The sequence below is a fragment of the Pantherophis guttatus genome, chromosome 2 (genome assembly GCF_059756535.1).
Source record: "Pantherophis guttatus breed Tessera chromosome 2, ASM5975653v1, whole genome shotgun sequence".
NCBI lineage: Eukaryota > Metazoa > Chordata > Lepidosauria > Squamata > Colubridae > Pantherophis > Pantherophis guttatus.
The window spans coordinates 138,766,314-138,838,402 of record NC_142064.1 but is presented as its reverse complement, the minus strand read 5'-3'; the positions used below and the strand labels follow the sequence as shown (position 1 = coordinate 138,838,402).

General features: G+C 43.0%; 1 protein-coding gene across 3 annotated transcripts; it reads left to right on the top strand.

Annotated features, from left to right (window-relative positions):
- The first annotated feature begins 27,589 nt into the window (after nt 1-27,589).
- Nucleotides 27,590-70,307, top strand: NR4A1 (nuclear receptor subfamily 4 group A member 1). Of its 3 annotated transcripts, XM_034412403.3 has the most exons (8): nt 49,529-49,658; nt 49,789-49,856; nt 55,534-56,360; nt 63,121-63,250; nt 64,298-64,449; nt 66,137-66,339; nt 67,822-68,000; nt 69,060-70,307. In XM_034412403.3, the coding sequence occupies exons 3-8, from the start codon at nt 55,536-55,538 to the stop codon at nt 69,314-69,316; spliced, it is 1,746 nt and encodes a 581-aa protein (XP_034268294.2). In that variant the 5' UTR covers nt 49,529-49,658; nt 49,789-49,856; nt 55,534-55,535; the 3' UTR covers nt 69,317-70,307. The 3 variants fall into 3 exon arrangements, with proteins under 3 accessions (XP_060544864.2, XP_034268292.2, XP_034268294.2); XM_060688881.2 differs by lacking the exons at nt 49,529-49,658; nt 49,789-49,856 and adding an exon at nt 27,590-27,775; XM_034412401.3 differs by lacking the exons at nt 49,529-49,658; nt 49,789-49,856 and adding an exon at nt 46,096-46,340.
- The last annotated feature ends 1,782 nt before the right edge of the window (nt 70,308-72,089 follow it).

Genomic DNA, 72,089 nt, shown 5'->3' with positions numbered 1-72,089 from the left:
CTGGAAAAAGAAAGTTTTAAGGGCATGGGGGAAGGCACCAAGGTCTTAGATTCTCCTTATCTCTGGGGGCAGCTGATTCCAGAGGGTAGGTGCCCCCACATTATGCTTAGGAGGATGTCGATTTTTTGATTCAGCCTTATCTACTGTTTCTGGAAAGATACATGGGAAAATCCTTTTGGTGGGCAAATACACGTAGGGTTAGGGTTAGGTCTCCATGAATTCAGAGAGCAAAATGGCCATCGCCAACAGGTTCAGAGTATTTCATTATGCTTAGGAGGGTGCTGACGTTTTGAGCATTCCTTATCTATATTTCCTGGTAAAATATATGGGAAAATCCCATTGGAGGGCAAATACACAATTTTGCTCTCCAAATTCATGGACCATACCCTAGGTGTATTTTCTCCCCAAGGGGATTTTCCAATGTATTTTACCAGGAAAAGTAGATAAGTCTGACTGGAAAAGTCGGCACCCTCCTAAGCATAATCAAGCATTCCAAATCCTTTGCCAATGTCCATTTTGCTCTCCGAATTCATGGAGACCTAACACTAACCCTAGATCTATTAGCCCCCAAGTGGGATTTTCCCATGTATTTTTACCAGGAAAAAGCAGGAAAGTCCATCTAGGGTTACAATTAAGACTCCATGAATTCCGAGAGGAAAAAATGGAGATCGCCAATGTATTTGGAGTACTTCATTATGCTTAGGAGGGCACCAAATTTTTGAGACAGCCTTACCTACATATCGTGGTAAAATACATGGGAAAATCCCATTGGGGGCAAATACTGTTGTGACCTAGGCTTCCTGAGTCCTTAAAACACACGAGTAGTCCCAAAAACCTCTTTTATTGCAACAGCTGTGAATTACGTTCATTCACAGCTGAGTCCCAATTAGTTGCAAAAAGTCCTTCAGGAGAAGTCCTTCAGAATAATCACCAACCTTTATGTCCATTGACACTCTGCCAAAGACCTACTTGGCAAAGCCACACGGATTCCAGAATCAAACAGAGATGCCAACTGGGAACAGAATTAATAAGGTTGCTTTCCTGCAAAGGGCCCACGTGCCTTTGCTCCTCTTTTAAGCCTTATGGGAGGGGCCAATCATCTCCAGGCCTTATTCCCGAGTTGTCCCTTTTGTTTTAACTGTTCGTGCCTTCTGGCAGCTCTGCACATGCGTGCACTAGGAACAGGCTCCTCCTGTTCCTCTGCCTCTCTGCTATCTGGCTCTGGAGGCTCCGGAGTCCGCGCATCACTCTGAGATGGCCTGGGCCCCATCTCTGCCTCCGATGCTGAGCCCTCGTCCGGGCCTTTCCCAGACTCCAGGACTAGCCCATGTTCCTCCCCAGCCTCCTCACTGTCCGACCCCACTGCCAGCTCCGCAGGCTGCTGGCGGACCACAACAAATACACCTAAGATTAGGGTTTGGTCTCCATGAATTCAGAGAGCAAAATGGACATCACCATAGAATTCTGAGCACTTGTTTCTGCTTAAGACTTTTCAAGCATGGCTTAGCTACATTTCATCGTAAAGTACATGGGAAAATCCCTTTTGGGCGGGCAAGTCCATCTAGGCTTAGGGTTAGGTCTCCATGAATTTGGAGCGTAAAATGGATATCGCCAACAGATTCTGAGCTCTTGATTATGCTTTGGAGGGTGCCGACTTTTTGAGCATGGCTCATGTACGTTTCCTGGTAAAATATATGGGAACATATCCTTTCGTGGGGGGGAGAGGGCAAATAAACCTAGGGTTAGGATTAGGTCTCCATGGATTTGAACCACAAAATGGATATCACCAACAGATTTGGAGTGCTTGATTATGCTTAGGAGGGAGCCAAATTTTCGAGACGGCCTTATCTATGTTTCCTGGTAAAATTCCACTGGGGGACAAAAAGACTTTGATTCATGGTTAGGTCTCCATGAATTCAGAGAGCAAAACAGACACCAGTAACAGATTCAGAGCACTTGATTATGCTTAGGAGGGTGCCGCTTTTAGAGCCAGGCTTATCTGCGTTTCATGGGGAAATACATGGGAAAATCCCCTTGGGGGACAAGATAGCAATCACCATTTTTCTATCCGAATTCATGGACACCTGACAATAACCCTAGGTGGATTTGCCCTCCAAGGGGATTTTCCCAGGTATTTTCCTAGGAAAAGTAGATAAGCCAGGCTCTAAAAGTCAACGCCTTCCTAAGCATAATCAAGTGCACCAATGTTCTGAGCCAGCTCTCCAAACACAACAAACCCTCTGTACTTGAAGTAATGATTCCTTTATTAGGAGCACAAGCAGCCCCAGCAAAAAGTTTCTCTTTCACCTCAGGCCAACAAGTCTATCCAGCAGGGAGATGAAGAGTTGTCTGCCATATCTATTCATTTCCGCCCTCTGCCTTTTATCCCCAGAGCTAGGGTGGGGCTTCGCTAACAGCGTGGGTCTTCCTTCCCAAGGATCGACCCACGGATTTCCACTGCTCTCCTCTCCTCTGCCTTCTGTGCATCCGCGCATCAGGCACTGGACCCAGCTATTCCTCCTCTTCCTCATCAGCCACCTCCAGACCTGGAGACTATTGACTCTCCATCTGAGGGCTGATGGACAATCCAGGCTCTGCCTCTGTCTCTCTCTCTGCCAGCTCCATTCCCTTTTCCCCCTTGGAGCTCTCAGGTTGCCTTGATGCTGACCCTGACTCCCACAGCTCCTCCTCCTCTGATTCAGCTGCTGGAGGGGCCAGCGGCCGACAGGCACAACAACTGAATCCGCTGGCGATGTCCATTTTGCTTTCCAAATTCATGGAGACCTAACCCTAACCCTAGGTGGATTTGCCCCCAAAGGGGATTTTCTGATGTATTTTACCAGGAAACATAGATAAGCCAGGCTCTAAAAGTCAGTGCCCTCCTAAGCATAATCAAGTGCACCGAATCTGTTGGCAATGTCCATTTTGCTTTCCGAATTCATGGAGACCTAACCCTAAGTGTATATACTGCCCAATGGGATTTTGCCATGTATTTTATCAGGAAACGTAGATAACTCTGACTCGAAAGTCGGCTCCCTCCTAAGCATAATCAAGCTCTCCAAATCCATCGGTGATGTCCATTTTGCTCTCCAAATTCATGGAGACCTAACCCTAGATGGATTTGCCCCCCAAGGGGATTTTCCCTTTTTGAACCAGCCTTATCTATGTTTCCTGGCAAAACCCCCTTGGTGGACAAATCCATCTAGGGTTACGGTTAGGGTTAGGTCTCCATGAAGAGTTGGGAGCTTCAATAACGTGCTTAGTTTTCTCTCTTTGCCTCCTACTTGTAGCCTAAAAAGCTCTGGACAATTCAAAAACTAAGTCATTATACTTTAGTAGATTCTTATAGTCAGTGGGGAAATCATAGCCTTTCAGATGTTTAATTGGTGAATCTAAGGTTCTGGGTGCTTATGACACATTGAACCATAAACTGATCCCATGAGCTGGTTTTGTATAACATGCTATGATCCAATGTGATGGCTGATTTTGGTTCAGAATATTTAAGAGTAGTGCTAAAACTGGTTTATAGAAGGGAATTAACCTGGCCCAGGGCATATCAGCTATAAGTGGTCACTCCAGGGTGAAATCCAGCAGGTTCCAACAGGTTCTGGAGAACCAGTAGTGGAAATTTTGAGTAGAGAACCAGCAAATACCACCTCTGGCTGGCCCCAGAGTGGGATGGGAATGGAGATTTTGTAATATCCTTCCCCCAGGAATGGGGAGGGAATGGGGATTTTGCAGTATCCTTCCCCTAGAGTGGGGTGGGGATGGAGATTTTGCAGTATCCTTCCCATGCCACACCCACCAAGCCACACCACGCCCACCAAGTCATGCCCACAGAACCGGTAGTAAAAAATTTGGATTTCACCATTGGGTCACTCCCACCATTTTGACCTCTTCCCAAGAATCTTCTGTTCCTTACTGGGAAGATCATACATATAATATGCTAACCCCAAACGCAATGTGCTTCATTTGGGCTCAGGTATTGCATGAATGCAGTCGCTGGAGTTTGCAGCTTGGCGTGATAGGTGAATTTAGCAATCACAGTGCACTGTGGGATATGAACTTCACTGCAAGAGAGGTCTTCTGTATTAGCTCTCAAACTGGCAAGGAGCTCCGAATGGCAGAATTATAGAAAAGAATCCCAGCAGGGCTGACCCCAGAGAAAATATTGACTAGCACTTCTGCTCGTACCACAACCCCCTTCCTTGGCTATCCCGAATGCTTCTCCCAGCACCTTTGATTGACAGGGCTTTTGTTTGCCTTTGTATCTGTGCGTCCGGATGGTACTTGCAGAAATCCATGTGCTCCTGTTTCTGTGCTTTTCCCACCTGGCATTCACACAGCTGGCTAGAGCAAAACCAACAACTGCATTCCGGGAGCTTGAGTTTTTGCTGACACTGAGAAAGCAATCCGGAGATGTAAACCCATTGTGACAGGCCAGAAGGCTTAGGGGTCTGAGACCCTTTCGCTTGATTTGCAATGGCGTGCCAGGCATGGAAGCCACTGGAGAGAATAGCCAAGAGTATTCTGTGTCCTGCAGCCTGTAGTGGGGGGCGGGGAGAGGGGGCACCTAGCAATGCAACAAAGGATGGTGATAGGGCTCTATCACAAAAAGAGTTGCAGAGGCACAGCCTTCTGGGTCTCCAAATCAGAGGTCAAAGCATTGAGATGGAGCCACGGATGGAGCGTGGAAGCTCTAATTCCTTTCTTTTGATGTCGCCGGGGAGGCTTTATGTTAACCAAGCACAACACGCAGGAATGCAGCATGGAAGCTTCACTGGATATATAAACACACCCGTGGGAAAAAAAGCTTCACCTTGAATTTGTTGAATTGTACCAGCCCTGCAGGTGCTAAGGATAAACCAAGAGCCTTGGTGGCGCAGCAGATTAAAGTGGTGTTAAGTGACACCAGCTGCCTGCAATTACTGCAAGTTCGAATCTCACCAGGCTCAAGGTTGACTCAGCCTTCCATCCTTTCGAGGTAGGTAAAATGAGGACCCGGATTGTGGGGGCAATAAACTGACTTTGTATAAAAAAGAACACCGCTTGGGGTGGGGGGCGAAAGCCCTATTAAGCAGGTATATTCAGAAGTATGAAGGCTATTGCTTAATGCATTGTAAGCCGCCCTGAGTCTCCGGAGAAGGGCGTCATATAAATTGAACCAATAAATAAATTCCAGTGGGAGCAGATCTGGTGATTTGACATGGAAACTCTTTACCTGTGTTATCTATGCTTAATGCCTTCTCTTTAAGCAATTCAAATGGCATCTTCCATTAGCCAGGACCTACTCCCCACCCCACCCCCCCAAAAAAACCCTCCTGAATTCTTCTCTTGCTGAACTATGTGGAGCTTTGAATTCAAAAGCTAAAAAGTACTTTGGAACAGAGGGAGTCCTCATCTTACAACCATTCGTTTACCAATTAAAATGACAACGGCCCTGAAAAAAGTGACTTGCTGCAACCAGTCCTTGCACTTACAATCATCATAGCCGCCTTATAGTCATATGATCAGAATCCAGGTGCTTGGCAACCGGCATGTTGTTTTATGATGGTTGAAGCATCTCGGGGGTCATGTGATTGCCATCTGCAACATTCCCAGGTGGCTCCCAACAAGCAAAATCAATGGGGAAGCTGGGTTCACTTAGCAGCTGCTCACAGTTGCTTAACAACTGTGGCAGAAAGGTCGTAAAATCAGGTGTATAACTCATTTAACAACTGCTTTGCTTTGCAACAGAAATTCTGGTCCTAATCGTGATTGTAAGTTGAGGACTACCTGTATTCACATGGCTCCAGTGAGCAGCTGCCTTTTTCCTTTGAGATAGAATTGTAGAGCCAGAAGTGTGGAGTTGGTACCTTGAAGATCATCTAGTCAGGAGATGTTCTGGGGGAAGTGAGTGTCCTGTCCTCTCTTAGGTCATCCCACTCCATAGCCTCACAGTTTCTCATGGCTCCTTCCGTGTCTCCCAGGAAAGAAATGGGGAAGGAAGTCTTCAGTAATTTTTTTTTCAGGAAGTTCCAGGCTGGAGACTAAAACATGTGAAGAACAGTTGCAGGGTTGGGTTTGGCTAGTCTAGAGAAAAGAAGGATTAGGGGTGACATGATAGCAGTGTTCCAGTATTTGAGGGGCTGCCACAAAGAAGAGGGTGATTCTCCAAAGCGCCAGAAGGCAGGACAAGAAACAATGGATGGGAACTACTCAAGGAGATAAGCAGCCTGAAATTAAGGAGAAACTTCCTAACACTGAGGACCATTAACCCATGGAATAAGCTTGCCTTCAGAAGTTGTAGGCGCTTCATCACTGGAGGTCTTTAAGAAGAGACTGGATCGGGGTGGGTTCTATTTACCTTTACCACCGGTTCGCAACGGGATCGCATGCGCAGATCACTGATGACGACATCTGGGGTGATGGATGGGGCCTCCTGCCGGTTTTACTACTAGTTCTTGTAAACCGGTCCGAACCGCGGACAACCCACCACTGGACTGGATAACCACTTTTCTGAAATGGTCTAGGGCACAGGTGTCAAACTCAATCACATCATGTGACTTATTGTGACTTTTTTGCCTTTGCGGAGTCAGGGTGGGCATGGCTGCTCATCCGGCCATGGGCCTCCAGTTTGACAGGCCTGGATAGGGTCCTCTGCTTGAGCAGAGGGTTGGACTAGAAGACCTCCAAGGTCCCTTCCAGCTCTATTCCATTCAGGGTTGCCCTCCAGAGCTGCAGCACAATCCCTGCTAAAGAGAAGTCAGACTTGGTTTCAGGAGTTGCTGCCAAGTGTTGCAGGCAGCTCTCCACGTGGGGGAAAGGCAAAGAGTAAGGTCTGATGGGTCTGATGACCTAATCCTGCAAATGCTGCCACCCACGTGCTTGCCTCAGTCTGTCATGGTGGCATTTGCATGATTCCATCATCAGGTGCCTATTATTTTGGCAGCATTAGGTCACACACCTGCTCCCAGGTGCTGCAAAGCCCCTTTGTGCTTCTGATTCAAAGCTCTGTCCAGTCCTCTTCCCAGGTGCGTATAACAGCAAAGCTGTCTTCCCAAAATCAGCAGGCAATGCATCTTTGGACACCAAGATAAACATCATTGTCTGTTCATATCTGCCTCTATGGGTTTGTGTGCCTGCACTTACGTGAAAGATTAATAGCAGGAAGTTGGATGGCATTTTAACTTTCCATGATGTCACAGCCTCCCAGCCAATAGCAGAGAAAATTTATAAATAGCCCTACTGGATGGTAACACCTGGATGATCTCAGCTAGAGTTTCAAAGCTAAGCAGAGCTGGACTTTGGGAGAAGCTCAGGTCTGTGGGCTAGACTGAAAAACAAGGTTGTGGGGGGTGGGATCCTATTCTGGAAGAAGGCAAAGACAATCCATGTTGCATTTTGCTAAGAAAACGATGTTGGTGTGTTCATATAGTCACCATCCATGAAGATTTTGCTTTACTTTATAACTGCCTATCAGCTTGGATGATATCACCTGGCCCAACGCCTAAGTTCTCCCTCCTCATAGATCTTGACTTTGTGTCGGAATGGTCAAAAAATTGGCAACTCCAAATCTCAACCAATAAATGCTCTGTCTTACACATTGGCAAAAAGAATCAGAACACAAAATACAAGCTAAGTGGACATGACCTTTTAGATGACCCTCACTCTGTCAAGGACCTTGGAGTAGTCATATCAAATGATCTAAGTGCCAAAGCCCACTGTAACAACATCGCCAAAAAGGCATTAAGAATTGTAAAACTAATCTTGTGTAGCTTCTTCTCCAGGAATATCACACTACTAACCAGAGCATACAAAACATTTGCTAGACCAATTCTCGAATACAGCTCATCTGTCTGGAACCCGCACTGCATATCGGACATTAATACAATTGGGCACGTCCAGAAATATTTCACAAGAAGAGTTCTCCATTCCTCTGCTCGTAACAAAATACCCTATGCCACCAAACTTGAAATTCTGGGTTTAGAAAATTTAGAACTACGCCGCCTTCGGTATGACCTAAGCATAGCTCATAAAATCATCTGCTACAATGTCCTACCTGTCAATGACTACTTCAGCTTCAACCACAACAATACACGAGCACACAATAGATACAAACTTAAAGTGAACCGCTCCAAACTCGATTGCAGAAAATATGACTTCAGCAACAGGGTTGTTAATGCCTGGAATACACTACCAGTCTCTGTGGTCTCATCCCAAAACCCCCAAAACTTTAATCTAAAACTGTCGACTGTTGACCTCACCCCATTCCTAAGAGGTCTGTAAGGGGCGTGCATAAGAGCACCAGCGTGCCTACCGTCCCTGTCCTAATGTTCCCTTTAATTATATTCATTTTATGTATTCAATTCATGCTTATACTTATATATATATTATCTAGTATATACTCAACAAAATAAATAAATAAAATAAATAAATCTTATCCTGCAGTAAGCCACCTCATGCTTTTGTCCTGGAATTCACCACAGGGAGTTTGCAATTGGCCAACTTGCACTTGGAAAAGAGGAGAGGCCTCTTCGGATGCCTCTGATCCTGAAGGATGTAAAAAAATCATGTGTCTGAGACTCACTTGGTGCAATCTAGGCTCCTCCAAGCTTCTTTTCCTGCCTGGTTTCCTGTGGGATCCGGTGGAATTTCTGCTTGGAAACTCCCACCTCAGCTTTTCCTGTGGCAGCCAGGGTCACCCTTGGGTCTGATTAAAGCTGAATGGATCCCTATTTATTCGTTCTTCCATCATCTCCCACTTCCTACTAGACCAGTGTCTCTCAGCTTCAGCAAGTTCAAGATTTGTGGACTTCAAACCTCAGAATTCCTCAGCCAGAATTTAAGTCCCGATATCTTACATTTGCTGTGGTTAAGAAACGCAGACCAAGAATATCACCACCTCTAGGTTTAGAGAAGATGGGGCTCTTTTCTGCTTTTTATTTGCAAGATGAGGCAGCTCAGTTGCCTCATTTTAAAGATCTCTTGGTCATGATTGCTTTGATGGGAAAAAGTATTAAAGCAATTTCATAAATTAAATCGCATCGAACAATTGTTTTGTTTGTGGTCACTAAGGTAAGTAAGCCTCGCACCTTTTCTTTCACCATTCCTGAGTTCTAACCTCGCTCTTTCCCATCCTTGCAGTGGTGTGTGTGTGTGTTTCTATGTGATGTTCTTCTTTTGCATCTGAGAAGTGATTTGTGTGACAATGTACAGTAGTTAGTACTCACCATTAATTGGTTCCAAGAGGCACAATGAGTACCAAAAATGATGAGTATCATAACTTAGTCACAAGGCAGCCAACACTGACAAGTTCTAGTTTGTGCATTGAGTACCAAAGAAACAACCAGTACCCTGGCAATATTTTCACGTCAAAATGTGTTGAGTACCAAATTTGATGAGTTTCAAAGCAGTTGAGTACCGTGGTACCACTGTATTAACACGGGGGTGTTTATCCCGTTGCAAACTATGGTACAAACAGACCCTGGCAATTTTTTTTTTTTCCTGCCAGGACAGGAGAAGGAAGGAAGGAAGGAAGGAAGGAAGGAAGGAAGGAAGGAAGGAAGGAAGGAAGGAAGGAAGGAAGGAAGGAAGGAAGGAAGGAAGGAAGGAAGGGCTAAGGCAGGTTTACAGTAAATCTGAGGACATGTGGGAGAAAAATGGAATGCTTTTATTAATTCAGATGAAAAGAATAGATGTAAGAATAAGATTTTCATTTTATTTTTTCAAAACCCATTCATAACTGAAATGTTTCCTGGGTTTACAAACATGGGATATTCCTCATTTGCTGAGCATATCTGGCAAAAGAAGAATGAGCCATTGCTCATTCTGTGCCCCAGATGTATTCAGCCAGCTCACAAGTGTGGCCAGGAGAGCAATGGACTCCTTCCACACTTATTCCTGAGCAGCTGGTACATGAATTTCATCGTTTTTAATGAGGAGCCAGTGAAGCAGCTACCGATAGCCCAGTCCTCCATGAATTGCCCATGGACAGGAGGAGAAAGGAACACACTCCATCTATTTTTCCATCTTCACCGATGATGCAACAGACAGATCCCCCTCTTATGCCTGAAAGCTGTATTTCTTTCAACTTTTCCCCTAACTCTTTTCAAACTAACAATTCCTAATTGCTGTAACTTTTCAACGCTACAGAGAAGCTTCTCCAACATCTCATCATGTGAGTTGGCCTGCTGGGCTTCTTTTCCATCTCGACAAAAGCCCTTCCCTGATGGGGTGCCCGTGAGCAGAGCTTCCAAAGAGACTCGCCAGAAATTGCCCTAAAGCCTTTCTGCATTCACTTGTTTATTGTTAGTCCCCTTCCTAATGATACCAAGCATGAAACCTTTTTTCCCCCTTTTCTTATAAACAGCTGTGTATTTGAGTGACTTATAAATCATGGATCAAGCAGTGTTGTTGGTTGTACTTTTTTTGATGATCTCTGGCGGGCACGAGATGTGGGGGGTTATGGGTCAGTTCTCGCTCTACTTGACCTCTCAAAGGCTTTCGATACTATCTGGTATCGACCATCCTATCCTTCTGGAACAGCTCCGAGAGTGGGGGGTGGGGGGGCACTGTGTTGTCCTGTTCACATCCTTCCCCTGAGGCTGCTTTCAGTTGATGTTGATGGGGGTCGAGAGGTCCAGCCCCCAGACTCTGCTTTGCAGGGGTCCCTCAAGGATCAATGTTTTCCAATTAACATCTACATTAAAATTGTTCATTTCATTTTGAAACGTTACAGTACAATAAATATATAGAAAGTAGAATTGGATCACCAGGATCATGCATGATTAGCAATTTAAAATTTTTGACATTGAAATATTTAATAATATTAGCCACAAAGGCTTTTTCCCCCATCCTACCCCATATATTGCTGCCTGAAATGACAGGATATTGATTATTGATTATATGCTATCAATACACTGTTGACATTTAGCGACCACGTAAGTAGTTTTTCTCCAGGACAATCTATCCTAACTTGGTCCTTCGGGTTTTCCAACAGCGCACCTATCACGACTGTAACTGAGTTCATCCACCTTGTTGCTGGTTGGTCTCTTCCACTCCTTCCTTTCCTTTCCCAGCATTACAGTCTTCTCCAAAGACATATTTGCACAAGATGTCTAAGGTAGGATAATTTGAGCCTGGTTATTTGTGTCTGAATGAGAACTCTCTGTTGATTTTATCAATAATCTATTGGTTTGTTTTCGGAGCTTTCCGTGGTATTCTCAGGAGTCTTGTCTAACACAAAAGTTCAGAAGTGCCTTCCTAACCTGCTTCTTCAAAGTCTTGCTTTCATTCCCATAGGGTCACAGGGAATATCATGGATTGCATCTAAGTCAGGGTCGTCAAACTCAAGGCCCGGGGGCCGAATCCAGCCTGCGGGGTGCTTAATCTGGCCCGTGGGACCACCCTAGAAACAGTGAAGGACCAGCCCATGGTGCCTCTGCCAGTGAAAATGGAGCTCAGGAGAGCCTCCGGAGCTCCATTTTCGCTGGCAGAGGGTTGCAGGAGGCCATCGCAGCCTAAAAAGGAGCTCAGGAGCCCATAGATACGAATGACATCGGGCTGGCCACTCCCACCCTGACCACGCTCCCCTCCCCAAGGTCAAACACAATCCTGATACGGCCCTCAATGAAATTGAGTTTGACACCCCTGTTGTAGGTAGACACATCATGGCATCTGAATTTCTTTTCCAAGGTCTTCATGGCTGGTCCACTAAGAGCTAGAGGATACTAGGAGTATATTTTTGCACAAACGTTCTGTGAGCTGCTTGAGTTTGGGGACTCAGAACAAATTCCTGAGCTCAAGAATTCTTTCCTTCTAAATGCTTGTCTTTTGCTCCTGTCTCCCTTTCCACAAATTTAATGCAATGAAAACCTCAGGAGTTTGCCCTAGCACTACAGTACCAGAAGGGAAGAAGACACGCGCCATCTACTGTCCACAATGTTAAACACACCCATGTTTTTTGGAAGAGTATTAACATTTTTGGGATATTGAAAAATGTGGAGTAATATCACCATTTTTTTCACTCAAAAAAAGAACCCCAGCATTGACTGCAATATGATATATTCTGACTATATGCTAGTATCTCCCTAAAATATATCCATACCTACACATTGCAATAAAGTGCATTATAACCACGTTTTGGTAATAAAACCAGATCTGTCCATTTGCACCCATTATGTTAAGCCATAAATAGTAGTCAGAACATTTGGGTTAAGATATATAGTTAATTGGTTTCTATTAATATGTTGAATTGTATTATTGGAAATAGTTGATAAAAGAATTAGAAGAAGTGATTAGAAGAGGAGAATTTAAGGAAATAATTGAGGATTGTACTATGTTATGTGAATCTAAATTTAGGGGTTCAAATTTTAAGGAGGGAAAAGAAAAATTGAGCTATAATAGGATGAGAAGTCAGGATGAAGGGTAATATTGGTTTCTTAAAATCAAAGAGAATAAATGCTATGAGAAAAATTGAACATATAAATTTGTGTTAAAGATGAATAAAAATCTGTACAAATTTAAGACCAGGCCAATATTCTGTTCAGAAAAGATGTATTCTATGTTTGTTTGTGTGTTTAAAGAATAAAAAAAAACTTTACAAAAAAAAGCCATAAATAGTGGTTTTACATACCATCAACATTCTGACAAAATAATACCAGCCCAAGATGTGAATCCCGCTTTGTATAAAGTATCCCATCATATCACTGTCAAATAATTTACTAAGGCTGTATTACTATTATTCCTCTCTTCCTTCCTAGAATCTATCTCTTCCCACTTATGACTATAACCGTGTTGCTTGTATCTTTCAATTTATATTGTTTTATTTGTTTACTAGTACAATTTGATAGCTTATTAGTAACCTTGACTATCTTTTTATTCTTGATGAATGTATTTTATTCTCCTTACATACACTGAGAGCATATACACCTAAGACAAATTCCTTGTGTGTCCACTTGGCCAATAAAGAATTCTGTTCTGTTCTATTCTATTCTATTCTATTCTATTCTATTCTATTCTATTCTATTCTATTCTATTCTATTCTATTCTATTCAAATAGTATACAGAAAAAAGAAGTTCTTCAAAGGTCCTTCTCATCCCAAGGAAACCAAAAAATTATCTCTTTTAAGGGTACTCAGTACTTTAGTACAGATTATTAGACCTTTAATGTAGGCATAATAGATTGATGGCAATCCAGGTACCATGTCCCATATTACAATCTTTTGATTAGAATATACTACTGGGTGACATGACCATGTATCTCTAAGCTGCCTTGACTTTATAAAAAAAATAGGATATATAATTGGCTAAATATGGTTTCTTTAATGGTTAGTTCTGATCGTCATATACACAAGGTTTTTCACTGAGGGGAGCAGCTTCTCTCAAATTAAATGATTGGCTGATTAAATCACGCAAACTACCTTTCAAAAAAAAAAAAAAACTAGTGCCCAACAAGAATGTCAATACATTAAAAGGCAAATGAATCTGATAGAACGTTAGTAACTCAAGGTTGAACTGTGGGTTCCTTGATGCTCTTTGAGCTTGGTGGCTTTCTTACAGACATTTCATTACCAAACTAATACTGATGCCATTACCTAGTTTTGTCATGAAATGTCTGTAAGAAAACTACCAAGCTCAGAGAATGCTATGGACCCTGCAAACGAATCTGTCAATAACAAGTAATAACAGATCTGAAAAATGTCCAAGCAAGTAAAATGTATCGAGTTAATGTTTTGTATTCCAAGAGAAATAAAACCTTGGTCACATCCCATTGTCAAGATTCAAAGGAAGCCCTCTGGGGAAAAAAGCCTTAATATATCACCCGCAATGAATGACAGGGAATCCCATTCCAAGTGATTCTATAACTGGAAGTTAAAACGAAACTCACTCAATCCAAATAAATGAATAGAGATATAGAGAGTCCATGAAAATCTGTTTCTGAGAGGGCAATCAGGAGCTGGAAGGTTGCCCTCTCATGTGGGCAGCTCCATTTTGTTCACATTAGAGCTCCTCTGACTGAAAACTAAGTCAGAAAAGAAGCTCCCAACCCCATTGATATCTGGCTTGGAGAGCACACAATTATACAGAAAGACATTGAGCCCCCTGGATCATTGTTTCAGACAAATTTGCTTACCAGGTTCTCCAGTGCCTTCAATGAGAACTTTTACTGCCTTCACTGGAAAAGTTGAGATACATTCAGAGATGCATCCTACTTGAAAATAGCCCACACTGAACAGTATAGCAGAGTCAAACATCAGCACAGGAAACATTTTATGATATTTTGCTTTATGTCATAAACTGTTTTGCAATAACATTTATATCATAAAATGTTTGTAAAATTGCCAAATGCAATTCCACGAGAGTCATGGCTCTCAGAGTTGGGCTGCGCTCCTTGGTTCAAAAATTGTTGTCCTGTGATGCATCATTTTGCCCACTTAGATGATAGATGATAGATAGATAGATAGATAGATAGATAGATAGATAGATAGATAGATAGATAGATGATGGATAGAGATAGAGAGATAGATGATAGAGAGATGATAGAGAGATAGATGATAGAGAGATGATAGAGATAGATAGATGATAGATGGATAGACAGACACACAGACAGATATAGATGACAGAGATATAGATGACAGATGGATGACAGATAGATAGATCTTTATCTTCTTTATTCAAATTTCTATACTGCCCTTCTCCTTTCGGACTCAGGGCGGTGAACAGCCAAAAAATAAAACATTTTATATACAAAAGTTAAAATAAATTTAAAATAATTAAATAAATTTGGCCCATTAATTTAAAACATTCCAATTAAAACCATATCAAAATTATTTAAAACCAATCATAAAATCAGGACAGCCCGGCTAACTGAAAAAAATAGGTTTTGAGAGCCCGACGAAAAGTCCGGAGGTCTGGGATCACTCGTATCTCTGGGGGTAGATTGTTCCAGAGGGTGGGTGCTACCACAGAGAAGGCTCTCCCCCTGGGGGTCGCCAGCCGACATTGCCTGGCCGACGGCACCCTGAGGAGGCCCTCTCTGTGGGAGCGAACTGGCCGGTGGGAGGCAATTGGTGGCAGGAGGCAGTCCCGTAGATACCCCGGCCCTAAGCCATGGAGCGCTTTAAAGGTGATCACCAACACCTTGAAGCGTACCCGGAAGTCCACCGGGAGCCAATGTAGCTCGCGCAGGAGAGGAGTCACATGGGAGCACCCCGTCGCTCCCATAATCCCCCGCGCGGCCGCATTCTGCACCAGTTGGAGCCTCTGGGTGTACCCCAAGGGGAGCCCCATGTAGAGAGCGTTACAATAGTCCAGACGAGAGGTGACGAGTGCCTGAGTGACCGTGCGTAGGGAGTCCCGATCCAGAAAGGGGCGCAACTGGCGTATCAGGCGGACCTGATAGAAGGCCCCCCTGGCCACGGCCGTCATATGCCCTTCTAAAGACAGCCGTGCGTCCAGGAGGACACCCAAGTTGCGAGCCCTTTCCGTGGGGGCCAATGATTCGCCCCCAATAACCAGCGATGGCGCCAGCTGGCTATACCGGGATGCCGGCAGCCACAGCCACTCGGTCTTGGAAGGGTTGAGTCGGAGCCTATTTCTCCCCATCCAGACCCGCACGGCTTCCAAACACTGGGACATCACTTCCAAGGCATCGTTGGGATTGTCTGGGGTGGAGATGTACAGCTGAGTATCATCAGCATACTGATGGAACTCCACCCCAAAACCACGGATGATCTCACCCAGCGGCTTCACATAAATGTTGAACAGGAGGGGCGAGAGGATCGACCCTTGTGGCACCCCACAAACAAGGCGCCTCGGGGTCGACCGCTGCCCCCCTGTCAACACAGATTGTGATCGGTCAGAGAGATAGGAGGACAACCACCGCAAAACAGTGCCCCCCACTCCCAGTCCCTCCAGCCGGCGCAACATGATACCATGGTCGATGGTATCAAAAGCTGATGGGGTGAAAGATGATAGATGATAGATGATAGATAGATAGATAGATAGATAGATAGATAGATAGATAGATAGATAGACAGACAGACAGACGGATAGACGGATAGACGGATGGATGGATGGACAGATGGATGGATGATGGATAGATAGATGATAGAGAGAGATAGAGATGATAGAGAGATGATAGAGATAGATAGATAGACAAACAGACAGATATAGATGACAAATATAGATGATAGATAGATAGATAGATAGATAGATAGATAGATAGATAGATAGATAATAGACAGATAGATAGATAGACAGACAGACATGGATGGACAGACGGACGGACAGACAGGCAGACAGACGGATGGATGATGGATGATGGATAGATAGATGATAGAGAAATAGAGAGATGATAGAGATGATAGAGAGATAGATGATACATAGATAGATAGATAGATGATAGATGATAGGTGGATAGACAGACACACAGACAGATAGATGACAGATGGATGATAGATAGATAGATAGATAGATAGATAGATAGATAGATAGATAGATAGATTATAGATTATAGGTAGGTAGGTAGATAGCTAGGTAGAGAGGTAGAGAGGTAGATAGGTAGATGATAGGTGATAGGTGGATAAAGACACAGACAGATATAGATGACAGATGGATGATAGATAGATAGATAGATAGATAGATAGATAGATAGATAGATAGATAAATAGATAGATGATAGGTAAGTTGGTAGGTTGGTAGGTTGGTAGGTAGATAGATAGATAGACAGACAGACAGACAGACAGATAGACGGATGACAGATGGATGGATGATGGATAGATAGATGATAGAGAGAGAGAGATGATAGATTGATAGATAGAAAGACCAGACAGATTATATCTTCTTACATTTGCAAAAATAAGGGACACCTCCTATCTCCCTTGGATATCTTTACTGTCATTTAGCCTGCATTTCTTTAAATTAGACTGATAACCACATGAGGGCAGCAGAGCCCAGATGTGCAGAAACAAAAGCAAGTTGAACATCATCTTGGTTTAATAGCGCATATGCGCATTACAAAGGCAATCTGTGAATGCTCCATGCTCACCCACCATCCTTTTGTTCTGCTTCCTCTTTCTGCCTTCCACCACAGTGCAGACATTTTCCTGCCTCTACCTCCTGGCTTGTTCTATCTTAACCAAATCAAGCAGTTCAAACCTCTTGGGGCAGAGACTGGAAAGGGTGCTGAATTTTCATGCACACTCCCCTGAAAACCATGGGGGCTACACCACAGCAAAATAGAACTGTGTGGATGAGGTTTGTTTCACTCTCGAGATTGGAAACGCCATATGGGAATCCACATTTCTGCCAAGTTAAATAGAGAAGGGTATTTTTTTCCCACTTAAAAGTCCCATTTATATAGGGAAGAGGTTGAATGCAATAGCATTTTAAGAAGTCCCCCCCTTTAATTCTCTCTGCCAGATGAAAGAGGAAAAATATTCTGGGCACAGATCTTCCTCACCTTCCCCCCCTCGACATGTGCCAGAGTCTGGATGCCAACCCAGTAAAAATACTTTCCATATTTCAAACCATCTATTCCCAAACGGAAATAAGTCCACAGATCCTGCTGGTAACTCATGTATACTCTCTCTGTCTGTACAGAGAGCCATGCAAAATTTCCTTTTTTAAAAAAGATCCACTGATTTATTTTTTCTGCATCACAACACACCCTAGATTCCATCTATCACTTCTTCAGTGGAGAGATTCTTGCTCAGTGGCTCTATATCTATCTATCTATCTATCTATCTATCTATCTATCTATCTATCTATCTATCTACCTACCTACCTACCTACCTACCTACCTACCTATCTATCTATCTATCTATCTATCTATCTATCTATCTATCTATCTAATACCTGCTTAGTGCAGGATGTGGGTGGAACAATCTATTCCCCCCCGACCCTTGATAAATTAAAGTGGACCTTGGATTTATCCATTCCCAGCTTCACTTTACGAGGGTAGCTACAAGAAGGAGTACAGAAGAACTTGGTTCTATCTTTCATACAGTGGACCTGGAAGTTCACTTAAGCACAGTGGTGGTTAGTTTAAACAAGCCGTCTTCAGTAACACTTACAGGTAGTCCTTGACTTATGACCATAACTAGGACCAAAATTTCTGTTTTTAAGCAAGGCGCTTGTTAAGCGAGTTATAGCCCATTTTACGACCCTTTTGCCATGGTTGTTAAGCAAATCACTGCATTTGTTAAATAAAGTTGTTAAGTGAATCCGGTTTCCTCCATTGATTTTAGTTTGTCAGAAGCCAGCTGGGAAGGTCACAAATCACACGATCCTGGGGATGCTGCAATTGTTGTAAATACATGCCAGTTGCCAAGAGCCTAAATTTTGATCACATGACCATGGAGATGCCACAACTATGTGAGGACCAGTTGTAGGTCACTTTTCCCAGTGCTGTTGTAACTGCAAATGTTCACTAAATGAATGGTTGTAAGTTGAAGACTATCTGTATTGAAGGTCTTGTCTTGTGGTGTTTGACTGCAGTGACAGAATGTTGATCTTTTCAACATTCTCTATTTCTAACATCTCCCATTCAGAGAGAAGGCTCCGAGTAGGAGCAGGTTTCAAAACCCATCGCTACTGGTTCACTCGTGAGTGCACGTGTGCACACATGTGACACTTCTGCACATGTGCAGAAGCATTGGGGTGGGTGGGTGGAGCCTCTCGCCACGGCCGCTATTGGTTCACCCAATCTGGGGCGAACTGGGAGCAACCCACCACTGGCTCCAAGGTAAAAGGAGTGAGATTGTTTGAAACATCAGAGAACTAACATCAACTCACTTCAGGGCTTCCTCAAGGTGGTCAATATTGATCCCCAACGTCTTGCTTATTTATTTATTTATTGGATTTTTATGGTCTCCCATCTTAAACAACTCTGAGCAGCTTAAAAGGTAAAGGTAAAGGTTCCCCTCAGACATATGTGCTAGTCGTTCCCGATTCTAGGGGGTGGTGCTCATCTCCATTTCAAAACCGAAGAGCCAGTGCTATCCAAAGACATCTCCGTGATCATGTGGCCAGCATGACTAAACGCCAAAGGCGCACGGAACGCTCTTACCTTCCCACCAAAGTGGTCCCTATTTTTCTACTTGCATTTTTTACGTGCTTTCAAACTGCTAGGTAGGCAGAAGCTGCGACAAGTAACGGGAGCTTACCCTGTTACGCGGCACTAGGGATTCGAACCGCTGAACTGCCGACCTTTTGATCGACAAGCTCAGCGTCTTAGCCACTGAGCCACCGCGTCCCTGCTTACAACAACCATAAAATCAATAAATAAAACAATCATAAAAACATTAAACAAAAACTCTCCGCTGTAAATCCTCCACTTAGGATAACCCGCAGCAATCTCAGCTGCCATTCTTCTGTGTGTTCTTCCCCTACAATACCAGCACCTCGGTAAAAATTCCCGTCTTAATGGTCATCCAAAAGGCTGGAAGGATGGGGACCTGTATAGACTGGATTTGGCATTATTATCTACCTATTGAGTCCTCCCCAAGGAATTGAGATAGGCAGATGTTGATGTTTAACGGTGTTAGCGGTATTGTCGCAGGATGTAAGCTGTTCCGAGTAAAGCCGCCCTTTGTAATTGACTGATGGCGATTTTGCCAATGTTGATGGTATTCAAGTAGTTCTCCTTATATTTTGGGATTGCACCCAAGGCACCTATTACTATTAACACTATCTTTGCTTTCTTTTGCAACAGTCAAGCTCTTCTATTTGCAGGTCTTTATATTTTGTGATCCCCATCACCACCCACCAGTTCCTTCTCTTCAGTTGTCTCCAGGTATTGTGAAATGTCCACCATCCAGAATTTTTTTTGTCTTTATTATCAAGAATTGTTAAGTCTGGGGTGTTATATGGAGGGTGTGGGTCTGTTTGAATTCTAAAGTCCCAGAATACTGCAGACAAGTGGAATTTCTTGCAAAGATTCCAATGCACCATTGTTGCTACTTAGTCATGTCATTGTTTATAATCAGTCGGTGTGAACTTCTTGCAAGCAGCTAACTAGCTGGTCCACTCTTTCTTCAGCTTCTTTGCAAATCCGGCATTTATTGTCTCTTGCTGTCTTCTCGATTCTGGCTTTGTATGCATTTGTTCTTAAGGTTCTGTCTTGTGCAGCCAGAATTAGCCCCCTGTCTCTTCCTTCAATTTTCTTGTTCTTAGCCATTCCCAGGCCTTGTTGTTATCTGCTTTGTCTGTTGTTGTTTTTTGTGTGTCCTGGCCATGTAATACTTTGCCTTACCATGTCTCTTTTCTAATCTTCATTTGATCTTTCTTGTAGACCAGTACAGCCTATTCAGTATTCAGTAAGCCTTGGTGACATACTACCTTTAATGCATTTTCTTCATTGTCCTTCAGTTATTCTTCCAGTGCCTTTGCTTCTTCTTCAATTGTCTTCTGTATATTTGCATTCCATGCAAACATTCCATGCCCAATTACTTTCCTGGTAAGTACAGTCTCCCAACATTGCTGCATGGATGAAGGGCACGATTGTCATTATTTTTCTGATCTTCCTACTTAGGGCTTTTAGTTTTTCTTATTACAGTATTCTTGTAGTACTACAGGTAGTCCTTGACTAATGACCATAATGGAGCCTGCCCATTATGGCTGTACGTTGTGGCAGTCACAAAGTGGGTCATCACATGACTGACCCAATGTTATCACTTTTTTACAGTGGTCATTAAGAGAATCTATTGATTGCTATGGGGCATATTTGCTGGAAACTGGAAGAAAACATCAGCTTTCAGCAAAAACGTTGCAAATTGTGGTTTGTTTACGGTGACCGTGGGATGCTACAAATGGCCATAAATGTGTGGCCGCATGATGTCCTGTCACATGACCTTGTGGGGGGAGTGGAATTTTGGAACCAGGTTGTAAATACTGTTGTAATTTCAAACAGTTGTTAGGCGGCTGGTCATAAATTGAGGGCTATTAAAATAATATGGGAGTCAGTGAACAATCTGAAACTTTATGAAAGAGCCAAAGAGCAGGAGACAGTCCTAAGGTAAATTTGTGAACAGACTGACTGAACATAGAATAAGAGAGTTGAAAGGGATCTTGTAGGTCATCTAGTCCAACCCCCTGCTCAAGCAGGAGACCCTAAACCCATGATGGCGAACCTATGGCACATGTGCCACAGGTGGCACATGGAGCCATATCTGTGGGCACGCGAGCGTTGCCCTAGCTCAGCTCCAGTGTTCATGCGTGCGCCGGGCAGCTAATTTTCAGGCCTTCCTGGAATTCAGGAAATGGTCTGTTTCCGGCCTCCAGAGGGCCTCAGGGGGTGGGGAAGGCCATTTTCGCCCTCCCCAGGCTCCTAGAAAGCCTCTGGAGCCTGGGGAGGGTGAAAAACGGGACTTCCAGTCCCACTGAAAGTCCGGAAACGGGCCATTTCTGGCCTCCGGGGGGATGGGGAAGGCCGCTTTCGCCCTCCCCAGGCTCCTAGAAAAACTCTGGAGCCTGGGGAGGACGAAAAATGGGCCTACCAGGCCCACCGAGCCATCGCATACTAAAAGCAAGGGGAACGCAGGGGGAGCACGCACAAATGAGTTGGGGGGCGGGGCGCAATGATTTATGGGCACTCCCCCCACTTTTGGCATGCGACAGCAAAAAGGTTAGCCATCACTGCCCTATATCATTTCTGACAGATGGCTGTCCAGCTTGACATAAACATATCAATATGCATGTGCAGGTTATTTCTTATACATGCATGGATAATCTGACCCGTGAAGTTTGGGTCAGTGCATTTGAAGAGGGCCTGGGTGGAAGAGGCTGTTGTAGAATTGTTTCCATACCAAGCAAACCATTTTGATAATCTGCCACCTGGAATGAGGCCGCATGACTGGGTCACTTTCAGCCAGCACCTGAGATTTCATTCCACTCAAGCCACATAGTCCATCTTGCCCCTCCCCTTCTGAGATTACAGCTGCATATTTTCCCACCTGATCGATGCTTCTGCTTAGTTTTCCTTAGATCAATCTGTCATAAAATTGTAAAACTACAGGGGTCAAGTGAAACATTGGGTTTTAAAATGGCTCACTGGGATTTTCCGTCTCACATTTATTGCACACAGCTCTTAATGCAGGACAAGGTTTTTCATGATATGTGCAAAAAAATACACTCTGGCCTGGCAGTAAAGAAAGGTCTGCTTTAGAGGCTGCAACCTGAGCCAAATGTAGAAAAAGCCTCTAGAGGGCTACCTTGGCAGCCTATAGCAAATATTGTTAATGCAAAATAGAAAAGCCAAATTCTATTTTCTGTAATGTGTATTACAACTATAAAGCATTGGGGTCAGCTGCTCTTTCACACTGGTTATGGGTAAATGGCATGCACATTATTTCCCCCCCTCTGTTCTTGCACTTACAGTTCTATTTACAAAAAAAACCAGGGAGAAATCAAAAGAACTTATTTGAGATGATCCACAAGCCTGCCATGTATGCGAGCAGGTTGATAAAGAAGGAATGCTGGGGTGACATTCATGTCTCAAAGATCTTTTGTGTAGGGAAACTAAAGGATTACAATTATGCAGTGTTTACTCCAAAATGAAATCCCTTTTGAGTTAAATGAAGTTCACTTCAGCAGTTTACAATTGCAAATTCAAGGCCAGGTGGGATAATAGATCAACAGAAGTCATTTTAGCATGTATGAGAAGTGCAAAGAATGAAACAAAGTGTTTGCAAAAATAAAGAAAAATTACCTGAGGCGCATCCCAAGAAAAAGAGGGACACCACTGATTTTTTTTTCCCCTTTTCATTTTTTGCATAGATTGTACAGTGTGGGTGATGATAGATAGATAGATAGATAGATAGATAGATAGATAGATAGATAGATAGATAGATAGATGGGCAGATAGATTCTTGGGGAATATGTTTTATCCTTTGTTGTGGTCCATCAGCAGCCTGCGGAGCTGGCAGCGGAATTGAGCAGTGAGGGGGCTGGGGAGGACAATGGGCCAGTCCTGGAGTCAGGGAAAGGCCCGAACGAGGGCTCTGTGTCAGAGGCGGAGATGGGGCCAGGGCCATCTGGGAGCGATGCGCTGACTCCGGAGCCTCTGGAGGCGGATAGCAGAGAGGCAGAGGAACAGGAGGAGCCTGTTCCTAGTGCACGCTTGCGAAGAGCTGCCAGAAGGCAAGAGCAGCTAAAGCAAAAAGAACGACTTGGGAGTAAGGCCAGGAGATGATTGGCCCCTCCCAAAAGGCTTAAAAGAGCAGCAAGGGCATCTCTTGCTTCTGAACTTCGTGGGGTTTTGTTAAGAAAAGCCTTTGGCAGGATGCCAAAGATTGGTGATAAGGCCGAAGGACTGTTTATGAAGAATTTGTTTTGGAATTAATTTGGACTAAGCTGAGAATGAAGTAATTCTCAGCTGTTCTAATAAAATATGTTTGTTTAGGACTGATTGTGTCTGGTAATAACTACTTGGGCCTAGGTCACAACATCCTTATTGTTGATGGAAGACACATGCCTGTCACTGGAAACAAGACTCAACTGGCCATTTATTCAACTTCTATGCGTAAGGGAAGAGCAGAAGCATCAGGTCCTTCACTTTATGCTGCAAAAAGTCCTGGACTGGCTTTGATCACAGGTCTTAACCCTCCAAATAAGAACCACAAGGCTGTGATTCTCTGTGGTGCTCTGTGCGATAAAGCTGTTTTTATACGGGAACGTTTTTGGTATTATTGAAATCCTCCTACAATTAGCTGAAAGTGAAATTGAATAGCAATCCTCAGCACATTTATTACAGTATTGTATTATTCAACGATGTATTTTCCATTCAACCCAGATGCTCCTGTCGTGTTTACTAAGAAGTCAATTTCAATCCATAAATGCCTCTTTCAAAGTTTGCAGAGTTAAACTGTTTATGACTTCTTGACGATCCAGGCCTGGAACTGAGTGATTAATTCCCTTTTAAATGCTTTTGAATAGCATCTCTTTAATTTTCCCTCATTGCCAATTGCTGGCTGGCTAATTATGGCTTTTCCTCCATTGCTCTTGTTACCGTGGTTCATTTTGATATAGCAAGATAGTACCGTCAGAGGACTTCATGAGATTGTATTAATTGCTTTTAGTGAGCATTTTAGGCACAGCACATTAGGGGTGGGAATACACATAAATCTTCAATATCGGTGAGAGGTACTGGGTAAAAGAGGTATGTGATTGCAGGATGATTGCTTGACACTATATGAGTATAAGAGGATCTTCCGTTCTGAAAACAAAGTGTAGAATACCGTAATTCACAGGTATGGAATCTGAATTACTATATCACAGTCTGGCATTTTGAAATTCCAGAATTTTAGTATTTAAAAAACTGATAAAAATGAAAGACTGCACATGCAAACATCTGCAAATAGTTTGATTATTTGTTTCCAAAACCATGCCTGGACAGTACTATCAGCTGGTAGAAATCTCCAGTGAGGAAATGGTCAAGAGTAGATTTAATTTAATTTAATTAATTCAATTTATATGCCGCCCCTCTCCGAAGACTCAGGGCGGCTCACAATACATTTTTAAAAATCATTATAAAAAACATTTAAAAATTAAAAACATTAAAAACTCATTCACGCCATTCATGGCCGGATCTTGCCAGATCACAAGAGCGAGATCAACGGCCCCAGGCCTGCCAGAAAAGCCAGGTCTTCACTGCTTTTCAGAAGGCCAATAGGGTGGGGATGGTCCGGACCTCAGGAGGTAACTGGTTCCAGAGAGCTGGGGCAGCCACAGAGAAGGCCCTCCCCCACGGGCCCGCCAGCCTGCATTATTTAGCTGACGGGACCCGGAGGAGACCAACTCTGTGGGATCTTACCGGTCGCTGGGAGCTATCAGCAGAAGGTGGTCTCGAAGATAACCTGGCCCTAAGCCATGTAGGGCATTAAAGGTAATAACCAACACCTAGATAAATTTGAATTGAGCCAGGTGTTGATGTGATGCTCATCATCTGGATTCTCCATTGTAATATCTATGCCAGAGGGTCTCCAATTATGACCCTTTAATATGAATGTGTGTGACACCCTCCTCAAAAAAGAAACTAAATAGTAAATAAGCTGCTGTGATTGGCTTTGACGGACAGCTAGATTCTGGGGCTTAGCCATCTTTCAAAACTAATTTCATGTATTACGGTAGTTTTTGTCTTGGCTACAGCTTGTACAAGCAAGCCAGGAAGATTTTTGGCAGTGCTGCCACTTTGCTACATAAGCTTCATTAGGTTTTTAAAAATTGTGTGCCCCCTTCCTCTAAAGTTGCTTGTTATCCCCCAATGTTTGAAAACCCCTGACCCATGCACATTAAAAATCAGCCTTTGCTTTCACAAATCCCTAATTGTGCTGCTGAAGTGCCAAGGATTCTAGTCTTCCTTCTGGTTTCTATGCCACGAGGTACTCAGGAGAAAATCCCACAACTCCCAAACAGATAGATGTGCACTTGTTTGCAATAAGATGTGTGACTTAGTTCCAGGGGTGAAATGCTCCCGGTTCGGACCGGATCGTCTGATCCAGTAGCGATGGAGGCGGGTGGTTCGGAGAACCGGTAGCAAAAAACCCTGCCCCCTCCCCATGCCCAGCTGAGCCGCACAATCATCAGAGGCTTTTTTTTTTATTTTTAAAAGCATTTTTTCTACAACCTCTTCGGCGCAATTTAGTTTATTGTTAAAGGATAATAGAAATACCTTGTGTTCTGCTCTGGGAAGTCGGGGAGGGGGAGGGGGGTTGGGAGGGGGGGTGGGGAAATTGTGTTTGTTGTAAAACTTTTTCAATAAAAAAAAAAAATCCTTTTTTTCTTTTAAATGCCACTGCTGAGTTGCCTGATCGGCAGAGGCTTTTTAAAAAGCTCAGCTTGGATCGTCAGAGGCATTTAAAAGAAAAAAACCCTATTTTTCTTTTAAATGCCTCTGATGATCCAAGCTGAGTTTTTAAAAAAGCCTCTGCCGATCAGGCAACTCAGCTGGGATCGTCAGAGCCTTTTGAAAGCATTTTTTTACAACCTCTTCGCCGAAGAGGTTGTAGAAAAAATGGTTTTAAAAGTAAAAAAAAAAAAAATTGGCCACGCCCAGCCAGTCACATTACCCCACCACCACAAAGTCACGCCCACAGAACCGGTAGTAACAAATTTTAGATTTCACCACTGCTTAGTTCCCTTCAAAGAAGCTGATCCTCTTTCTATGAGAGAATACCCCAGTTCCTTCTGTAGGGAAGGACCCTTTTGTCGTCTTTTGTGATGTCCATTTACTACTGTCTTTGGAAGGCTATACACAGGTAGTCCTCAATTTACAACAGTTCGCTTAGTGACCATTGAAAGTAGCAATGAAACTGAAAAAAGTGACATGACCATTTTTCACACTTATGACCGTTGCAGCATCCCCAGAGTCACATGATTTACAGTCGGATGCTTGACAACTGCCTCACATTTATGACGGTGGCAGTGTGCTGGGGTCACGTGATCCCCTTTTGCGACCTTCTGACAAGCCAAGTCAATGGGGAAACCGGATTCACTTAACAACCGCCGTGTTACTAATTTAACAACTGCAGGGATTCACTTAGCAAATGTGGCAAGAAAAGTTGCAAAATGGGGGCCAAACTCCCTTAACCAATGTCTCCCTTAGCAACAGAAATGTTGCGCTCAATTATGGTTGTAAGTTGAGGCAGTGGTGAAATTCAAATTTTTTTACTACCGGTTCTGTGGGCGTTGCTTGGTGGGGGTGGGGTGGCTTGGTGGGCGTGGCAGTGGAAGGATACTGCAAAATCCCTATTCCTACCCCACTCCTGGGGGAAGGATATTACAAAATCTCCATTCCCACCCCACTCTGGGGCCAGCCAGTATTCGCTGGTTCTCTGAACTACTCAAAATTGCCGCTACCGGTTCTCCAGAACCTGCTGGATTTCACCCCTGAGTTGAGGACTACCTGTAGGTGTTTCAAGAGAGCCGAAAACACAAATCACTTCCAGACCTTAAAAGAACCTAAAAATTCAGTGGCTTTCGTACTGACCGATTAAAAGGGGTGGGGTGGGGGAGATAATGGAGAATCCACAATTGGATAATACTGTATTAATTAATTAATTCTTTATTAAGCATCAGCTAACATGTCACAGGGAGTCCTGCATGCTTTCGAGATCGCCGGAGCTCTTCCTTGGGACAATTGCATAACGGAAGGATTTTTTTTTTCCTCCCCTCCCTGCTCATATTGGAGGGGAAGGGAACGAAACCTGACCCTTTTGATCTAACCAGGCGACGGGAACGTCACGCTCACGACAGCGCGATCCTCCCACGGCGGCCTCGTCAACCCCGGGCAGCCCACCTCTTTGGCCTCGGGGCTAGCTCGGAAATGGGAAAACCTTTTTTTTCCACTCGCCGCGGAGCCGGGGGAAAAAAAAAAAAAAAAGCTTACTGCACCGGAGGGAGGGGAGCCGCTGCGCGCACCAGGGCGTGTATTTTGGGCTCGGAGGCGTCTATTTTTAGCCCCCCATTGATGGCTGGGATTCCGACGACGTCAATCGGGTCTGGGCTTTGACGTCACGGAGACTCCTTCCTGGCCGGGGCCGAAAGGGCGGAGTTTGCAAGAAAATAAAGCCGCGGGCGGATGGGGAGAGCAGCCTTGTGGTGGTGGTGGACGGGTGGGGGGCGATTGTCGTCTTCGGCGCGGAAGTGGGCGAGAAGGACGACCGGCTGGCTGGCCCGGCTCACAATGCTTGGGGAGGTCAGGGCCCCGGAGGCCGCTTCCGGGCCGCTTTCCCCGGCGAGGAAGCCGAGAACCGGCGCTGCGGGGACGGCGATGGAGAAGGACGTGCAGCAGGTGAGAAGTGAAGGGACGCGCGCCCGGGCGATGCCCGTCCCTACCCGGCGTGGTCGCACACACACACACACACACACACACACACACACACACATACATACACATACATATGATATACATATACATATACATACATATACATATACATATACATATACATATACATATGATATACATATACATATACATATGATATACATATACATATCATATACATATCATATACATATACATATACATATGATATACATATGATATACATATACATATACATATGATATACATATACATATACATATGATATACATATACATATACATATATACATATACATATACATATACATATACATATACATATACATATACATATACATATACATACACACCCCTTTTAAACCCACCAGCCGGCGGGTCTGTCTGTCGGAAATCCAAGTCCCCCCCCCCCCCACCCTTTGGGTTCCGGATTTCCTCCGTCCTTTTTTAAAGCCTTCGGGGCGGCGCCAAACTTTATCGGGTGAAAGTTGGTACCCTGGAGGGAAATGCAGAGGAGGCGAAGCAGGGAGCCGCCTGGTCTTATCCTCCGTTCTTTTACAACCCTGAGAGACGCTCCATTATGCGGGTTGGCGTAGTAGATGATCCAAGTTACCCTGCCTGGAGGCTGAGAAATTGTTGCTTAATACGGCCGGCCGGCTTTGATAAGCGCGCAAAAGTGCTTTTTCAAAAGGCGATTGGACCCGGTTGTTGTTGTTGTTGTTTCCCCTTCGAGGAAGAGAACCCAAAGGTGCTTTTTTTTTTTCAGGAGGCAACCCGACTTTCTTGCTTTTTCTTTGAAAGACGTTTGGCTTCTCATCCAAGAACGATCTTCATGGATGAGAAGCCAAACATCATCAAAGGAAGACCTTTAATGGTCCCTAACAATGTCGGAGATGGTCAGATAAGTTTCTGAGAAAATAATGGAAGGGTTGTATTGTTTTGCAGTCAACTGGTCCCTTAGCACTCTCTGTGGGGGTTTATCTTTGCCCTCAGGATGTAATTGGTTGTGGGTTTTTCTTGGCACTACAAGTTGTAGACTGGAGATTGTTGTTAGTTGCGAAGTCGTGTCCGATCCATCGTGACCCCATGGACAACTTTCCTCCAGGACTTCCTGTCCTCTACCATCCCCCGGAGTCCATTTAAGCTCACACCTACTGCTTCAGTGACTCCATCCAGCCACCTCATTCTCTGTCGTCCCCTTCTTCTTTTGCCCTCAATCTTTCCCAGCATTAGGCTCTTCTCCAGTGAGTCCTTCCTTCTCATTAGGTGGCCAAAGTATTTGAGTTTCATCTTCAGGACCTGGCCTTCTAAAGAGCAGTCAGGGTTGATCTCCTCTAGGACTGACCGGTTTTTTTGCCTTGCAGTCCAAGGGACTCACAGAAGTCTTCTCCAGCCCCATAGTTCAAAGGCCTCAATTCTTAGACTGGAGATAGGTGGTATGTTATCCCTCCCCCTCTGTTGAGAGAAGGTTGCTCAACATAAATGCCCTCTTTTACACCTCTTTCAAACTAAGGATCCTCTCTATCTAAAAGGGGTCCAGTTGCCTTTTGAAAAAGCACTTTTGAGACAACTACAGGTAGTCCTCGACTTACGACCACAATTGAGCTCAAAATTTATGTTGTTAAGTGAGACATTTGTTAAGCGAATTTTGCTCCTTTTTACGAGACCTTCCTTGCCACGGTTGTTAAGTGAATAGCTGCAGTTGATAAGTTAGTAACCTGGTTGTTAAGTGAATCTGGCTTCCCCATTGACTTTGCTTGTCAGAAGGTCGCAAAAGGGGATCACGTGACTTTGAGACACAGCAACAGTCATAAGTACAAACCAGTTGCCAAACATCTGAATTTTGATCACATGACTATGGGGATGCTTCAAAGGTCGTAACTGTGAAAACCGGTCATGAGTCACATTTTTCAGTGCCATTGTAACTTTGAACGGTCGTTAAATGAACTGTTGTAAGTCGAGGACCACCTGGATGCCTGAGAATCTCCACAGACATTTTACGGGTGCTTTTGTTATTTAGGGAATTGTGGGAAGGCATCTGCCTGGTTTCCCGCATTTTAATCCTTAGATGGGCACCTGGCTGGATCTTTACAGATCAATTTTGTTCTTTGGGGTTATTAGGGGTTAGAACAGCCTTCACTAATGCAATGTCTACCTACCAGATTGTGGCATTAGAATTCGGAAGCTTTGATGGCATTGCATCTTCGAGACTTGATAAGATAATGTGTCCTGGCTGAATACTTGCATTGAATTATGCTGATGGAAGCCTATGGGTTGGGATCTAATTTCTAAAAAAAAATGCTCTGCTACAAACTTCAGTGTCCATTTCCTTTTTCTTTGAAGCCTGCAGACCCCAGACCTCATCCATACTTGGAAGAAGATTGCTCAAAAATTATTCTGCTGAGAAGGGAGGAGGTTTCATTTCTCCCTTTCCTACAAATAAATTAAATATGGTGGGCAGTCAGCTAGTCATCCAGCACCGCTTGGATAGAGTTTAGAGCAGGGCTGTCAAATTCCTGACCCGTGGGCTGGGTGCATCACACACTAGCCATGCCCACACCAGAGGTAGGATTCACTTACCTTCCCTACCAGTTCACAAATGTGAGCGCCTTCTACGCATGTGCAGTAGTCGTGCATTACATCCGGGCAGGTGGGCGGAGCCTCCCGCAGTTGCCACTACCGGTCCGTGCGATCCGGAGAGAACCGGCTGAATCTCACCACTGGCCCACACCCAGTTTAGCGAAAGAGGGAAAAGTTCTGATATGTCACATGACGACGCCGTGATGACGTGAGCTTGACACCCCTGGTTTAGACAAAGACTTGTAAGACCCTGTTGGGGGCTACATGTATGAATGGAGTTAACTAATATACACAATAAATAGATTTATTTAGCCCTTGGGATGAAACTAAGTGTCCCTAAATCAAATTCTTTGTTTATACATCATGGACTTATTGCATAAGCCCACTTTGTGTTTGAGTTAGACCATCAAGAATCAGGTTGTGATACATTCTAAATACTTCGGAGAGTGATGTGTTTGATGAGGACAGTAAAACACTTTCTTAAAACAGCTTTCCTCTTTGCCTTCTGTTTGGAAGTCAAGCTAGTTTTGTTTCATGGCATTCACTCCTGAATTAAGCCAATTAATTGGCAATTAAATTAAGACTATTTACTTGGAAGGAAGTCCTGCTGAATTCAGTTGGACAGAGTCCACTTGTGTGGGCCTAGGCTTGTAGTCTTTAAATTTCACTGATGTGTGGGTGTGTGTGTGTATGTGTAGTGCTGGAGAGGAGAGTGTGTAGTTGATTGACAAGCTAGGCATCTTTCTAGAGTGCAACCTGCTTCTCTTACTGGAATTGCAGTTCCAATTGCCACGTGGCTCTGGTTGATGATCTTGGCTGTGCTTCAAAGGGCCAGAATCTCTTTTTATGTAATAGTTCTGAGCACTCCACTTTTCTTACCGTGCCACCCATCTAGTGAACAGTCTGCTTGAGATGTCAGTCAGGCTGGGTGTGTTAACTGCTCCTGCAGTCATCCTAGGTGAGCTTAATCTGAGCTTCCTCTTTTGGTGTGATTACTATATGCTTTTCTTTCATAGTTAAAACATGGAATCCATAATCCTTGTGGCTAAGAAATCAAGCTTGAAGCTATGTGGCTTCACTGTCCAGTGAAATAGTTAAGGCTGAAATTAGAACTGAGCAGTAAGCTTTTAGTGTCTTTTAACATGGCTATTTCCCGTGAAATGCTTTTTGACAATATTAGTTAATTTATTAATAAGCATTATAGCTGTTTTGAATGCATTGACTAAAGTAACAAATAATCAAAATTCTGTCACTCTGCTTTATTAATCTTGCTGGAAATTGTTAAGCAAGAATTATGCACTCAGAATATGGACTTCAGAATGCTAAGAAATTATAGGTTGTAGATGGATCCTTAAATTAAATTTCTCTGGTCATTTTTTTCCTCCCGTTCAAGCATGTCCAATTCTCAGAGATGGCCTGGACAAGTCCCTACAGTTTTTCGGAAGTGATTTGTCATTGCCTCCTTCCTAGGGCTGAGAGAAAGTGACTGGCCCAAGCCATGCAGCTGGCTCTAGTCATTGTTCGTTTTAATTGTTTGTTGATTGTCATAGGTCTGACTCATACATAGAACTAAGCTATAAACTACTATTTACAGATTTGGGGTTTACAGCATTTGGATTTGTCTACATTATAACTTAGCACAAAGGATAAAGAAAAACATAGATTACAGCTGTTGCTTCTACCCTTGCCATTTGAGATTAAATGTTTGGATATGTCCACCATAAAATATCTTTTTTTAAAAGCTATACAATAACTATTTCACTGAAGGCAAGGATGGAAGGGTAGGGGGTGTGTGCTTTTCTTGAAGGTCTCTTCAAGCCATGAATATTTATTTTCAACAGCAGAAATGCAGCCTTATGCCTCCATCCTACTTTGCTCTACTTAGCAACAAAAAATCATTGCATTAAGAGGAACCTGCTTGTTAAGTGGTATATAGAGAATTGGATGTCATAACTGATAGGGTCCCCTCAGTGCCAATTCCCATAAGCTGATTTCTGATCCTTATAGGATTGTATTTGCACTTCAGGCTTTATTGATTGATGGATTGATGGATTGATTGATTGATTGATTGATTGATTGATTGATTAGTTTGATTTATATGCCACCCTTCTCCGGAGACTCAGGGCAGCTTACAATGCTTTTAAGCAATAGCCTTCATACTTTTGTATATACCTGCTTAGTAGGGCTTTTTGGCCCCCCCCTAAGTGGTGTTCTATTTTATACAAAGTCAGCTTATTGCCCCCACAAACCGGGTCCTCATTTTACCTACCTCGGAAGGATGGAAGGCTGAGTCAACCTTGAGCCTGGTGAGAATTGAACTCGCAGTAATTGCAGGCAGCTGGCAGCTAAATACTACTTTAACAGTAGTTTAGTCCACTGCGCCACCAGGCTCTAAAACAGACTAACGTAAGTGATAGACAAGTGACGCTTCTCTAATCCAAAACCACATAATCACTTAGTTTGATGGAGCTCTCCCTTGGCAAAAGGAACCTCTTTTTATTAGGGAATTAAAATAGTGAAAACATGGCCAGCATTTCTTTTGGTGCGTTGAAATGTATTTTTACCTTATTTTATTTTAGAATTGGCCATACTGGGACTCAGGGATTCTCTTCTCAGTGTTGACTGGAAATATGTGGTTTAGGGGCTGACGAGGGAAGTTCCTTAATTTCAGATGGATTCCCTACCTGGCCTATAAAGAGCCTCTGGCATCTGCCTTCAAGAGCTGCTGACGCGGAGTGCTTGCTTGTCCAGCTGCTGACGTTCAGTAGTGGGTGGGGCACCCTTAGCACTTTGACGCCCCTGTGGGTTTGGCTTCCTCTGAAACACAAACATGTGTGCGCGTAGCATGTTGGCTGCCAAACCTCCGCTAGCAGTTCCCAGCCCAGCCTCTGTAGATTGGAACCAGCTGCAGGCATTAATCCTCCACCGTGGCTGGCAGGCAGCCAGATGGCTGGTGCCCAAGGTGTTCACTGCACCTGCACCTGATAAAAGGGGGGCACAGAGTAGGGGGCAAAAAACAGGTTTTACCTTCCTGAAGGGAAGCTCTTCTTCCAAGAGGAACATGTTTCATCCATGAACCTTTCTGTTTTGGGGAAAGAGGACATACTAGACATTCTTTCCAGAAGGGAAAACCCTTGGAAATAACTGCAGCTACAACATTCTGGCCAAACTCAAATATTTTTCTTAGCCATTGGGCTTAAGTTTTTATTTGAAATGGCATGTCACATTTTTAAGGAAAGAACAATATGATTTTATTCGGCTTTCGGTGGGGGTTTGGCTTGATTCTAAGTCAGTTGTGCTTCCAGATGGAGAGCTTTTGTCACTACCAATCAAAGGGCATAGCACAGCTGTTCCTTCTCCTTCTCCTGGATATGAAAAAAAGGTCCAAGGCAGGATTATGGGGAAAATATAGGAGGGGCACACTAAAATGTGAACTTCTGCCTGTGGGATGCCACAATAAAGATCTCATTTGGGGGGGGAAAACATATAACCTTGACAGTTTTGAAAAGAGTTGACAACTCTACAACCAATGGAAGGTATACTCTAGACCAGGAGTCTCCAACTTTGGCAATTTTAAGACTTGCTGGCTGAGGAATTCATGGCGTTCAAGTCCACAAGTCTTAAAATTGCCAAGGTTGGAGACCCCTGGTCTAGAAAACAGTAGGAGACAGGTTTACATTTAAATAAGCTGCACAGTATTATCGGGACGGATGAATTCATTTAAGGGTGCATTCATTCCGAGTAGAAGAACCAGTTTTAACCCAGAGTTGAAACAAGGAATATTCCACAAATCAATACACAATTTTGATGCCCTTCAGAGGTGTTGGACTCCTAATGAAAATGATGGGAACTGGAGTCCAATGCTTGTGAAAGGCACCATGTAAAAAGGAACAATGGAATTGTTCAAACAGAAGGACTTGACATTTCAATGAACTGATTCAGCAACAACAAAAGATAGTTATGTTAAATGAGTTCTCAAAACAGAAATGCCTTTCTTGCAGAGCTGGTTTCTTTCTCTTACCCCTGTTGCTTTTCTTGGAAGGATTCTTCCAGTTCAGTTCTCCCGGCCGATTTGCCAGTACACCTTGTCCTATGGCTGATAGCTTGGGCCAAGAAAGATGCTCTACTATTGTGTTGGTTTTCTGCCAATAAAAATTGTCGTGGCAGGATGCACAGGCTACAGATGAACATTGTCCAGAGTGACGGAACTATGGAAACAATCAGGAGTCATCTGGGGTCAGGTATCAAGATAGGGAAAGTCCCCTCTGTTTCTCTCTTGATGGAATTAGAAAGAAACATCTTTCCCCTTTTTCTGGGTAAGACCCAAATGTTTTAAGGGGCTTCTTCTCTTTAAAGTGAAGGAGCATTACATGCTGGGATTTGGTCAGAATCGATGGGCATTTACAGGGGTTGGCTGCTGGGGGTTGGCAGGGGTTTGGGAGAACCTCTAGCTAAGATTCTGTACAGTTTGGAGAACCCCCAAATCCCACTCCTGGCTGGCCCTGCCCTGCCCCGCCCCTCCCAGGAGTCCCCACACAGCCCGTTTTGGATGCAGGTAAGTGCAGAGCGAATGTGGAGGCTCGGGGAGGGTGAAAAATGGGCCTACCGGAAGTTTGGAAGAAGGCCTCTTGAGCCTGGGGAGGCCATTTTCGCCCTCCCAAAGGATTGAAGAAAGCCTCCAGAGCCCGGGGATGGCAAAAACACCACCACCCCGCCGTGGTGCAGGAGGCCAACTAGGCCACGCCCACTATGGCCATGCCCACCCAGCAACCAGGCTGAAAACCCCTTGCTAAAATTTTTGAAGCCCACCCTTGCATCGTACCATAATATTTCCTCACAAGCATAATATGAGAAAATGCCAAATGCCTGCCTTCTGGAGAAATATGGTCAGTGTTACTAGAAAGTTTAAGACTCTGCTTTAGAACATTAGGCACTGCCCAGAAACTAAAGTATGAAACTTGCCCAGTGAGGCTAATTGTTTGCTATCTTCCATCTCAACCTATCTCACAAACTTGTTTGCAAAACTAAACTTTTTGCCCAAAAAAAATTTTTCCCCCCGAAGAGGAGCATCCTAAACCTGACATTTTTGTCCTGAAAGAAATGAATTCTAGATCCCCATAGAACCTTTTGGTCTCCAAAGATGAAAAACCCTGCTTTGCAAAAAGAAATGTCTTTGGTTTGTTACTTTTTAAACAACTATTCACTTCGCTGCACTTCAACCAAGTGAGCCACTGCGTTTCCTGAAAAGGACTTTCTTCTCTAGAAATATTTGTTACTGTCTAGAATATCAGTCTCCACAATTCCAGCTAGGAACTCCAAGCACCTTGGCACATTCCACTCCAGAGTGAAAGTGAGAAGGACTTCGTCTTCTAGCTAATCTGATCTGCACCTGGACTGTTGGCAGGAGTGGGGCGGCAGGGGGTCGACTATCTGAAACTCCAAATTCAACGTACATCAGGCTGTGTTGAGCCAGACACAATCAGCAACAGGGCTAGTAGGCAGAATAGCTGTCTTTGAAGAAGACTGTCAGGATCACTCTTCTTTCTAGGGAAGAAACTGCTTTTGAGTGGTTAATGTTTAGGAATTAAACTCTACTACTAACTTTCTCAGTCACTCAGAAGTAAACAAAGCCTGGGTGAACTGAGTGCATCTATCCAGTCACCTGTAAATGCCAGAGCATGAAAAAAAGGAGCAGGTCATGTGAATAATGCAGTCTGCAATCTTGACAGTTGGAACCTCTCTTCTCCCACAGGTCCTCCAGTTGTAGTCAGGGCCAGGTTGAAAGTCATACTCCCCCATTGGATGTGTCTTCTGATAATAATAACTGTCCCTTATAGCAATCCTTGGGATCATTTGTAATGGTGCTTCGGTGGTCTCTCAGCAGGAGAGGGGTAGAATGAAATGATGCAGGCAGAGGGGACTGATCTTTAACCTCCTACTACCCTACTAAAATTGCAGGTCTAGAAGGAAAGAAAATAGTCTTTAATCAACAATGCATCCAAGAACCGAGTTGCCCAACATTTAAATTTACCCTCTTAATTAAGCACTGCAGTGATAATATTTTTCAAATGCCACTTCTGGATCCTTTCAGGTGGTTGAGAAGCCAATGTTGTTAGCGCTGCTGCTTAAGGGTCTCATTCAGAAGTCCTTTTCAACAAAACCCAGCAAGTTGCATGGTAAGGCAAGGACTTTGAGATGGTTACTGGTGTCTGTCCCAAAAGCACTTGGCAATTCAATGGTGTTTATTACCTTTGCCAGCCAGTTCCAAGATATGGCTGAGAACACTCTGAAACTGGGAGTTGTCTTGCAAATGTACTCGCACACCCTCTTTCCTTTGGATCCATGTTGTGCCAGAATGCTTTGCAGATCTGGGTTCTTGTTGGAAGGGTGCATGATTTTGATATGATTGGCAGCCCAGGATGCTGCCAGGGATGTTAAAGCACAGTCTCTCGGGACTCGCCACCTGCTCCATCAGTGTTGCTGGCTGGTAAAGCAATAGCTTTGTTGCTTTGAGTGAAACTGCAGTTGGCTTTAGTTTTAAAACACATTGTCAGATAGCTTTCAGAGCCTTCTGTTTTTCCACAGCACTGTTGCCATTGCTACAAAAAATTCTCCCTTTCTTTCCAGTATTCTTTTAAATGGTTGGAAAAGGCACCGTGTATATAGTTTGTTCACCAAGCAATATATATATATATATATATAACCAGAACAGGACAACATGTATCAGAAAGCACGGAAAGCACCCCAAAGTCTGTACCAACAGTTAAGAGGGGGGGAGTGGGGAGGGAAAGAGAGAGAGAGATGCCTAAATAGGGAGGAAAAGGAACACTTAAACTAAACATCCATTGAGAATGGAGCAAATTTAGTGGCCATACAATACTTTGTATTTGTGTGTTTGGGAGGGAAATCTCAGGTGGGGAATTAGAATTGAATTAGCATTCTGGGCTGCAATTACCTGCTGCAGGTTCTGTTGCCTTTGTTTTTGTAGTGAGGACTACACTCCCACCAGAGAATTTGTTTGGAAGATACAGGGCAGGCAAATTGAATGGGCCCGGGTAGAGCCAAAAATACATTGCAAGACCCAGGCTTTCATTCTAACAGTCTTTCTTTTCTGTTCTTCCTTCCTTTCTCTTTATTAGGTGGGCTCACACAATATGCTTAACCTGTTTTGCTGAATTAACCCTGGTTCTAGCTCAATATATTGTGCAAACCTAGAAACGTAGCCCAATGAGTAAGGTCCACTCAACCTGCTACATTTTATATTCTCTTCTCGCATCCCTTTTTTTCTGTCTGTCTTTCAAGATCAGAGAAGAAACCTATCTTTCATCAGAGGTTTGAACGGATGTCTTGTCAAGGGTTTTTAAAGTCAGCTCCAGGACCCCATGAAATTGGGCCAAGGGCTACAAGTCTTAAATCATTTAATCGGCAGCTGGGTTGGTTTCCTGGCTATAGATCTGCATTCAGGTTGCACCTTTCATTTTGCTCCTACTTGTCTGGTGAGGCTTCTTTAACACAAGATTTTCCATTTCATTCCAGAACGTTGGTTAGGAATGGAACCCCAGGGGTTAGGTACATATTGACAGTTCTGTCAATTACTTTGAACTGAAGGGAAGAAAGGAGATATCTGGGCCCGGAGATCTAAGTGGGTTTCCCCTGCCTCCTCTGAGTGGCAAGCCACATTTCCATGCACCTAAAGAAGTTCTCACCTCCCCCGCAGACATTGCTGAGGCTGGAAGCCACAGGCTGTTCACCTTCAAGTATGCTTATTTACTTCAGTGGAATTTCCTACTAAAGCCATCTGAAGGTATGCCATGACATTTACCCCTTTGGGGGGTTCTCCCGAGTTTGATTTTGCCTTTTATGAGGCTATTTTTCTTCCTCTTCTGGAATCCAAGCCACCATTACCGTTTGGGGGCTAGGTGAATATGCAGAATGTTTTGTGGCTTCTTGTTTTCCGTCAGGTTTGGCTTTCTTCCAAGGGGCTCTTTTTCCAGAACAATAGGAGGACATATTGACTCCATTTTGACCCATAATAACCCAAATCAAAAAACTAGATAGTAAATCCACATTTAAATCCTATCATTCACCAGTCAGCACAAATTGTCATCATTAACAATTTCAGTATTATATAAGGAGTGAGGGAGGATGTTCTGAGATGGAATATTGACTCTTTCTGTATTGTGGAAAGAGTTGGATTCGTGACCTAAATCGATCTTTCTGGTTGATATTCTATGAATTCATCCTTAGGAGGGCTTTGGCTCCATGAACATTAGGTAGTATACTGCAGGGGTGGGTTCTACTTACCTTTACTACCGGTTCGCAATGGGGCCATGTGTGAGCACGCATGATGTTCCTGATGATGTCGGGGTCAGTGGGCGGAGCATCTTGCCAGTTTTACTACCGGTTCTTGCGAACCGGTCCGAACTGGGGGCAACCCACCACTAGTATACTGTCCCTGAATTTGCACATCACAATGAGGCAAGATATTATTTCTTTGGTTTTCTCTTAGCAAAATAAACAAATCCAGCCATTGTGATTTACAGGCCATGATTTGTGGCTTAACCAACCAGCTGTGGTTTGTTTTTCAAATTATAGTTAAATAGAATTCAAAGCCTTTAACATTATCCTGAACAAACAAGCCCGTATCAGAATGCAATTATGTTTGACTAAAAAGTTGGCTGGTACTTGGTGTAAGAAACAGGCAGATGGAATCTGGGCTCTTCTGAACAGCCCTATGCTGCAAGCATGAATCCTCTGTTAACCTATTTACCAATCTGACTCTTTAAAAAGAAAAAATTAAATCCTCCACGGGACATCCTCAGTTCCACATTCATGAAATGTTCTGGTTTGCCCTTAACACAACCCAGCCTTTGAGAAGTGTTGGAAAGATGGTTACATTCTTCAGAGCAGCTGCTCCGGGATTCTTGCCAGGTCTTTGACTCAAACATTTCCTTAAAAACGCATCTCGTTACGCAGTCGGTTTTACAAATGTGAGGCCTTTAAGCAAACTCAGAGGTTGTCTAGGCCAAAAATATTTTTAACAATAGGAAAAGCCATCAATCTTTCCAGCTGCTGAGTTATCGGTGTCTTTTATGCTTGGCTCACATAATTCCATTCCGAGACAACAGTATCACCGAGCAGGAGAATTTGGAAAGGGGAGGAATAAAAGAGGCTAGACTGAGGCTAGACTCCTGTCTACAGTAGTGAGCAAACTTTTTTTAGGGATTGAACTAAACTTTGCAAAGAGGCTTTTGCATCTAACTGTTGAGCCAGTAAGCTCAAGTTTCCTTTTGGCCAGGCCTCTTTCCAACCTGTTTCTCAGCATGCTTGCTCAAAAAAAAAAGAAAAAAAAAAGACAATGCTATTCAGCAAGAGCATTTTTGTTGTTTGTTTCTTCAAGTCAGCCTTGACTCCTGGTGGCAGCCTGGACAGCTCGCTGCCATTTTCTTGGCTATTTTTTTTGGAAGTGGTTGTCCTTGCCTGTTCTACCTGGGGCTGAGAGAGGGTCTGGCTCAGAGTCCCCCAGATGACTTCATCCCCAAGGCAGAACTCATGGTATCCTGGTTTCTGTCCTGATGCTTTTAACCTATACTCCAAACTGTCTCTCAGAAAAGGAAATTGTCCCTTCAAGTCAGTTTTGACTCCAGGCAATTGCCTGCAGTTTTCTCAGCAATGTTTTCAGAAGTGAAAATGAAGGGAGAGGCAGTTTGGTCTACTGGTTAAAGCACCACGCTAGAAGTGGGAGACCGTGAATTCTAGTCCCGCCTCTGGGCCAGTCACTCATTCCCCACACGGTTCTTGTTGCTGTGGGGAAAATGAGAGCAGTGAATGTGTGCAGGGTTTAGTTTAGTTTTAGTGTTTGCCGCCTTGAGTAGTTTGTAAAAATAATAGCGTGGGTATATAAATATAGATAGATAGATAGATAGATAGATAGATAGATAGATAGATAGATAGATGATAGATAGATAGATAGACTGCCCCAAGCTCACCAATTTGGTTTTGTGCCTAAAGCAGAATTAGAACTCACAATTCCTTAGTTTCTAGCCTATTGCCTTAAACCACTATGCCACGCTGCTTTATAATAACTTTTTTTTAATAACAAGCTTATTTGTTCTTCTTATGTTTAACAGCAGTTATTTTTTTCAAGTAGTCATTTCCCAGCGGTTAGCATCTCTAGAGAGAAAAAAGGCAATATTGCTTCATGCATTATTCGGGCACGGAGTTTCCTCAGAGTTGCTTTTTAGAAAAAGAAAGGTATCCAGTAACAGAAAAAAATTATAAACTTTTGTTAATGGTATAACAGAAATTAAGAGTAAAGGAAGAGAAAGCAGTGAAGTAAAGTATGTTGTAAACAAAACAGATCTCCAAAATTGGCCAGATTCCTTAAAAGATCTCTTATTGTTGAAACAGAAAATGAATAGAAACACAGTTAAATAACGCATATCCATTGCTGTAAGGCAAGTATAGATTTATTCTTCCAGTATTGCATAATAATTATTTTGGTTATAGTTTGTGTGGAGAAAGAAAGAGCACAATTCTTGGTATTTTGAGAGATTCTAAATATTGGGGATATAACTAGGAGGAACACAGGTTTCTTTGATGTGCAACATTGGTTCTACCATATTAATAATCTTGCAGTATTGGTTTTATTTTATTTTATTTTTTTATTTTATTATTTTATTTTATTTTATTTTATTTTATTATTTATTTTATTTTATTTTTTTATTTTATTATTATTTTATTATTTTATTTTATTATTTTATTTTATTTTGCGCCCATCCTGCCATGAGGCTACCCTTGGCAGCTTACCATAGTACAGTGTTTCCCAAAGTGTGGTACGCGTACCCCCAGGGGTACGGGAAGAGTTTGGTGGGGATACGCGTTGCACCGGAGTTTGGTGGGGATCACGTGGGAATATCCACTGCACCGTGCTTAGCTGCGCCCACAGAACAAGGAAAGAAATAGGCGTGTATCACAGTTTTTACACGGGAACTGGGGCCATCGTATATCGTATCGCAACTCATTATGGCGGGAACTTCTGCGCATCCTTCGCGCAGCTCTGGTTCGGCCATTTTTAAACTGCGGGAACATTAACAGTTGAAGTTGAGCCGCGGAGCTGTTTAAACGCCGGAGAATTGCAGTGTTATCTAATGGTTAGAGTTAAAGCATATGTTTTTTATGAGGGGTACTCAGCGTTATGAAAATTATAGAAGGGGTACACATATGTCAAAAGTTTGGGAAACACTGCCATAGTAGAACATAAAATATAAAAAATGTAATAACCATAGTAAAATAGTCAAAACACTAAAAATAAAATAATGCAGTAATATAATGCAGAATTAAAAGATGGGTGAGGAGGGAGCATGATGTCGTGGAGGGTGGGAGGTGGGAACTGCCGCAGGGGAAGGCGAATGAGATCTGCCATAATAGGGAATGATCTTGCAGTGTTTTTCACTCCTGTCCGGTTCCATGTGCTGGGCTGAAAGGTGCAATGATCTCCATTTACAAACCAGTTTCTTCTTGTAGGATCTTTGCCTTTTGAAGATATACTGTATCTGTGGTGTTCACTTTATGATACCTTAGATTTTCAGTTAGCTTTTGATTTTTCATACATTTAATGTGTGATGTCTTTTCTGTTTGCTGTCCTGAGAACAGAAGATGGTGGATGGAAGTCTTTTAAAATGTTTCAAAGCCTGAATCTGGGAGAAATCTTAAACTACTTGGAAAATTACCTCAGGGAACTGAAAAGAAACTATAGAGTGAGGAAAATACTCAAGATACATAAAGAGGAAAATCTCTTGAGAAGACTTGAGAGGGGCAGTGAAATGCATCTTAAAATATATTTATGATTGAGGCCTAGGGAGAATCCTATTAAGCCTGCAACAGGTGCAGAAAAGCACATACAGAAACTGGCTTCAATGTTTTATTCCCTAGTCACTCCTGTCTCTAATTTCTTCTCCTTGACTGAGGGGTTCCACCAGGTTTTACCCTGAGAAGGGGAGAGCAAGTAATAAAAGAAATATGTTATATAACTTGGCTGGTCCTGCCATCATTTTAACATCTACCATGTTTTCCAATAATCCATCTTGGAACTGATTTTTAACTCTACACAGTGACATATTTAATATGATGCAACTAGCTGTATCCATCTGTGGAGCTTTAAAAAAAAACAGATAAAAATTTGCAGTAGCAAATATCATTTTCAAAAAAATGCTTCCTGCAAGAGAGAAGCATCCAAAATGTATTTGCATGATAAAAACAAGTTTTATGTGAATTATTCCATTAAGCTAAATCACCTAAATGTATTTAATTAGATTACAACTCTATCTAAAGTATGCTGGCTGGGGAATTGTGGGAGTTGAAATCCATACATCTTAAAGTTGTTGAGGCTGAAAAACATTGATCTAAAGATATACATGCACTTCTCCAAAATTATTCTATACTGTAAAACGTAAGTTTTTAAATATTCAATCTGCAGCTTGGCCAAAACAGATTTAAATTTGTGTTAAACTACCTTTAGTAGCCTGCGACAGGTGAGTTCTCTACAATTTCCCCACTGCATAGACCATTCAGGTGCAGATCAGCTTGGCTTCAACCAGCTTCCTCTATCAAATACCTTAATTTATTAACTCAGGTCTAGGGACTGCCTTAATGTCAGTTTATGAAGGCAATAATCAGAAAATGTCCCAATATTATTAAATTGCATTTAAAACGTACAATGCATGGCCGGCTAAAACTGATTCCAAGATTGCAGGGTTTTTTTAATGGACCTCATCTGTTTATTTTTGTTTTTTAGGCATTTTTACCTGTGTCTTTAAGAGAAGATGCTATTAGCACTATTTTATTTCCAGAACAGAGAGCTTTTTTAAAAGGTCTATATTATATGCTTATTGCTGCAGAATTAAAAAGGAATAACCTAAGTAAAACATTGAAATTGCAAACAAGCCTCAGGGCTTGGTCCTCTCTCCCCTCCTATTTAACATCTACATGAAGCCCCTGGGTGAGATTATCTGACGATACGGGGTGAGGTATCAGCAATACGCTGATGATACAGTTGGTCCAGAACGCAGTCGCGCAAGCTGTCATGGGTGCACCTAGGTACACCCACATTACACCAATTCTCCGCGAGCTGCACTGGATCCCTATTGGTCTCCGGTCACAATTCAAAGTGTTGATTATTACCTTTAAAGCCCTACATGACTCAGGGCCAGGCTATCTTCGAGACCGCCTTCTACCGCATAGCTCCCAGCGACCGGTAAGATCCCACAGAGTTGGTCTCCTCTGGGTCCTGTCAGCTAAACAATGCTGGCTGGAGGGCCCGCGGGGGAGGGCCTTCTCTGTGGCTGACCCAGCTCTCTGGAACCAGTTACCTCCTGAGATCTGGACCATCCCCACCCTATTGGCCTTCCGAAAAGCGGTGAAGACCTGGCTTTTCTGGCAGGCCTGGGGCTGTTGATCTCGCTGTTGCGATATGGCGAGATCCAGCCATGAATGGTGTGAATGGGTTTTAATTGTTTTTAATGTTTTAATGTTTAATGTTTTTATATATGGTTTTTAAATGCATTGTAAGCTGCCTTGAGTCTTCGGAGAAAGGCGGCATACAAGTTGAACAAATAAATAAATAAACAAATAAATAAATATCCTTTCCTTTCAAATTACCAGTTTTCAGTGACAGCAAAATCAAAAGAATCATCATAGACTTTTCTAGTGCTGTAGTCCTGCTTGAGACATTATTACACAGTGTCAAGATGTCAGGATATTAACAACCTCCTGCCTGTATTTTCTCACTTCCACTTCAGTCTGTTTTTCTTACTACAAAAGGTGCTTCGAGACAGAGAGCTCCTTGTTCTATCACCCAAAGACATTTTGCAATTGTTTTATTTTGTTTCTTCTTTGACAGATCTCTGGCAGCAGTGCAGCAGCCCAGGGGGAGGGAACGGGGGAGAGAAACAAAAGAAAAACACAGGAGGGTTCTGGTACTATAAGGTGGTTTTAGAAAAGGCTGGTTGTAACACTGTGTGGTCTCTCTGCCTTATTTGTAGTATGTTCCTCCATCCCTAGCAATATTTACAGTACTCTCGTTTCCCATGCCTTTTTTTCCCTTAAAGTTCAGGAGAGGATCCCGAGGAAAACACAAATTGGTTTCCTTTCCACAACTATCTTTGGCTCGGTAGTTTACAGAGGAATACTGTATTTTCTAGCAACAGAACTAAAAGTATCTTCTGTCCCCTTAGCAGCAAACGCATTTTAGTGTACTGCTTACATTTTTTGGAGGATGACAAACGAGAAGGTATTCCTTCCTCCATGCATCATTCTGAAAGCGGTCAATAAATGTTCAGATCGCATTCTGGCAATGAGGCAGAGACAATGGCCAGGAAAGGCCCCATTAAAGCTACCCCAGTTCAGTCAAGGGAAAGAATGTGGAATATCCCTCCGGAGCTCTTCTCAAGGGTTTGCAGCGTGAGGCGGTTGCGCTCAGCACTTTCCCCCCTTTTCGACTTTTTAGCTTTCTTCTTTCTTCTTCTTTCTTCTTTCTTCTTCTTTTCCCCCTTTTCTTCTTTAGCTTTCTTCTTCTGGAGCACCGGTTGCTCAAAATCCCCACATCTTACATAGGGTAACCTGGCTGTCGTCGCCTTCATCACCAGCAGAAGAGTGGAGAGAAGAGATTTACTTTTAAAGGAGTGGACGGGGGAAATGGAAAGGCAAGGATCAAGAAGTCTGTAGAGATTCTCAGTCATCCAGATCAGGGGTCTCCAACCTTGGCCACTTTAGTGGACTTCCACCAGTCCACGACTGGTGGACTTCAACTCCCAGAATTCCTCAGCCAGCGCATGGACCCTGATCCAGGTCATGGTTGTCCCAAAGGTGCCTTTTTTCAGGAGGCAACTGGCGTTTCTTGTTTTTTTTTTTCTTTTGAAGACGTTTCGCTTCTCATCCAAAGAAGCTTCTTCAGCTTCCTGAAGAAAGTCCAGTTGCCTCCTGGAAAAAAAAAAAAAAGCACCTTTGGGACAAGGCTCAAAGAAGTACAGAAGCGAGCCAACGTTGGGCACTCTCTCCCTTGAGATTCGCAAGGGTCGCCGTGGATTGGAACCGAGGGGGGCGGCGCCGCCATCGATGGAAACGAGCGAATCGAGCAAGGCGTGGCAGGGGGTTGCAGGGACAGGCGGGTCGAGCCCATAAAGCCTTTGCACGAAAGTTGAGAAAGCGGGCTCTGGAACCGCACCTCGAGCTTTCCTTCGCTTACGGTCCTTCGCTTTACATTTCCGTCCGTCGAACCTTTCTGCTCCGTCGCTACCCCACCCCACCCCCTTTCTTTCTTTCTTTTTGGTTCTTCCTATGACACTCTTTTCTTTTCCTCCTCTCTTTTAACCAACACCCCCTCTTCTTTTTTCTTTTTTTTTCCCCTTCAATCCTTGCTTAGGAAAAGGCTCTATTTTTAGCCGGGAGTGGGGGGGGGGGGAATAGCTCGTTCTATTTTTAGATCAAACAATTCTAAGGCGTGCGTCAATGGAACCCCGTGTGCGTCACCCGCGCAGACATTCCGATCCCGCCCCTCGCTCCGAGGGCGCCGGAACATTCCGCCCCTTTTTGCCTTGTATGGCGAAGGCTGCAGCCGAGCTCGTGCGTCAGAGGATCTCCCCCCTCCCTTTTCTGGCCACCCCTTCGCCTTGCGTCACAGAGAGCTTAAGAGAATCTCCTGGCCACGGGCTGGTGAGCCCCAGTGGCTTAGTCGGCGTCTAGACTGTAGGCAGCTCGCTCCGGCGCGGGCTCGCTCGCTCGCTCTTATCTTCAGCTTTGATCTGCGCGGCGGCGGCGGAGAACGGCAGCGAGAATCGGCGCTTTCCCCGATGCGCTTTGGGTTTGCTTAAAACATTATTCTCCGACTTCCCCGACGAGCTTCATGTGCAAAAGTGGAAGGGACCGCAGCTAGATTCTTTCAGCTCCGTTGGGTATGTGTGGATTTCTTGTTAAATTTCCCCCCCCTCTCCCACCCACCCTTTTCCCGTCTGCTTTTTCGTAAAAGTGCAGGCGCGCTTCGTGACTTTTTCTTGGTCGTGGACTGGTTTGCAGGACGAGGGATGCTTTAAAAAAAAAATAAAAAAAATCGGGTCGGGGAGAGTAAGGGAAAGAAGTTGCGGGGGAATCGGAAGGGATCTTCTTGCTTGTTGAGAAGTTAGGGAGGCGCGAGAATTGCGGGCGAGGCGGAGAAATTAGAGGTGAGGTTGCGCTTTATCCTCTGATGCGCTGCAAAATGAAAAAGAAGGGTAAAATAGCGAGGGAGGGTCGTTCTACCTAACAAAGCGGCAAACGCTTGCTAAGTGAAGAAGTAGGGATGTGCAAGTCCCATTTGCAAGAGCAGAGTAGAGTTTATCCCTGAAGAGTGAATCTTAAAAGACCGGCGGTGCCTTCTGTTACTTGTTCGTACTTTTAACTGTATGAACTGCAACAAGGTTTTTCCAAATCGGCCTGTTTTGATTTGCAGATCTTAGAAAGTTACTAGAACTGCCATATGTCATCTGCCTGGCTCTTCCTATGTAGTATGGGACAACTTGAAAGCATCGGTTAAGATATACAGAATGCAAAATCCCTGAACCACTGGACTAAAATCCTACAAGGGCAGGCTTTTTCTCCTTTAAAAAAGAAGTATTTGTACTTCTAAGCTTGAATTGCAAGAAGATCTGGCGGCTGGGGGCTTGGCTGATGGCAACTATAATGGTGCACTTGTTTCCAAAAGCAGTTTTCAAAGTCTACATTTGCATTTTAAAGGACAAAATTGCTGTAACCGGAGCTTGTGAGAGCCCTGGCAGATGTGTACCAGTGACTGGATGCATTTTGCCATTTTTATGTCCTGTGACCTTGATTGTGATGTCAGCATAGGATGGGCTCCTCACTTGGGCAAAAGTGAAGTCTCTTTTAGAGGAAAAATTGTGATATTAAGAAGTGAAGCGATCTGATGCTTGATAAGGAAAGTAATATTGTACAGCTAGTGCTTGCGTCCAGGTGCGAGGCCTCGTCATAAGGCCTGGTGATTATACCATGTTTTGGAGACAAACAGGTCAGACTCTTAATGTCTTAGATATCTGAAGATATTTTATTCTTCATCAGGCTGAATATATCAATTCTGCCCATATCAAATTGAGAAAAGAACTTTAAATCTCTCTTCTCTGTTTGGAAGATCACTATGGGAAAAGCTGTTTGTGCCAGATTCGTATTCTCACTCTGCCTGCAGCTAGTCCTCTTATACTTGCATATTTTTTTGTTAATCTGAAGGTAATATGCATTGTGTGTCTGTGCACATATGCACGTTTACATTTTTCTTTCCTAGATGCAGAAATTCCCCTCCATATTTTCAAAAAGTGGACACCTTTGAAAAAATGTTTTCTAATGTTCTCTCTCCCCCCCCCCCACCTTCCCTTTCCAAAGAGATGCTCTTTTTTTGTGAGTGTGCATATCCATGTTTGTGAGCCGATCTACTGAGCAGCTTGGTACCATCACAGGTGTTGAAGGACATAAATCAGCAAAGCTCCTAGCCTGGTGCTTTCATGTGGCTTTGCAAGGGGGTGGAGGGCTTGCAGTTCCTGGCATGTTCAGAGCGACAGGTGCTGCATCAAGTTTGAGCACCTGGCAGCCTTTGCTATGGCGGGCTCTCCCTGTTTCTAAGTCTGTGCGCCAGACTTCAAAGGCTGAAGAAGTCCACTTGCCACAGTCTTGTCTTTGTCTATTGTGAGCACCTCCTTTAGTGATTTTGGTCACTCCAGAATCATTAAGTTAGACTGTAAGGGGTTTGAAAACCTTGACTGAGACCAGGAAGCTTCAAAGTATAAAATGGGTTGAATCCTAGAATAATCTCAGCAATTTACACAGAGCAGTGTGGGGTAATCACAGCATTCCCAAAAACTTGATTTGTTTTATATATCACAATCCTGTGCATATTTATCCAGCAATAAGGGCAGCTGTTTTTTAAGGGTTTTCCTCTCCAGTGAATCTGCCTAGGACAGAAATTTAGGTAGGAAGAGAACCAATTGCCTTCATTATGTCATCGTTAAGACACCTTCTACCAAGGAAAAGTGTCAAGGCAGAAAGCGGGGAAATGTGAATTATTTTATTTTCCATGGTTTGATCACAGAAAGTGGGAAAATGCCAGCTGGCATTTTCCACAGAATGTGAAATGATTATTTCACAAAAACAGCATTGGGGTTGGTCTCTTGGAATGAAGCCCATACTTACCTCTTCCATTGATAGCTTTGAGTAGTGTTGATTATCTTTTCTGCAGATCAGACATCTTGACAGGCGCAGTTTTTCTCAACTGCTGCCATTTATACAGTATGGAGTGCTACATCAGTTGAATATCTTGATGTGCAACTGTTAAAAAGCATAGGAAACGTGCAAAGCAGGAAAGGGGGCTGCATAGACCAGGGAAGAGTTGGATATCTAATACCAGAATCCATTTGCCCTTGTTCAAATGCAGCTCGACACAAGCAGTGGATTCAGTCTTGGAACATTTGAGCCTGGAAGAAATTGGTTTCAACAAGAAAAGCTTCTTTTAGATAATTCCACCCATTGTCGAACTGACAATAACAGTCTGTTCCTGTTGCAAGTTTCCTTAAGCTGTTGAGTATTTCTTCTTGGAAACAGCGTGGTCATTTATGCTGAATGGTGCCAGTTTTTGCTTACAGAGTTCGGAATCTTTCTGTGGTTTTTTTTTTTACATTAGCACTGAATCAAGTTGCTGGGAAGTTGATCCGTCCCTGCTGTTCTGCAGCTCTACAGCAGAGGGTGCTCTTGAGCAGCCTCTAAAGTCTAAATGCAGCCCAACAAATTGGGAGGAAATTGTAGGGCTGCGTGGAACACTGTAATGATGGGCTCCTGTGCTGTTCCCCTAAAGCAGCAATGGATGAATTGCTAACCTTCCCGTTCAGCTATCTCTCGGGATCCCTTGCTATTGGCCAGGCTGTCTTGGGCTGATGGGAATTGTAGTTCAGCCATCTCTTGAAGACACAGATTTCCCATTCCAAAAGCAATCATCTCTCCCCTGATTGGTTTATAGCTGCCATTGTTCTAGAGAACTTAGCTGTTGGCTCTTAAGTGTTGGGAGGAATTGATATATTAGGTTGAGATTTCAGCCTTTCTATTCCAGGGCTATCCAAAGGCAAGCAGTGCTTGGTCACTGGTCGCAAAGCCTTCCATCCTGCTGATTGCAGTGAGGATCCAGCTAGCCTTCAGTCTTACTACCTTGAGTGACTTTGTTTTTGTCTCAGCCTTTGAAGGTAAACGGAAGCTGTCAGATGATGGTGGGAGGGGGTGGGGGGGTGTGCAGGGCAGCAAAGTTCTGCAAACAATGCTTCTCTGCCTATCAGATGGGATAGTAGCACATCTGTTGCTGCATCTGTTTTACAGTGATTACAGGAGCCATTTGTGCGCTAAAACAACAAGGATCCCAAAGGGGCGGCTCGCAGGGTAAAGAGGTGAGTGTGTCGTTATAGCAACGCCATGCCGTTTCCATTGGAAGATAGTAGAGGACTGTGAGAGAAATACACAGAGGAGAAAGCGATGGCAACAGTGCCTGCAGGAAGAAGACACTTGTGCTTCCAACAATGTTCTTTGCTACAAAGGAGGTTAATTCCAGTTCCTCTCTCATGATTCCCTGGTGAGGCTCTTGGTGGAAAAGGGTTGGAGCACCAGCCGTAGATGCATGAGTGGAAGTGTTTTTAGGCAGCTAGGTAGGCACTGAGGAAGAGAGAAACTGAAGCATCTTGAAATGCCTTTTCTGGTGAATCCCATTTAAAAATCCTTTATGGCCACAGTGGGAAAAACTACCAGTCCCGGAAGAGAATAGGTCATTCACCTGTTTTCAAGAAGAGGGTAGAAATATCTAGTAGTCAAGTTATTATCTACCCAGGTAATTATTGGGTGGATTCAGCCTTCTATTATAGGACTGTTCACTAGACGTGTGTTGCCTGCCCTTCTTTTTGCTTCAGATGTCAAATCAGTACAGAAACCTGGCAGTGTTCAGAGGAATATCCTTTCTTGCAAACGTTTGCATGTCCAGCAGGTCTTAGGATAGACGATTAAAAGCTAGTCCTCTCTAGTCCATTGTGAAAAGAATTTCATTTTTTTATAGTGCCATATTCTTAGAGGAAGAATTCTTATTTTAATTGCTTGGTTTGATTGTTGTGAGCCGCCGAGTGCTGTGGAGAGTTGGGATGGCCTTCGGATTTAATAAGACGGTGGTGATGCGCATTTTTAGGACAACAGCAAAGTGTGGGGAAATGAGACCTTCCATATGGAGACTCCGATGAACTTTCTCAGATTCCACTTCAATTAGCTCAATTTCATTGTGTACTTTCAGAGCATAATGTATATTTCCACTATTGATTTCTCAGTCCATGGGTGGGCCAAGGCTGCGTTTCAGCCCTTTTGTCTCTGCTCTCACTTTTATTTTGATATTTATGCCTTCAGGCCCAGGGAGAAAGTAAGTATTATCAGTCAAGCCATTTTCTTTTAATTCTGATTTACAAGTGCTGTCCTTTTTTCCCTCTCCACAGGAGCTGGTAGACTAAATATCACTGTGTCATTGTTGTATACGGTGGTTAGATTTAGCATGGAGGCTTTAAAAAGGCAATGGGGGAGGAGAGGGTTCCAATTAGAACAGTATCACAAAGAACTAAATGTCCAGACTGGAATAAAGGACTTCATGATTGCTGCTTTAAAAAAAAAAAAAAGACTTGACTTTTAAAAAGCTTGCACACTAAGGACTAATAACATGAGAAGTATCGCACCAAGCTTTGTTTTAAAAGGCTCACTGTTGATCCTTCCTATTTGCTAAATATCTGCTGTCCAATCAGCCCTTGTGCTCAGCGGTGCTAGCAGCAATACCTAAGATTAGGATTACAACCCCTGTAATGGAGCTCCGTAGACTAGTCCTGCATTAGCTAGGGAGATGCTGCTCTCCATTTGCAGACGTCAGAACTTCCTCTGGGGAGAGTAGGCTAATAAATCCTGTGTTACGAGGAGCCCTGGGTATCACCTGTTGCTACATTGGAACAAATCATAACAAGCCTTAACAATTGGATATCCAAGTTCTATTTTAAGAATACAGAATAACAAGATCAGATAGCGTCAGTGGGTGTGCAGAGGAGTTATGAGGTTCCAGAAAACGCATGGACAAGATATTTTCTTTTAAGGAGGGAAGTTGAGTAGAATTGGCCAATGTAGACTGTAAATGCAAATCTTGTCTCGGATGAAAACTCAGCAAGGGACTCAAATCACCTAGCTGCTGGGAATTGTAATCCCTCTGCCACTTTCTCTTTGGGAGCTTAGGCAGTGAAGGGATCCTGCTGGTTTAACAACCGTTTCGGTGATTGTGTGCTTCGCGTGTGTCCACAGTTTTACAAAAATTTACCTTCCGCGTTACTGCTGGGAGTAGCACAGCTAAGGCACGGCAATCCGCTCTGCCGTGCGAATCAGCTGAGAAGATATAGAATATAGCTGTAAGATATAGCTGTAAAGCCCAGAGGCGGGTGGGAGGGCAGGCGGACCTGATCGTTGGAGCAAACCAGTTCACTCCCAGCTGATTGTTGGAGCTACTAGTTCGCCCGAACTGGTAGAATCCCACCCCTGATAGAGTAGGATATTGATTCACATAACATGTTGAACTCTTGCTAAAATTTGGGGACAAATTAACTGGGAAAAACCTTAATAGGAATCACATTCGTTTAAAAAGGGTATCAACAATAATTTTTCAAAATCTCTTTTTGGCGCATGCTTTTGCCAACCCCATCTGATCCTCTTAACAAATTGAGAAGAAGCTGCAAGCTTCAGTTTGTTTTTTTGGTTTTTCAATTGAAGTTCAACACAGGTAGTCCTTGACTTATGACAGTTTGTTTAACAAGGGCTCAAAGTTACAATGGGCTTGGAAAAAGTGACATATGTTCCTATCCTCAATGTTCCTATACCACCCCCCGGGTATCACAATTGATCACAATTTGGGTGCTTGGAAATTGGCTTGCATTTATGATGGCTGAAGCTTCTTGTGATCAGGTAATTATCATTTACAATCTTCCAAGCCGACTTCTGTCAAACAAAATCAATTGGGGAAGTCGGATTTGCTTAACGGCTACAGTAAAAATGGTTGTAAAATCAGGTCCAGTCACATGATGATTTGCTTAATGACTGCATTGTTTAGTGGCCAAAATTCCAGTCCCAGTTGTGGTCATAAGTCAAAAACTACAGATAGCCATTTCTTGGGTGATGCAGTTCTTACCCATCCAAATCCCAGGCTGGTCTGTCATTTTTGATCAATTTTACTTAGCAGAGTGAGGATTATTTCCAAGTAAAGGAGCTCCTGTCCCTCCGATAAACGGGTTATAGCCTTATTTCAAAAGTGCAGTGTTAAAATCACTTGGAATTCTCTATGTCTCAACCTCCTGTAATTCTTTCCTCTGTTAAAGCAGCTTTTGGTAACAGAACCTGACCAATATTCATTTTGCCACAAGAGTTGCTGCTACAGACTTGACTTCCATCTCGACTAATGCTTCCAGTTATAATTCCTTTTTTGGAAAGTGCCATTCTCAAAAGACACTATAAAGTTCTGAGATTCTGTTTTCCCAGCAGTTTCAGTTTCCATGTTCCTTGTGAGAGGCTGCTGACATTTAGATGGATCTCCTTCAAAGAAAGGACTACAATAAGATAGAAGTGGGATGATCAAGTAGGATAACAACATGATCAAAATCTCTTTTTTTGCAGTAGTTTTCCTCTAGCGCTGGCAAGAAACTACATATAGCATTTCCTTTTTTGTTGTTGTTGATAACTGCACTAATTGTGATGCAGGTGAGAACAGAATTGTTGCTTCTAGGATTGGGCATTTTGTACAGGATATTGAGATTGAGATTGGGAAGATAAGAGAAAACTTAATTTGGAGACAGGACACATTTTCTTTGCTCCTTGGTTCATCACCCTAAAGTTCAAGTGTTCAAAACCATTAGGGAAAGGCCTGATCTGTAACAGAGTCCAAACTAAATTCTACCTTGTTTTTATAGGTCAAATTGTTTGGGATGTTGATGGTTCCAAGTTTGTAAAATTAAGATGGAATAAATAGCGGCAGTAGAAATTTCAAAATCAATCTTTAACAAGCTATGGGAATCCCAGGCACTGCACGAAAACAAGAACAATTAAGGACTTTGATCAGGTGTTAATATCTTGGCAGCCTTGCCATTTAAAGTTTGAAGTTGTTTAGGTAAACAGATGGTTACCTCAGTCCTTTAACTTTCATAAGGAAATTCTTGAAATATGCTAGGTTTTGTTGTTTTTTTTAACCTGGAACACATTCATAGAATGTTTGCCTATTTCTTTCAGGCGACGACAGGTAGTCCTCGACTTACGACCACAATTGAGCCCAAAATTTGTGTTGTTAAGTGAGACATTTGTTAAGTGAGTTTTGCTCACTCATTTTATGACCTTTCTTGCCACAGTTGTTAAGTGAATCACTGCAGTTAAGTTAGTAACCGGGTTGTTAAGGGAATCTGGCTTCCCCGTTGATTTTGCTTGTCAAAAGGTGACAAAAGATCACATGACACTGCAACAGTCATGAATCACCTCCCAAGCATCTGAATTTTGATCACAGGTCCATGATGATGCTGCAACGGTCATAAGTGTGAAAAATAGCCATAAGTCCCTTTTTTCAGTGCCATTGTAACTTTGAACGGTCACTAAATGAGCAGTTGTAAGACAAGGACTACCTGTATTGGCTTAATGCTTTAGTTCTTATCTCCCACATTGAGAGAGAACCGGTATAAAATTCAGGGGCTCCTCCTGGCCCTTCTGTGTTCATTTTGCATTTTTTATTCGTTTGCTTTGTTCGTTTTCCTTTTTTCCCCTCATTAAAACACTTGATCGTGTGCAGTGTTTGGCCCTCTTTATTCTCTGAAATGACATTAACCAAGGAGATGGGATAGCTATCTTGAGCATCTGCAAATTTACAGCTGGGTTTGCATCATAATGCCTCATTATTGTTTTAGCAGCATGGCTTTTCTGGATGCACAAAGGTTTACCTTTACCCTTGTCTCTTGTGTTGGCAGAACTATTTTTAATTTCAGACAAACACATAGGAATCTTTTCTGCCGAGTACGTGGTGAGGCTTTTCATGGCGTACCTTGTATCACCTAGGAAGTAGTCTCTTACATGTATGACTGTCACTTTGCATGTCCAGAAAATTTTAAAAATTGAACAGTACCCCAAATTTCATCAAGGAAGGAAAAACAAAGCAAAAGATGTTGAAATAAACTTAGAACCAAACCTGTTAACTATGTGAGGAGAAGAAAACTACCACCACGCATGAGTCAAGAAATGCAATTTACTCCCAACTTTCAACATCGGGACTATTTAATAGCTTTTTCTCTTTTCAGCAGAAAGGAATATCAGGGATAGAAAGGAAGGAGAACATCTTGTATCTCTCTCTAATAGTCCCATGAAGAAATAGTGCATCAGAAATATTGGTCTTCCTTTTAACAAGGGGCCTCAAACTCTTTCCTTCCCCATTTGTGCTTCCCTGCTTCAGTAAATAAAAGTTTAGAACTACGATCAAGAGGGAGGTTCACAGAGGTGGGTGGCATATGGTTTGCCCCAGCACCGAAAATGTGCATGTGCACCTTCCATGCATTTCCGCGGCCTTCTACGCATGTGCTTTGCTCGTGCGCCTGCTTGCACACATGCGTACGGCTTAAAAAATGCAGCTAAATAGGACGGCATAGCGCCAGGGTTCACCCAAACCAGTCCGAACCGGTTGAATCCCACCCCTGGAGGTTCAAGGCCAAGAACTTGGTTTGTATTAAATCTAAAGTAACAATTTGTCCCGATGTTAATAAAAGTCCGCCATATTTGTAAAGGTACCTAATGGAGACCAGCCTTCTCTGGCCAACTACATTTCTGGGACAAGAGCCCCTAGAATATCATTTTAGCACATCTGGTAGTCAGTAGATCAGGGAAAGCTTACAAGGTCCTCCCTTTTTATGGCACCTTTAAGATCCCTTTTCTGCCAAATCAATTCATGAGAGTTTCTAAATTAGAGCACAGATGGACCTTTTATATCTCTCCAATATCTAACAGTAGATTTTTCTCCTTCTCCCTACCCTTGTCTTCCCTTAGAGATGCCCTGTATCCAAACGCAATATGGGACCTCGCTTCAGAATGGAGGGTCCTGCGAGCGCTACCCAGCAGACCTCTTGACCCCTGAGTTTGGCAAACCCACCATGGACCTGGTCAATACCGAGATCTCTGCTGCCACTACTACTCTGCCCAGCTTCAGCACCTTCATGGACAATTATACAGGCGAATTTGACGCTTTCCTTTATCAGATTCCAGCTGCGAACCCCAATACCGCATCCTTCAAGCTGGAAGATTTCCAAGTGTATGGTTGTTATCCTGGTCCTTTCAGCAGCCAGTTGGATGAGACCATGTCCTCGAGCGGCTCAGACTATTACGGCAGTCCATGCTCAGTCCCTTCTCCTTCCACGCCAAGTTTCCAGACTTCCCAAGGTCCAACTTGGGAGAACTCCTTTGGAAGCTATTCCCCCACTCATACCTATGAGGGCATGAGGCCTTGGGTGGCAGCAGCAGAGCCTCCAAAAAGTAGTTCTACTCAACCATCTTATTTTTCCTTTGGCCTTTCGGCTCATAGCCCTGGAATCCCACCCCAGAGTCCCCTGAAGATGCACCCGACGGCCCACCAGCACTTGGTGGATGGAGAAGTCTTTTCACTCCCGCAAACCTCCTCTTCGGTCCATTTTTCTCCTTTGCCACTCAGCCAGGCCTCCCCAGGCGTAGATAGTTCTGGCCTGATGGACAATTCCCTCTCTCCAACAAAGACACGCAGCCCTGGATCCAATGAAGGGCGCTGTGCTGTGTGTGGGGACAACGCTTCATGCCAACATTATGGCGTCCGGACCTGTGAGGGCTGCAAGGGCTTTTTCAAGGTAAGAGGAATGCGTTATTTCAAAGTAGAGCAGGAACTTGATTCTGAAACTTCTGGTTCTATTAAAACAGCTTTCTCCAGCCAATGGTCTTTCAGTCAGCCCGAACCAGCAACTCACCCAATTTCCTAACCAGCATGGCTTCTTTCTTATGATAGCTGAGAAGCTGTATTCTCAACCAATTTGGAGGGCATGAGGTTGGGATTGACTGGCTGAAGACAATCCCAGCATTCTGCATGTCCTTAAGCTCCAGCAAAGAATGCCGGGATTCGAAGACCTCTTTTTCCAGGGAGGGAAAGGAAAAGCCTTTGCTATGTGTTGACTGCCACAGGGATGACTCATCAGACCTTTCTCTGACTGCTTTCTAAATAAAGGAGGTCATTGTAAGCACTCTCTTCCCCTCATAAGGGTAGGTGGCAGGGGGAAAAAATTCTTCCAGTGGGAGGCTGTAGAAGAGCTCTGGCAAGCCCTAAATCCATATCAATCCTTCTGTGTCTTTCGGAGGCTACCCTTATTTCATCTGGAAACTGTTGAGACCCAAAGCAGCCAAGAATCAGTAGCTCCTTGGTGCACACACAGAATTCCTTCCCAATAGTCCTTGTAGATTGCTGTAAAAATGGGGGCGGGAAGGCTAAGAACAAAATTATAAAAGGAGCTGTAGCCCAACGGATTTGGCAGGCACCATGTTGGGAAAAGGCTACTCTGCAAAAATCACCAGGAAAAGCGGTAGAGTCTTCAGGGAAGGGATGGAAAATGGGGGAACCACTGAAGATACATGAGGAAGAATTGAAATGTCTGGTTCACAGCTCTGAAAAAAACAGTGTAAGAAAATGAGGTTATGAATTATAGGAATTGTAATTGGACATACCTGTAGCATGCCAGGAGGGAGGAGGCCGATAACATTGGGTGGTTTGGCATCCCAAAGGTGGTCACTGCTCTTCTGAACGCAGAGATTTGGGAAGGCCACAAAAGCAGAAAGGAAGACAGGTCTGTAACCAGTGTGGAATAGAGAGGAGAACACAGTCAAATAGGCATACCTGAAATTAGCCTAGTATACACCTTCTCTGAATATACCACTGTTTACTGAGTGGGAACTTAGGCCAGGAAAGTCTTCAATACAGAATTGACTGGGAAATCCTGAGGACTGCACTAGGGGTGGGTTTTACTTACCTTTGCTACCGGATTGTGCACCCAGCACTTCTACGCATGCATGGAAGCTTCTGCGCATGTGCAGATCATATTTGATAATGTCTGGGCGGGTGGGCGGAGCCTCCTGCCACTGCTGCTACCAGTTCGCCTGAACCAGGGCGAACCAGTAGCAACCCACCACTGGACTGCACATCCGACACATCTGGAGGAGAGCAAGTTGAGGAAGGACATCTTGCAAAATCTTCTTCGAGTGTTCTCTCTCAGCAGGCATTCAATCAGTGCTCACAGTGCTTTTTGGGATTCTCTTCATTATAAATCTTAGGCCTTCTGCAAACTTTGGGGGTTCTCCACAACTGCAGATATCTGCATCCTGATATCTCTTTTGGCTAATGCAAAAACTACCATTCGGGATGAGCTTACTTTTGTATGTTATAAGGTAGCCAGTAAACAAGCTAAGTTTACAGCTTTCCAGTTGTTGCTGAAGTACAGACTTCAGCAGCTGCAGCCAGCAGGACCCTCCAAACTGGAAGTTGGCAACATCCAGAAAGCTGCAAATTAACTACTGCCATGTCTTTTTCTTTTTTCTTCTTTTTAACAACAACATGTAAGGAAAAGCTTGAAATAACGGTTTTCACTCCCACTCCTTTTCATACTTGAAGCCCCACAGCGTAGTTCTCCTGTCTAATCTCAGCCTGACGAAGGCTGGGCTTTAAGTAAAGACCTTTCTCCCTTGGGACGTCCCTTCTGAATATACACCAGTGCAACATGCAATGCGCATTCCTCACATTGGGTTACTTTGAGCAACCGCTAATGTGCTCTCCTGGGCAGGCGCTTCTGGCAAGGAGGCCTCTCGACAGCACACATTTCCGTCTCTTGAATTCTCCCTTGCATTGTGGTTTGGCAGCGATAGGAAATGGAGGGCGTTCCCTGCCTTTGTGGAGAATAGCGGTACTTGTAAGAGAAAGGCCTTTCTCTTTTCTCTGGGAAGGGCTCTTTGTGTGCCGACTGAGAAGAGAAGAGCTTCAAGAGCTCCTATGGAGCTCAGCTAGGTGACTAAATCAGTACGTCTGGCCAGTTTGTAGCCATAAAAGCTAAGATTTTTGAAAAGCAGCCAGTGATTCTAAGGGTGCCTTGATACTGTACATTTAATGCCCCTGTGATTCACTGAACATTGATGATTATTGTGTTAGAAATCAGTAGAATTCAATGAACAGGTGGTGCATTATCACCGAAACTGCTTTATCAAAATACAGGTAGTCCTCGGCTTACAACAGTTTACTTTGTGACCATTCAAAGTTACAACAGCAGTGAAAAAAAGTGACTTATGACCATTTTCCACACCTATGACCACTGCAGCATCCCCATGGTCACATGATCAAAATTCAGATGCTTGGCAACTGACTCGTACTTATGGCCGTTGCAGTGTCCGGGGGTGATGAGATCACCTTTTGCAACCTTCCGACAAGCAAAGTCAATGGGGAAGCCAGTTGTCATTAACTTCACAACTGCAGTGGTTCACTTAACAACTGTGGCAAGAAAGGTGGTAAAATGGGGCAAAATTCACTTAAGAACATAAATTTTGGGCTCAGTTGTGGCTGTAAGTCGAGGGGTACCTGTACTTCAGCTTGGTTTTACATGTGTTTTAATATTAAATGTGATAATTTCTTGTGTTACATGGCCTTCTTTTTCTTTGCTCATCTTTTAGCCATCAGATGCATTTAGTCTGCTTGGCTGGGAATCGTAGGAGCGGTAATTCAACCTATCCTACAGAGAGCCATTTTAGTGTAGATCATGCTAAATTGGCCACAAATCTCCTTTCTTGCAACCATAAATAAAGGTGTCAATGTCTCTGAGATATAAAGTTCCCTGCTGCAAATAACCGGTAGCTATCCCACCCAAGATCTTGGCAGAAGGAACGGGTCTGAAATCAATTTTGAATATAAGCAGTAGTATGGAATGGAATCTCCCTGAAATCATAGAGGAATGGAGACACTAACTTCCAGGTTTTTCCTTAACTGCACATGTTTTCTCCCACAAATTTCTAAGTAAGGATGGGATTCAATCCATAGTGAGACAAATGAAGGGACATCCACTTCTTCCAGTCTGGATTGTGTTCTAGGGAGAAATGGCAGGGAGATGTTTCCCAATAAAACCGAGATTAGGGTTGAAGTCAGTGGTGGGTTCCTCCCAGTTTGGTCCAGTTCGGCCGAGCCGGTTGCAGTGACAATATGACGTCACCGAAACGTCACCCCCCCCCACCCTCCCACCCCCCCCACCCACGTTATTCTTACCTTTTATTTGGTCCCACCCCCAATCTATTGCTGCCTCCTGAGTCCCAGCTGATGACTAGAGGGAAAAAAACTTTAAACTCTTGCTGCGGGGCTTCAAAGGGCCATCCTACAGCTGATCAGTGTTAAAAGCAAACAAATGAGTCGGGTCGTAAGTGCGAGGACTGGTCGTAAGTGCGAGGACCCTCCAGAAATGACTCTGACCAGCTAGCCACGCCCACCTAGTCACATGACCTCCAAGCCACGCCCACAAAATAAGCCACGCCCACAGAACCAGTAGTAAAAAAATTTAGAGCCCACCCCTGGTTGAAGTGAAAGAAAGTTGCTAAGACTACAAATTTAGCTAACGAGCTAAATCCCATTGAAATAAGAGATGGAAAAATAGAAATTTGAATAAAAAGTTGCAAATTCCAGGAAGAAAACCATGCATGGTTTGCTTTACTTTATAAAGTAAATAAAATTGACATGAGGTTGATTTTGATTGTTATGGTGGTGTAACAATCAGGTGATTCCTTGCAACTTGGGTATATGCTAGAAAGATGTTTAGAAGAGGGTGAAAGGAGGAATTCGTTCAGTGGTGGGATTCAAATAATTTAACAACCGGTTCTCTGCCCTAATGATTTCTTCCAACAACCAGTTTGCCGAACTGCTCAGAAAGTTAACAACCGGTTCTCCCGAAGTGGTGCGAATTGGCTGAATCCCACCACTGAATTCGTTGCTGTGTTTTGGGGGATCTAACAGCTGCACATCTGTTTTGCAGCATGCAAATCTTAACCTAAGTGATTGACTTTGCAATCAGAATATGCCTTTTTTTTTTGATTGAATGACTTCTCTAGAACAGATAAATACATAAGGGACGAATTTCTTTGCTTCCCATTTGAATATGAACTTAATTTGTAATTCCCAAGTCAATGCAATCCCAAATCAAGCCAAAACAAAGTTTATTCTGACTTTTCTAATTTTGCAGTTTGGACCAAAATGTATACAACTCTGTATAATAAGGAAATTGCACAAGTACACTACATTAGAAAAAATTGCTTTGCTTAGAAGCAGATCAAGGGTTAGTGGGTCCCTAGGGCAAAGGAACAAATGAGAATCTCTGCCAAAAGTAAACTTCATTATTAAGTTTAATACTAATATTACTAGTATGTAATATTATGAAGTCAACCAACGTTGCATCTGTTTTACTTATAAATATTAACTTACATGAAAAGTAAACTATCTCTTGCTTACTTTGCAATGTTTAATGTAAAATAACTGCCACATTTTATATACAAAACATAAATACACTTAAACATTTTATATAGCCCAGTAATTAAGAATGAGGTCGTGTTTATTTTATGGTATTTTCCAATATAATGTTGCATTAGCACTGTGGTGGTTCCAAATTTACAATGTTGAGATTTTTCTCTTATCATGACATTAGCTTAATCTTCATGCTTCTTTAGGAATAATTCTTCCATACACTGGCTGCAAACATTCAGGTGACCAAGAGATGGTGGCAGAGACACAGGTTCTATCTCTCTGTGTTGCCATCTAGTGGCTGTTAGGAAGTTGCCAAAACTGGATCTATTGAAAAACAGGACTTCTGCTAGGCTTCCAATCCATTTGAAATACAGTGAGAGCTATTGCTAATTGAAATGTCTTCAAATACTAGTAGCTTGGGTTGGTAGTTATGTTGTTGGTTGAGCTCAAACCAACAACATAGCTATTGCTAATGTTTTGTTTGCTGCAGATAGGATTTTTAAAAGCTTTCTCTCCTGTACAGTGCACCATCTACACAATGTGTACAGTCTTCTGACTCTTGCACTTGATCTGTAACTTGCAGATATAATTGCAATCTTTGTGCCCATTTTAAAGTTTCTTCCATATTTAATTTAGGAAGGTTTAGAGTTCTTTGTCTTTTCTTGTCAGTGGAGGCTTCGGCACTGGAAAAATCTCTCTGATATCTTGATCTTGCCATCTCTGCTTGCAGCCTGTTTCTAGGCTGGGTTTCCCAGCCAACGCTAGGCCCAGACAGGTCTCTTTATTCTTCGTTACTAGGCAACGGTGGGAGCAGGTCTAGCCTCTGAGGCGTCTTGGGCATAGTTGGGCTGGCACCAGGGATACACGGGTCCTAACCTACCCTCAGCCATGCAAGTTCACTGGGTAATTTGAAGTCAGTCCCTCTTTCTCAGCCCAACCAACCTCACAAGATTGTGGTTGTTGGGGGAAAATAGGAGGAGAGAATGCTATGGACATAAAGACATTAGTTCTCCAAGGAAAGAACAGCCCCCACTCAGTCTCAAAAACAAAGAAGAAATGGAAGAAGAAATGCAGGCTCTCCAACTTTCTAGGCATTTCTGCATTCCCAACACTTACCTTGATTGCCCTGCCTTTGGTTAAATATTGCTGACCAAGGAAGTGACATTTTACTGTATTATCGATACATGTCCACGATCCCACTATGACCGTGTTATCCTTCTCTGAATGACCTACTGCCAAGACTTATAAATAACCCCAAAGTAAAGAAACTTGAATGCAGGAATGCTTAGAAACATGTGTGTACATTTCCACGTAGATTTTTTAAAAAATAAAATGCCAAGGTGGAATGAACAAATTTGGAAAAAATTAGAAACTGGGAAAACGATAGAGGTTTAATGCCTATGGATGAATAAAGAGCTGTCTTCTGAAGAATTTGGCTTCCCTTGCATCTCTATCAATTGAATGGAAAGAGGACTTTACAGATGTATCACTGCTTTTCCAAAATACTTGAAAGTATTTTGTATTATTTGGATTCCTGAATCATCTGTACAGTGATTTTAGGTGCACTAAGGCTGTCATACATGTAACATCACGAAAAGAATTGTCACCTTAGATAAAATGTTTTCCTCTCTTGACTCTGGGTGCATGTGTGGGTGTGTGATTTACGGTATGTAGATACCATAATCCAATAATGCAAAGAGGTGGGTAATGTTGGACCCTCAAGATGTTGAACCACTGTTTCTAACAAACCTTCACAATTACCAATGCAGGCTGGAGCTGCTGGGAGTTCTGTTAAAGCAGAAGCATTTTGCATTCTTTCTTAGCAGAGGTGATGGGTTGAAATTCTTGCTTCAATTTCGGCAACATTAGAATATTATTACCTGCAAATGGAGATATGCAGGTCTAGCTGCGCATTGCACTTAGATGGAACATGAGATTTTGGTCATACTTACGACATGAGAAACCAAGGTTGTAAAAATGTTGCAAGAAATCTATCTCTGGTTAGACTTCTTAGTTTCTCTGTAACCAAGGTTGAAATGCCCTTTATTTATAACGGTGTAATCTTGTGTTCTCTCTCATAGCGCACAGTACAGAAGAATGCCAAATATATCTGCTTAGCCAACAAAGATTGCCCTGTGGACAAGCGGCGGAGAAACCGGTGCCAGTTTTGTCGGTTCCAGAAGTGCCTTGCTGTGGGAATGGTCAAAGAAGGTGAGGCATGTTCGTTCTTGTTCACTAGCCTTCTTCATCCTAAGGTCCTCTGAAATCCAGGTTGGGGAGGCATTTTAATAGTTGAGCTTCCACATGCCTGTAAGGTTCCAGGTTAAAGAGGGCTGCAAGAGACTGGAATTCGATATTTGGCTCCCAGAGCAAATTAAATATTTGCAAGAGGAACTGGCTGAAAAGGAGGAGGAGGAGAAGGAGATTTAAGATTTGTTATGCAATTCATTTGCCTGATCCAGCACCTGTAATTGCAAAGGAGGGCTTAAAACCTCTTTGTAGCCTTAGGATGGGCTGAAATGGTCGAAAACATCCACTCTTCAACAATGACTTATCAGTACGAGCAGTTGCCTGGCTTTTTGTGCTAAGCCAAACAACATGAACTGTATTATGTACAATATCAGGGTGGGGGTTTCAGTCCAGGAGGGTTAGTACCTTGTTTTGGCCGTTAATACCGTCATATTTAGAATTGAGCTATTCAGAGCCTTGTGACAGGAGGCAATCAATGGAAATGAACATCACACATTGCACTATGGATTTTTCTAAGATTGAAAATTTAGTGAAAGGAAACTGGAGCTTCTAACCACTTCCTCTGGCTGCTCAGAGTAGTTCCTAGGATGTTAAGAGTCTTTGACCAGGGTCATGCCCTGCTTAAATCCGTGGTGCGATTTGTTGAATAAATCATGCATCAAATGAAACCATAAAGCAAGATAAGCCGGAATATCAGCATTCGGATACATGCTAAGTCAAACCCAAACAAATCCAATTTTTAAGAGGATGCTGCATTCTGCCCTTAATAAAAAGCCCTCATAATGTATAAAACGCCGCACAGCTCTAAACCCCATTGAATGGTGGCTAAGCTGCACGGAAGCCTAACATCATATGCCTCTGGCTGAGATTCAGTTTGTGGTCCTTGATTGTTTTTAAAAACAGAAGCAGCTGTTCCTAGATTGTGGGCTTCTCCTGGTGATAGCGCTTGCTTGCCTATAATCCTCTCCTCATCTTCCTGTTCCCCCTTCCCTTTTCCTCTTGTTTCAGTGGTGCGGACAGACAGCTTGAAAGGCCGACGTGGTCGGCTGCCCTCCAAGCCCAAACAAGCTCAAGATATTTCACCGGTCAGCCTCATCTCCTCTCTTGTGAGAGCACACATAGATTCTGTACCCAGCGCTACCAAACTTGACTATTCCAAGGTATTTCTCTACATCTTTGGAAATGCGAGATTCTGTGCCCTAGACACTAGCCTTTTGGGGGGTTGAATTTCTGAAACTGAGAAGTGAGAAAATATGCTGATAGCTTTGGACCCCAGTCCTCTTACCATCAATTGATCATAATGAATCTGGAAGCTTCTTACTTCTTTCTTACTGCTTACAGTACTTACTTACTGCTTCTTACACAGAAGGCAGTGGATATTTCTTCCCCCTTTTTACTTTGCTTTTTTTTTATAAAATGCACACTTGGTTTATTGGCCTGGCCATGTGTGGCTCAGAGAAAGGCACATATCGCATGAAATATTTATGCCTGAAATGCCTCTGCCAAATTAAATTGGTAAGTGGCATCAGAAGAATGATGGTGGATCATGCCAAGGTCTCTCATCCAGTATTGTTCATATGTCTTTTTAGCCAGTGATAGACAGTCCTGTATGGATTCATGTAATTTATATCTATTTACTTTTTAAAATTCTCTGTCACCATTTAGCTAGAAGTTTTCAGGCCAGTTCAGAATCTATATCTTTTTGTTTTAAAAATCATGCACATAATACTTACTTAGACCATCTAAGGTTGCAAGGTGGCAGCTGTCACTTCACTTCACAGCCATGACTTCTTTAGTTTATTTTTGGGGGACTATTATTTGAACAGATTGTTATTGTTCAGTGGCTACATTTTATGGGCTATTTGTATACATTGGACATCCCCAACTTGGTGACATTTAGAAGAGTTGAGATTATTAGTATTTATTCATTTATAGTTCAACACCAACCAATAAGCATTAAGACATATACAGCAATTAAGGAGAAATTTTTATATAGAAATATGAATATATTACATTAAAACAAAGCTGTGTGGGAGGAACCAGCCAATTCCTTTGGGCTAAAACTACAGATAGAAATTTTGCCACTGTCCTCCTCATATGAGGGGCATTCAACTTTGCAATGTCAAGTCTTAATTGACATTGTTAAAAGTGAACATTTAATAGAACATGGGATATAGATTCAATTACCATATATGAACATTTACAGGTTTGATTTTTCATATCTGACCCTGATGATGGTGCAGAGAAGAAACCTATGTATAGCATGCATGACATGTTTGGATTATTGATCCCAGAATTCCCAGCTAGGAATGACTAACGATGAAGCAGATATTTTACTACACTTGATTATTGACAGTCATCTTGTAATAGCCTGACAGATAATCTAGGAGCAAACTCTTCACTTTCCAACTTGTTAAATAAGCTGACATTTTTAATTTTATGTGGCCTCTCCTGCCCACCCTCTAGAGCAGGGGTGTCAAACTCGCAGCCCGGCAGCCGGTTGCATCACATGCGGCCCACTCCTACCCACCCCCAGTTTAGCGAAGGGGAAAAAAGTCACAATACATCACAATACGTCAAGCAACGTGACGTCACAGGTTTGACACCCCTGCTCCAGAGCACATAGTCTACAATGCCGAAGCTCTTCATACTAGATAGCCCTGCCAGAAACAAAGAGTGCCAGAAGGGATTTTATAGGATGTACTTTGGTCACTTAGAGAATAAAGGAACTCTTCAGTGCAACTTCTAGAACGTGTCTTGCTGACTTCAAGAAAATAACTGCTTGCCACCTCACAAGAAATGCATTGCTTCTTTTCTAAAGACTTACTTGCTTGCTTGTGTTGTCAGTTCCAGGAATCTGTCTCTTATCAGTTTGAGAAGGAGGACTGCATGGATGTGCAGCTGTTCTATGACCTATTAACAGGCTCAATGGACGTGATCCGGAAATGGGCAGAGAAGATTCAGGGCTTCTTAGAGCTTCCAAAAGAAGACCAGGACCTGCTTTTGGAATCTGCTTTTTTGGAGCTCTTCATTCTACGGCTAGCATACAGGTATCATGTCATAGCTACGCCTTTCAGTTAAATAGCAAAGCATCATGTCTGTTAGCCCCATCTGGTTCCTAGCCTTTGCAATCTAGAAACAGTTCACGTGAAACCATTCAGTGGCTTTGAGTTATAACTTTGTGCAGCATCGTTTTAAAATGTTACCTTAACATCAAAGGACCACAGCAAAAAGAGGTTGGGATGCCTTTTGTGGATAAGTTCCACCTGGAGGACGTCCGGTGCATTTCAATGACCTTTTTCCAAACTGAACATCAGAACAAGGAAATTGTAGTTACCATAGCCTTATGACTTTTGCATCCTCAGTATTGATCATCATTATCACTACTACTACTACTACTACTACTACTACTACTACTACTACTACCCCAAAGATGCTTTTTCAAGAGGCAACTGGACTTTCTGGTTTTTTGTTGAAGATGTTTTGCTTCTCATCCAAGAAGCTTCTTCAGGTTTTCAGATGAGAAGAGAAACATCTTCAAAGAAAAACCAGAAAGTCCAGTTGCCTCTTGAAAAAGCACCTTTGGGACAACCATGACCTGGATGACTGTGAATCTCTATAGACATTTACCACTACTAACGTTAAAATATATGATGGCTGCCTACTTGAATTATTTCATTAATTTGATTTATACTCCTCATAGCTAGTGAGTATTTGCCATGGACAATGATGCCAGTAAGAATGAACTCACTCTCCTGGTTCAGTAAAATAGAGAACTTCTGGGCAGGGATTTTTAAAAGGATTTTTTTAAAGTGATGTTGCTTTTATCCTATGCTTGTATAATTAACATTTCAGGATATTTAAAATAGAAAGAGAGAGTATGTGTGTGTGTGTGTGTGTGCAGATAAATAAATCAATAGGACATTAGAGATGACATTAGAGAGACATTAGGGGCTGCAGGTATCAAAGTAAGAGCAATATTCAAAGTAGCAAGGTAATCCTGCAAGATGAGAAAGGAAATCTGTTGAGATAATAAATTGGATAGCATGTCAGACTTTGACCAGGGGACAAAGCTTAAACCGGCTTGGTGTGAAGTTTATCTTGGCTTCATGACACCTGCTTGGGTTAGCCACCTTGCAATGTAGCTGAGAGAAGAAAATAGAATATCTGTTGATGCATGCAAGAGCTATATTTGCTGCCCTGAATTCATTCTGAGAAGCAGCAAATAAAAATGTAATTAACGCAAGCAACTCTAAATGTGATAATTAGAACTAGCACAAGCCACCCACGCTTGCTTAGATTCAGTGGGCCGCCCCTTCCCAGCCACAATTGGTAAGGAAGGAAATGCTGGGCACTTAACTGTCACCTTAATCCATAGGGTCTGTGGTGATGAGTTGATTTTAGCCCTACCTGGAGAAGCCAGAGGTTGAATTTGAGATCTTCTGCATAGTTCTGCCATTACTACCATATTTCATTACAGGTGTCTGTTTCTGAGCCTCTTCTCTGACTACACAATGTTTTGTCTCTTGCAGATCCAAGCCAGAAGAAGGCAAACTTATCTTCTGTAACGGCGTTGTGCTGCATCGTATGCAGTGTGTCCGGGGTTTTGGAGAATGGATAGATTCCATCATAGAATTTTCCCAGAACCTTCACCGCATGAACATTGATGTGCCCTCCTTCTCCTGTCTTGCAGCACTTGTCATAATTACAGGTAGGTGGACAGGAGGGCTCTTGAGAAGAACATACGGACAAGCGGACAGAGGGACACGCAAGCAGGAAATACAGCATAGAATGGAGGGTGAGGGGAATCCTAAGAAGATCAATAGAATTTTTGGCCAAGTGTGATTGGACGCACAAGGAACAACTCTGCTTGTTAGGAATATGGAAATTGAGAGATTCTAAACTCTACAATGAGCCAGAATTGTTAGGCCTTATTGAAAGGGGTTCCAGATATGTGAAAATATCCTTAACTGGTGTCTGTAACATAGATGTCTAGGTGCTAAATAGCAACCCTCAGCATCCCTCATCATTAATCATAACTGTCTGGAGTTGCAGTTAGTAACATTAGGACCAAACATTCTGTCCCTGGAATAGGATCTAGTATTAGGGGGGTCGAAAATAATCAACTTAGTCATCTTAAACCATGTGGTTCAGGCAGCATTTGCTGGAGATCCCTGGAAAAAAAGATTCATAGAATCCCAACTTTTGTACACTTCTCTTTATGTGATGAAACTGATATGTCCAAAGGAAGGCCTCACATTTCTTGTTGCTGTGTTTATTTTTTGTGAAACACAAGGCAGGATTGTTCTGATGTAGCTGGTGAGACATAGATTTATAAAAACGACACTCCCAAAGGTTTTTTTTTTTCAGGAGGCAACTGGACTTTCTGATTTTTCTTTGAAGACGTTTTGCTTCTCATCCAAGAAGCTTCTTCAGCACAGAGCTCCAAGAAGCTTCTTGGATGAGAAAGTGAAACGTCTTCAAAGAAAAATCAGAAAGTCCAGTTGCCTCCTGAAAAAGCACTTTGGGAGCAACCATGACCTGGATGACTGAGAATCTCCATAGAGATAACTGAGAATGTTTCTATAAAAACCTCAGCTTCCCATTAGTTTCCACAGCACAAAGTCAGGGTTAGAGAGCTTTGTTAATAAATTCCAGAAAATGTATATCTAAGCGCTTTGAAATGAGACTTGATTTGATTTCTTCGAGTTGATTTCTTTAATGACTAACTTCTTCCCGGTTCCTTACCCAACTCTGATGTCTCAACTAGATCGCCATGGGCTAAAGGAGCCAAAGAAGGTTGAAGACCTCCAGAACCGCATTGTCAGTTGCCTTAAGGACCACGTGACTTCCATCACCAGTGAGCAGGTACAGCCCAACTGCCTCTCAAAGTTATTGGGCAAACTTCCTGAGCTCCGCACCCTTTGCACTCAAGGCCTACAGCGCATCTTCTACTTGAAGCTAGAAGACCTGGTGCCCCCTCCTCCAATTGTGGATAAAATATTCATGGACACGCTGCCGTTCTGAGGACAAGGTGAAAGGAAGCCACCACCACCATGAACCAAATGGTGCTTTCTTTGGGGGAGAGTGGCTTTGTTTGGGTTTCTCCTCATCCTGCCTCCTACTACTACCACCGCCGTCACCGTTTCTCTTCCTCGGAGGGAGAGAAAAAACTAGCAGAAAGAATGTTCTGCCACCTTCCATCCAGAGGGAAGTTTGCAGGAACATTTCCAGAGACATTTCCAGAAGAGTGTTTTAAAATGTTAGTCCAATGGTTGGAGACTGAGAACCATAAGCACTGTACGCGCCCTTTCCCCCTCATTCCCTTGACGTTTAGAGGTTACCGGGACATTAAGAATTGCCATGTAATTCTCTCTGAACTTGGGACAACTTGGAGTTTGTATTTTTATTTTTTTTTACTTGTGGGGAAAGCCCTGTGTGCCTTCTCGGGTTACGTGCACAATCCCTAAACAATGCTGCCTTGTTCCAGGACCTGCCAACAGCTCTGCGTGCAATCCAGCACCCCTCTTCCATAGTGTTGCATGGAGCCACTGTCTGTGTCACGAATGGAACATTTACATTGATTTGACAGCTGAAGGCCAGTTAAAAAATTTTTTTTTAAAAAAAAGGTTGCCTTCTCTTATTCGACCTTGTCATCAGCCCTGGATTACATGCCCAGGTTTGGCAAGTGAAGTTTTCCAACCCCTCGGCCTAGAAACTGCTTGCATCCTGTCCTTGGTGCAACTGGGGGTGGGGGGTAGAGTTCAGGGAGAGTTTTGCCGTAAATAAGCATATGTCCCTCCCGCCTTCCGCTTAGACAGTGGCCGTTTTGCTCTGTTGAGTAATTTCTTTGTAAAAGATGTATATAAGAAGAACGATGGGTTGGCTTGTAAATACAGAGGAAAGGAAGGCTCTTTGTCTTGAGCCACCAATAGTTGTGTATCACTCTACACCTGCAGGACACCTTCTGTCTTTCTATGTAAATAACTTTGTATTGTAAAGTCCTCCATTTTTGACATTTATATTTGTCTATCCCTGCTTTCCAATTTCCAGTATGTGACTTTTCCAATTATTAATATATATAAATATATATATATTTAATATATTGAATAAAAAAGATTATCCAGGTTAGATGTAACTCCTAATCCCACTTGTTTATGTGCCTGATCATTTATATGCCTAGAGTAGCCCAAGTTCTGTGAAACTAGATAATTATGTGCTGGGGAAAGCATGGTTCTCATTCCCTATGCTTCAACTCCAGCATAGAAGTGAAGAGCCAGAATAGAAAGGAAAGAAAAAAAACAACCTTAAGGTCAGAGACTAACACTGTTTCCTATGGTATTTTATACTTTTATAGAAAGCAGTGATAGGGTTTTTTCTCAACCCTGTTTGGTGCTTGGGTGATCAATTTGGGGCCTTTTGCACAGAAGGTTGTCTGAACCAAATCCAAAACCTCTAGGGAATTCCTGGAAGTTTGGCATTCGGACAAATTTGCCATCAGCAAACACATAGAAATAAATCTTATTTACACACCATTCAATAGAAATAAACCTTATTTATACGCCATTCAAAAGAGACAACATAAAGCTAAGAAGAAAATAAAAAAGAACAGAACACATTCTCTCCAGAAGCTTGTACCCAGATAAGCAGGGATTAACACCAGACAAACAAACAGAAAACAATACCCTAATCAAGGAACTACCAAGGAGAAAAACCATACTTCCATCAATACTGACAGAGCAAACTACTGCATATAAATAGGGAGCAAACCCCATACGTACTAGCATTGATAACGTTACCAAGAAGCTTCATCATTTGCAAGCAAATAACTAAATTCAGAGAGTACCAAGGACTTCAGCAGGCTGTCTGTGCAACTCCAAACCATTTGTGATGTGACTTTCACACTAATGTTCTGCTTTCTTCAGTGCTTTCAGTTGCTGTAGGTTTCACAGATTTGCTGTAAGCCACAGTTTGTAATCATGTTTTTGAATAAGCCAAACTGATATAGCTACATATAATAAATTTTAAGATTTTAATATACAATGGCTGAGTTTGGCTTATTCTAGCTTTGCATATTCTCATTCTGGCTTTGCATAGCATATGAATCCAGCTCTTATCCACATCCATTTAATGCACATTCACTCATTTGCATATGTTAGCAAGTATACAGCTTGTCTTAAGATACTGAACCTTTTCATGATTTGCTTCTATAGGACAACTTCTAGAAATATTTATAAAAATATTGTAACATTGTGCTATTTTAAGGTTTTCATGTCTTTTTTGAAGTCATGGACAGCCACTTTTAGCTGATTTCAAACAACTATTTCAAGTTAAAAAAGAATCCTCATGCTGCCTTAATGTCTTTGAAGATAAGAAAAGCTGGAGAATGGGCAAACATTACTTGGAATGAACCAGTGGTGGGATTCAAATAATTTAACAACCGGTTCTCTGCCCTAATGACCAGCTGGGTAGGCGTGGCTCAGTGGTCATGTGACCGTGTGGGCATGGCCAACTCACCATCACTCACGTCGATGGGTGCTTTGCCTTAGCTGTTACAATGTAATAAGGGTTAACCAGAGAGGCAGTTTTTATAAGTGGGGCAATAAAGATTAGGCTAGAAATAACACCAGAATGTTTCCTTCCTGCCTTCCTTACAGGATTAGCCCTGTAAAGTAGAAAAAAACAAAAGGAGATTTCTTCCCACAACTGGGTCTCTGAACTGCTTAGAAAGTTAACAACCGGTTCTCCCAAATATGTGCGAACTGGCTGAATCCCACCACTGGAATGAACCAAATAATAG

Excerpts from the sequence above, each read along its gene's own strand:
- NR4A1 (XM_060688881.2), top strand. The coding sequence starts at position 55,536 with ATGCCCTGTATCCAAACGCAATATGGGACCTCGCTTCAGAATGGAGGG. Across the intron at positions 63,251-64,297 it reads TGTGGGAATGGTCAAAGAAG|TGGTGCGGACAGACAGCTTG; the intron begins GTGAGGCATGTT and ends CTCTTGTTTCAG. Across the intron at positions 64,450-66,136 it reads CCAAACTTGACTATTCCAAG|TTCCAGGAATCTGTCTCTTA; the intron begins GTATTTCTCTAC and ends TTGTGTTGTCAG.